General features: G+C 48.5%; 6 protein-coding genes and 1 long non-coding RNA gene across 12 annotated transcripts in view; all 7 read left to right on the top strand.

The window, feature by feature from the left end:
• The first annotated feature begins 12,991 nt into the window (after positions 1–12,991).
• LOC100843333 (protein OVEREXPRESSOR OF CATIONIC PEROXIDASE 3) lies at positions 12,992–14,846 on the top strand. Of its 2 annotated transcripts, none has more exons than XM_024456739.1 (4): positions 12,992–13,237; positions 13,629–13,994; positions 14,118–14,417; positions 14,525–14,653. In XM_024456739.1, the coding sequence occupies exons 1-4, from the start codon at positions 13,079–13,081 to the stop codon at positions 14,558–14,560; spliced, it is 861 nt and encodes a 286-aa protein (XP_024312507.1). In that variant the 5' UTR covers positions 12,992–13,078; the 3' UTR covers positions 14,561–14,653. The 2 variants fall into 2 exon arrangements, with proteins under 2 accessions (XP_024312507.1, XP_003563672.1); XM_003563624.4 differs by having other exon boundaries at positions 13,009–13,237; positions 14,551–14,846.
• A 1,746-nt stretch (positions 14,847–16,592) lies between these two features.
• LOC100843032 (uncharacterized protein At1g15400) lies at positions 16,593–17,414 on the top strand. Its single transcript, XM_003563623.4, has one exon. It carries the CDS (start codon positions 16,753–16,755, stop codon positions 17,173–17,175), a length of 423 nt encoding a protein of 140 aa, XP_003563671.1. The 5' UTR covers positions 16,593–16,752; the 3' UTR covers positions 17,176–17,414.
• Positions 17,415–22,455: 5,041 nt separating this feature from the next.
• LOC100837217 (protein FAR1-RELATED SEQUENCE 5-like) lies at positions 22,456–24,330 on the top strand. Its single transcript, XM_010231505.1, has 3 exons — positions 22,456–23,200; positions 23,479–23,748; positions 24,302–24,330. The coding sequence occupies exons 1-3, from the start codon at positions 22,456–22,458 to the stop codon at positions 24,328–24,330; spliced, it is 1,044 nt and encodes a 347-aa protein (XP_010229807.1).
• Positions 24,331–30,980: 6,650 nt separating this feature from the next.
• On the top strand, positions 30,981–32,992 carry LOC100836913 (transcription factor HY5). The gene is made up of 4 exons (XM_010229244.3): positions 30,981–31,277; positions 31,400–31,592; positions 32,166–32,322; positions 32,657–32,992. Exons 1-4 carry the CDS (start codon positions 31,178–31,180, stop codon positions 32,732–32,734), a joined length of 528 nt encoding a protein of 175 aa, XP_010227546.1. The 5' UTR covers positions 30,981–31,177; the 3' UTR covers positions 32,735–32,992.
• Positions 32,993–36,206: 3,214 nt separating this feature from the next.
• LOC100836600 (putative cellulose synthase A catalytic subunit 11 [UDP-forming]) lies at positions 36,207–39,464 on the top strand. The gene is made up of 6 exons (XM_024457714.1): positions 36,207–36,277; positions 36,416–37,196; positions 37,295–37,420; positions 37,516–37,734; positions 37,832–38,263; positions 38,331–39,464. Exons 1-6 carry the CDS (start codon positions 36,207–36,209, stop codon positions 39,249–39,251), a joined length of 2,550 nt encoding a protein of 849 aa, XP_024313482.1. The 3' UTR covers positions 39,252–39,464.
• Positions 39,465–44,086: 4,622 nt separating this feature from the next.
• Positions 44,087–49,638, top strand: LOC104581299 (DEAD-box ATP-dependent RNA helicase 52A). Of its 5 annotated transcripts, none has more exons than XM_024459804.1 (6): positions 44,087–44,760; positions 46,300–46,383; positions 46,684–46,926; positions 47,355–47,522; positions 47,617–47,730; positions 48,693–49,638. In XM_024459804.1, the coding sequence occupies exons 1-6, from the start codon at positions 44,158–44,160 to the stop codon at positions 49,311–49,313; spliced, it is 1,833 nt and encodes a 610-aa protein (XP_024315572.1). In that variant the 5' UTR covers positions 44,087–44,157; the 3' UTR covers positions 49,314–49,638. The 5 variants fall into 5 exon arrangements, with proteins under 5 accessions (XP_024315572.1, XP_010227545.2, XP_024315573.1 ...); XM_010229243.3 differs by having other exon boundaries at positions 47,611–47,730; XM_024459805.1 differs by having other exon boundaries at positions 46,681–46,926; positions 47,620–47,730.
• A 1,534-nt stretch (positions 49,639–51,172) lies between these two features.
• LOC112269950 overlaps positions 51,173–56,711 on the top strand; it is a 10,782-nt gene continuing 5,243 nt past the window's right edge. The window contains exon 1 of the long non-coding RNA XR_002962217.1: positions 51,173–51,344. This is a non-coding gene — a long non-coding RNA (uncharacterized LOC112269950). The remainder of the gene's footprint in view (positions 51,345–56,711) is intronic.

Genomic DNA, 56,711 nt, shown 5'->3' with positions numbered 1-56,711 from the left:
CCTTTTATAGGCACGGCGAAGAACGATGCCGCCGCACGCGCCGAGCTATCGCAGCACACGTGGCAATACCCTCCTGCGGTAAGAATCTTGAAGTGATCGCCATGCACCACTGGCTACCTGCTGAATGACACAGCCCGTGAGCACTCCACGAGTGTCACCGTGCGACTGATCCCATCCTTATCCTACATGTCAGATTCTTACCACGCCCGAGATGCTGTAAAAAAAATCGAAACGCATGAAGAAGGACGCAACACAGATCCTGCATGTCAAATTCTTAGCACGCCCGAGATGCTGTAAAAAAAATTTCGAAACGGATGAAGAAGGACGCAGCACAGATAGAAAAAAATAGAGCACAGGTAGCCCTCCTGCCTCCCAGCCCCCGGGCACAGAAGGGTCGATACCAAATTTGGATGTGAGCACTCTTCCAATCCCAAGACACATACATTGCGTGGTGCTCGTTCCTAGGTTCCCAGCAACGGCACGACCCCGTGCCGGAGTGATCCGGCAACGGGAGTTTAGTTTTCGAGGCTTCGGCAGCCTCCTGTTCACAGCCAAGGATGGAAAGAGACTTCTGTGCACTTAGAGCAAGAGACAGAAGAAAGAACATGCAAATAACGAGACAATTTGAAATTCAGGAGAAACCACTTATCTTTATTCATAGAAACTAGCGGATTACAATCAGGGGTTGCCCGGTCTACACTAGTTCGAGAGGCATGCTGCCGGAGCATCACCTGTGGGTCGGGTTCCGCTGCTTCACTGGTAGAACTTACGCAAGTGCAAGGTTCCAACTGTTTTGCACCGGCAAGCCTTCTTCAGTTTCCAGCCGGACAGCCCCGGCCTAGTCAACTGCACTACCCGGAAGGGGCCTTCCCATTTCGGAGCCATCTTGTTCCCGGCATTCGTTCCTTGTATCCGACGCAGCACAAGATTTCCGATCTCGAGCTCCCGGGGACGGACCCACCTATCATTATAACGGTGGAGCCCCTGCTGATAGCGCGCAGCTCTGACAGCAGCCCGGCATCGAAGCTCTTCGATGAAGTTAAGATCGTCAACCCTCTGCTCCTGTTGGCTATGCTTGCCGTACGCGCGTACCCGAGAGGATCCATGCTTGAGCTCGAGGGGCAGCACTGCTTCTGCCCCATAGACAAGTGCAAAAGGAGTTTCGCCCGTTGCCCAGCTAGGTGTGGTCCTCATTGACCACAGCACGGGCTGGAGTTCTTTGACCCAGTGCTTCCTATGGCCTTTGAGCTTGTTAAAGGTTCTCGTCTTGAGCCCCCACAGCACCTCTGCGTTGGCTCGCTCCGCCTGTCCGTTGCTCCTCAGGTGAGCGACAGAGGCGAAGTGGACCTTGGTGCCCATGCCCTCGCAGTAGGCTTGGAACACGGCGCTCGTGAATTGCGTGCCGTTGTCGGTGATGATGCCATTGGGCACGCCGAACCGGCACACAATGCCCTTGAAGAATTTGATGGCCGCCTGAGCGGTCACCTTCCGCACTGGTTCCACTTCCACCCACTTGGAGAACTTGTCGATGGCCACACGCAAATACTCGTAGCCACCAACCGCTCTCGGCAATTTGCCGACGATGTCCAGCCCCCAGACCGCGAACGGCCAGGAGGATGGAATGACTTGCAGGGCCTGCGCCGGCTGGTTACTCTTCTTCGCGTGGAACTGGCACGCCTCGCATGTCTTGACTAGCTGCTCAGCATCGGCTAGCGCTGTAGGCCAGTAGAAGCCGTGTCTCAAGGCCTTGCCGGCTAAAGCCCGGGAGGCCATATGGTGTGAGCACGTGCCTCGGTGTATGTCTTCTAGAAGTGTGCGCCCTTCGTCTTGGGGCACGCAAAGGAGCTTCACTCCATTTGCACGCATCCGGTAGAGATCCCCGTCTACCAGAGCGTACATCTTCGCTTGCTGGCTACACGCTCCGCGACAACGTCATCTTCCGGGAGGGCTTCCCCTTTCAGGTAGCGGGTGATGTCCGCTGCCCAAGGTGGGGTTTCCCTACTTATGCATGCCGCCACATCAGCGGCATGGACCTCCGCTGTTGCGGGGTTTCCTTCGATTGCCGGGGGGGGCTTCCCCGGCAGCCGGCTTGGGAGCGACCGAAGGCGCGGTCTGCCTGTGCCAGAACACCCCCGCCGGAACCTTCCGATGCTCTGCTGCCCACTTGGACAGTTTGTCAGCCGCGAAGTTATCCTTGCGCTTGACGTGCTCGAATCGCAAGCCTTTGAACTTGCATTCTAGCTTGCGGACTTCATCCACGTACGCTGCCATCTGCGGGCAGTCGTAGTCCTTGTTAACCTGGTTGATCACGAGTTGGGAATCCCCGGGAACAACCAGGCGCTTGATATCAAGGGCGATCACCGCTCGCAACCCGGCGAGCAGCCCTTCGTACTCAGCTGTGTTGTTGGTGGAGTTGGGGAAGTCGAGCTGGATGGCGAACTTCAGCTGGTCTCCTGTACGTGACTCGATGACGACTTCGGCGCCAGCTCCCTGCAGGCTGAATGCGCCGTCGAAGTACATGATCCAGTGGCCTTCGTCCAGCTTGCCGGGCAAGCTGGTCTCCGGCTCTTCTTCTTCTTCTATGCCCGTCGAGGTCCATTCTGCAACGAAATCAGCCAGAGCAGCACTCTTGATACTCCTGGTGTTGGTGAAAGTGTAGATCGAACTCCGCCAACTCCATTCTCCACTCGGCCACTCTTCCGGTGGCTTCACGGTTGGTGAGGGCCCGCTCAAGGCAAAACCCTGATGCTACCATGACGCGGTCCGCCTGGAAGTAGTGGCGCAATGTAACATCCCAAAATTTCAAACTTTTACATGTGCATTGCATCCATGAGCATCATGCCACAATTGCATGTTTGAATTCAAATTTTCAATCTCAAAAGGGCTCTAAAAGACTATGTTTACACCCATTTAAGCTTTGGATTTTCAAACCAATAGGGTTTATGTATAAAAGGGGTTTAATGCATATATAAGCTATCCCATAATTTTTGGTTAATTATTTGGAGTTGAAAAAGTATTTTATTCAAATAGATATATAGCCCTAAAGGCATTTATAGGGCAAATATATTTTTATATATTTTATTTTGAGGGGAAACTACTTCCAAAAGTTGTATCTTGGTAGAACATGATTCTACAAATTTTTTGAAATTTATTTGGACCAATTTGGGGATCAAACTCAAAAGATATCAAATAAATGAGAAAAACAGAAAAAGAAAAGGTCTAAAAGAAAAAAAAAAGGGTAAACCGGACCATCCCGGCCACTTTGGGCCGAACCGGCCCGGTCCGACCGCACCCGACCGGCCCAGCCCGCCCGGCCGCCCCACGCGCGCGCCCGCGCCCGCTGACAAGTGGGGCCCACCTGTCAGGGGCTTCTTCCCCGGAAGGAAAGCGGCCGCGCCGCCGCCGCGATTTCTGCCCGCCGTCCCCGCGCGCCCGCCGCCGCAATCTCCTCCTCCGGCCTTCCTTTTTTACGCCCGAGCACGTCTTTATAATCCCTGCGACCCCCTCTCTTCCCCCCCCCCCCCCGCCGTTTCCCCTCGCTCGCACGCCGCCAGGCCGTCGAAATCCCTCGCCGAAGCCGCCCCGCGCCGCCGCGTCTTCTTTGACCTAGGCGACGACCCGCGCCGCACCGCGCCTGCCCGTGACTTCCCCGAGCCGCCCGCGACGCCAGAGCACCCCGCGCCGCCACGCCCGTGCCCGCCCCACCGTCTCCTCCAACTCCGGCAGCCCGCGCCGCCCGGTAAAACCCTAGAACTCCCCTCGTCCGTCCGATCTAGATCGATGGCTAGGATTAGATCACTTATAAAATGAACCGGTACGCACTGTGGAGCGTCCGATCTTTATAAGTTAGATCTAACGGCTCGGATTTATTTATAAACCGTACCGGTACCGTCCAATAATAATGCGCCACGTGGCACCCGGTTTTATAAAATAAAAATGTAATTTTAATCCCGCGGAATTAATAAAAGGCACTTTTGCAGATAGGCCCCTGTAACTTCAAATGATCATAACTTTAATTCTGTTTGGCCAAATTTGAATATTTGAATCACATTCAAATTACAGATTAGGGTTTTATGGCTTTTAAATCATAACTAATTATCTAGAAGTCCTTTTTGAATGAAACCAGTGCCCAAAATTTTGTTTTATTGTCATCTGTCCAATGGGACAGAGAAATAAATATTTTGAATTAATCTATTTGGTTGATGCCAATAAAATCTCATTGTAGGGTTTAAACCCTAGCCATTGCAATTTATTTAAAAACCCTAATTGCATGTGCTTAATTATCAATGCCTTCGACCAGTAGATCACCCAAATAAAACCAACCCACTCATGTCACATGTTTTGCATCGCATCATGGCATACATATTCTTTTGTCATGTTTGTATTGTGTGTTTATGTGTGTGTATATGTTTGTTGATTGTATAGTATTCTCGGAGAGCGAACCTTGCGATTGTGACGAGTGTTTGAACTCCAACTACTATCAAGGCAAATTCACTTTGATCATTTACCCATTATTTTATTATGCACTAGATTTTATTAGTTGCATTGTTAGGATTATTACTATATCAATGCTAGCTATGATCTGTCCTAGTAGTATAGGATACCATTTGTCATGACTTCACCACCAATTGCCATCGTAGTAGTAAAATGCTATGCTATGCTAATATGCGAGGGTGGTATTATTACAATGTGATACTATTGAATTACAATATGATTTTCCTAGTGTATGGCAAAACAAGTAATTCAATGAATCGTCCTGGGTGGGCTGCTTTGAGTTTTCGGATGTAGTGACGTTAGGTCCATTTCTATGGGGCCCGCTGAGTCGTCTCTCCGTGTGATTCAGGAGCGTCCATGGTCGTCTCCCCGTGCGATTCGGGGAGCGCCTGCGTCACAATGTGGGATGCCACCCGGGATAACCAGAGACTGGACTAGTTTCCTGTTTAGTAGCTTCCAGTACAACCACATGGTATTATGGGCTCTGCCAGGATGGATGTAAGAAATATGAACCTGGATCCGAGGTGACATCGGTATGTAGCAGTGTAGGTCTCTACCCCGTGTCCAATAGAATTCAAAGCTATTTGTCTAAAAATGATACGATTTGAATAATGATGCTTTTATGCAAAATAGCCAAACCCCACTCAGCCAAACTATGCATGTACTTGGTAGGTCCTTTATAACTCTAGTAAGCTTGCCAATACATTCAAATGTATTGACCACGTAGTGGCTGCAATTAATAATGCAGGTGAAACTGACGAAGAGTGAGGTTCGTCGACATTTCTTTGGCTCATGTGCTTACATTCCAACATGCTCTCTCCTCTGAGAGTAGATGAGGCCATTTTACTCTACCTTTCCGCTGCAGCTTCATGATACATTCTTATCATGGTTTTGAACATTATTTGTTTATGCTGGCCTAGGAGGTCATGCAAGTTTGTAAGTATAATTTAAGTTCTGGATGATACGTTGTAATAAAGTACTTTTGACCTTTGTATCTTGGTATTACATCTTGAACTGTGTGTGCTAGTGAGTCGATCCAGGGACTAGCACAAGTAAGCACAGAGATCGAACCCTTGGTGAAGGGGGATCGCTACACGCAGCTTGCGTGATGCAAGCAGAATCCCCAGCAAGAGCTACTGCACTCGCGGGTACCGCGTGCGGGCATCGCGCAACACCGTGCTGACGAAGTACACCGGGTGCTGCACGAGCTGCTTGCGCGGTGTTGACGCCGCCGGCTCGACGGCTTTTCCCGGGTCCGAGGCGGTTGCCGGGGCTGGCTCAGCCCCCTGCCCCGCAAGCTCAGCCCCCGGGAGGTCTTCTTCTCTCTCGGCAACTAGCACCGAGCTGACCACTTGGTCAGTCGCCGCTAGGTAGAGTAGCAGCGGCTCGCCCGACTTGGGGGCGACGAGGATTGGCGGCGACTTCAGGTACTGCTTGAGATCCTGGAACGCCGCCTCAGCCTCGGGGGTCCAGTCAATTGGGCCCTTCCTCTTCATTACCTGGAAGAAAGGCAGGGCGCGTTTGCCCAACCTCGAGATGAAGCGCCCCAGCACGGCTACGCAGCCGTTGAGGCGCTGCACGTCCTTCACCCTGCGGGGAGCCTCCATTTTCTCGATATCTTCTATCTTCTTTGGGTTGGCTTGAATCCCCCTGTGTGAAACCAAGAAGCCGAGAAGCTGCCCCGAGTCTACACCAAAGGTGCATTTCTCAGGGTTCAACTTGAGCTTGATCCAGCGGAGGTTATCAAATGTTTCCCCCAGGTCATCAATCAGCGAGTCCCCGCGCTTCGATTTTATGACGATATCATCCATGTAGGCCTCAACATTTCGGCCTAGCTGGGATCCCAAACACTCACGTAAAGCACGCTGGAATGTTGAGCCCGCGTTCTTCAACCCGGAAGGCATGCACGTGTAGCATTAGCAGCCAACCGGGGTGATGAATGCCGTTTTTTCTTCGTCTTCGACTGCCATCTTAATTTGATGGTAGCCGGAAAAAGCATCCAAAAAACACAACAAATCACAACCGGCAGTGAAATCTACTATTTGATCAATGCGAGGCACAGGGAAAGGATCTTTAGGACACGCACGGTTAAGATCAGTAAAATCTACACACATGCGAAGTTTATTCTCCTGTGCTTGCCAGCGGATCTTCTGCTTGACGGCACGGGCGTCTGGATGCACCACGAGTCGATGCTCGACCACCTTACTAGGGACTTCGGGGAGGTCCGACGGTTCCCAAGCGAACACGTCGGCGTTCTCCCGGAGGAAAGTGATGAGGGCGCTTTCCTATTTGGCATTGAGGTTCGCACCGACGGTGACGGTGCACTCCTCGTTGCTGGCTTGGAGGGGCAACTTCTTCACCTTGGCGGCCTCCTCCTTGAGCTTCTGGCCCTTGCCGGGGCGTGGGCTTGGGCCTACGCCTCCCCCGGCAAGCTCCTGCGGGGTAGCGCGGGCCTTCTTCGCTGCGGGACCGTCGCCCGGCAGCGAGCCTTCACTTCCGGCGATGCCTTCGTCACCGGAGTCGGCTGCGGCAGCAGCCCTGACAACCTCGCCAACGCACCGCATCCTTGAGATCACACCTGATGGAGAGGACCCCGTAGGTGGACGGCATCTTCATCAATGAGTTGCCGCCATGAACTTGATCAGCGCCGGCCGACCAAGGATCCCGTTGTATGGCAACGGGGTATGAGCCACATCGAACACGAGGAGCTCAGTCCGAAACGCTTCCCGGGACCCGAAGGTAACCGATAGCGTGATGCACCCCAGGGGGCGCACGATCCCTGGGTTCACTCCCCGGAACGGGTCGGTGGGCATCAACTACTCCAACGGCAACTGAAGCTTCTCCACCAACTTGGCGGACAGGAGGTTCAACCCCGCTCCTTTGTCCACCAGCACATTTGTGTCACCGTCATATTGTTGATGATTGGTGAGACGACGAAGGGCAAGACCCCTGACCCCAGCTGCCGGGCTGGGTGATCGTCGGCGCTGAAGGTGATCGGCACGTGCGACCACTTCAGCGTCTGTTGCGCCTCCATGTCCGGCAACAGCGCACACACCTCTCGGGTGAGGCGCTTCACCGCTATGGGATGAGAGCGTAAGCTCCCCCATGGGCCACGCCGCGGGGCTCCTGGAAGCCGGGCTCATCGCCCTCGCTGTAGTCGGACTCATGCTGCTCCTCACCGCGAGCCTTGTCTCGTCCCCGGGGAGGCCGCTCCCTGCCGGCACGGGCTTGGCCGCGTCCCCCCTGGGCTTCTTCTCTGCCGGCGTCCCCGCCGACAGGCTTCGGCCCCGATCTGGCGTCGTTCGGGCAATCCCGGGAGAGATGCCCGATATCCCCGCAGTTGAAGCAGGCGCCGGCCTTTCGGCGCTCCTCGTGGCGTTGCTCGCGCCTCTGCTTGATACCCTGCAAGATGCACCAATCCTACGCGTCATGGGTGGCATTGGCGTGGATGGGGCAGCGGGGCGCGTCGCCCGGCTTGCCGCCAGACCCGCCAACGGGTGAGGCCTTTTTTGCAGGCCTCGAGGCAGCCCCCGACTCCGCGGCGAGGACTTGCTTCCCGTTGCGCTTCCAGGAACCCTTCTTCTGCGAGCCCTCAACGGGGGCCGCGGCAGCCTTAGCTGCAAGTTCGGGCGCCAGGCGCCCTTCCTCGGCCATGGCACACTTTGTGCGCCAAGGCGTAGAGCTCCTACGTAGTCCGGATCCGGTGTGTGCTCAGCTTCTCTCGCATCTTGGGGTCGCGGACGTTGATGGCGAAGGTGTTGATGATGGCGGCAGCCTCCGCCTCTGGAATGGAGTAGGAGAGACTGGAGAAGTGGTTAACGAAACTCCGCAACGTCTCTCCCGGCTTCTGCACCACGGTGTGCAGCTCCACCATGGTTCCCGGGCACTTGTAGCCGCTCTGGAACGCGCTCACAAACTGCTCGCACAAGTCAGCCCATGAGGCTATGGACCCGGCAGGCAGGTTGAGTACCCAAGTTCTCGCTGATCCTTTGAGGACCATCGGGAACCAGTTGGCCCTGACCTTGACGTCGGCGCCGATGGCGTGCATCCCCAACGTGTAGGTCAGGAGGAAATCCTTCGGGTTCATGGTCCCGTCGTACGTCCCAAGCGCTGGCGCTCGGAACTTGCGGGGCCATGTTAGCCGACGCAGCTCGCGGGTGAACGCGGTGCAGCCGTCCTCGGCGCCCACGGGAACATCCTCCTGCTCCTCTGGACGCTGGCGCTCTACCTCACGCTGGTGCTGACGCTCCAGGCGCTGGCGGAGGTCTTCCTGCTGGCGTGCGTTCAGGACGCCCCGCGCGACGATAGGTGACGAATCCGAGGACCTAGGATCCTCGGCTCCCGGCCCTCCCTGTGGGGGGGGGGGGGGTTCTCCCTTCCCCGAGACGCGTGGCGCGTCTCCGCGTCCCAAGTTCTGCCCCCGGCCCGAACCAGCCGGGGCGCCCTCGCCTTGCAGCTGTTGGGCGGCGAGCGCGAGGAGCGCGTCTAGCTCCGCACTCCACGCCTCGTGCGTCGGCGTACCTTGCTGCGGCTCGTAGCGCACCATGACACGCGCAGCGATGATGGATTCTGCCGATTCTCCGACCGGGTGCCCTCCGCCCTGTCCCCCGGCGCACCCGGGTGGGTAGGGTGCGATCCCGACGGCGTCGCTCGCGACGCGGTGTGTTCGTGGCACCGCTGCCGCTGCGCGTCTTCGGCCCGCGAGTGAACTCGCTGGCCGGCGCGGGCGACGTCGTGGCCGCTCGCACGACTGGCTCCGGCGCTGGGAACCGCCGGCCCCTCAGCCGGTTGTCCGCCGACGTCGAGGATGCGGGGGTGGCAGCTTCGACTGCTGCACCCGAGAGGGCTCAGGGTTCTCATGACCCTGCGACGCGGGTCGTGCGTCGTGTGACCGTGTGTGCGCCGCTGGGGCACTGTGGCGACCCAGACCCATAGGGATCCGGACCTCTGTGTAATCTGTGCTAGTCCTTGGATCAAATGCTAGCACACACAGTTCCATTGATGAAGTACCATACACATGTTCGCCTGATATAACCCTCGTCGCCCATAACCGAGTACCCGTCATCGTAACGGTCATACCGGCGATCTTCACCTCGATAGGGGGGTTGCGCCCGACACCCTGCTATCCTGTAGCAGTATTGGGTGCCGGACCCCGAGGTCGGTGTTCATGATCAAACGAGTAACGTTCTTGCTGGTCTCGGCGATTGTCGCCGGGACGCAGGCCGCTTTGGCTGTCATCAACCCTTCTGACTATCTGTTTCTCTCCCAGAGCCGGGTCATGACGCTCCAACTGCTTATTCCGGCCAGAGTTTACGCTTTTGTCCCATTTGCCACCATGTGAGGACACTTGCTTGTCAACGCGGCCACCGGCATCTGCAGCCGAGTGAATAACCTGGGATGCGCCCGGTTTGCCGTGCATTCTCATATACGCCTCATTCTGCTCGTTAGCTATTTGGAGCAGCTCTTTCACGCGCAGCTGCTGCTGCCGAAGTGCCTCACCCGTAAGATTCGGCAACTCCTCAGCCGCAGCCTCGGCAGCCCTGAGATTTTTGACAGGGGTATTTTATTTCGGCTTCAGTGCCGAGGCAAAACTTGCCAATGATGCTGGTGCACCCCTGCCTTCTCTCGTCATCTCGGCGTTCAAGTTCTTACAACGATTACGCACCTCCCCAACTCGGCTAGGGTTAGTAAACGCAGTAGAACTAAGACCATGGGCTTTGTTATACTCACGGAGCGAGATGTCGAGCTGTTGTCGAGCGTGGGCGACATCGACTGCTTCCTTCAGCAGCTTCTGTCTCTCCAACTCCAACTCCGCCTGCAGCTGGGCCGGGTTAGCATTCGACACTACCGTCACGGTCAGCCGTTCGATGGAGGCCTGGATCTGTGTTGTCTTTGGCGGCAGAGCCGATGTGCCGGCTTGAGCGGCGATGTTCTTCGGCTTCTCCAAGGGGAGCTTCGCCGTTCTGGCGGACTTGGTTGGGACCACGCCGCTTCCTGCAGCGTCCCTTCCCGCATCGACGCCATGAGCCGTCACCATGACCTCCACACGGTCAGCGGGGCAGTCGGCGTGCCGGCCGCGAACCGTGCAGATGGCAGGAGGATCTTCGGCCATCACCACCTGCTCTGGGTACCTGCGGGGACTGTCAGTATCAACATAAACCTCGTGCAAGCCGAAGTTGATGAAGCGGCCTGCGCAGGGAAGCGGTGCGCCGTTGAAGCAGCCCGCGTTGTTGTCGATGAAGCCTAGAGATCCGAATCTCTGGACCAAACCGGAGACCACGCGCTCTCCGATGACGAGGTAGCTTCCCGTCCGGACGAAAACTCCAGCCAGCACCGTTGCTGGCCTCACTATGGGCGCCAACTGTCGTGGTGGTGTCACGGCAGATGCCATAGGATGGCTTAACTTGGGGCTGATGGATGAAGGAGGAACCGAAGGAGGGAGGACGTGAAGGGAAACACGCACAAATCACACAAGCACACACGGATCTAGCCAGGTTCGGAGCCCTCTTGCAGAGGTAAGATTTCTACTCCTTCTTTGTTGTATTAGCTGAGATAGGCAAGCTCAACAATGGCACTCCTTGTGCTGTATTCTTGAGTAAGAAGAAGAAGAAGGGGAAACCCTAATTGTCTAAGTGCTCCGTCTTCCTTTCTTACAGAGGGGTAAGGTTATATTTATAGGCCACCCATGTCACACTGACATGCGGGCCAAGTCTAACGCCATCTTCCTTGGGCCCCGCCAGGCACGCGGCTTGGTTCCTTCCCGGTAGCACCGCAGGGGACAAGACAACTTTACTTTTCCCTGTCACCCTGCAAAAATTACCGCTATCCTCTGCCGGCTTCCGTAAGAGATTCTCTTTCGGTGCTTCCTCTCTGCAGTCGCCTGACGCCGGTACGCAGGCACTGACTGCTTTTCTGAAATGATGATGGCTTTGCTTTACTTTGCACTGCGTGGTCAGGATAAAACCGTTGAGAGATCTCGGCTATCGTTGAGATCAAGGTGCTCGTCCTTATCCGGCAAACTCATAAGACAAAATAGTCATGCCAGCATACGCTCGGGATGTCGGCTTAGTGTTAGTTTTGACTTTACGATGCCGGCTATGCCGGTTTTGCTTCCGTCATCTCGGCTAGAGTTGTGTCGCCACCCGGGGTCGTCCCCCCGACAGGCATGGAGCCACCACCATGTCAATGACCATGACCTAACATGTGGTATTTGGCAAGGTGCAAAAGAGATGTGATATTTTGTCAAACAAATTATATTTGCTTTTCTTTTTTTGAGCGAATTTTCCATTTGCTTTTTTCAGTGGATTTTCCATTTGCTGATGCCGGTCCATATGGCGCATCCGTTGGAGTTGCTCTAATGGCCTCATCTTTTTTTTTGTAAACGAGAGATATATTAAAACTAGAAGAAGATTACAAAGCTCCAGCAGTAAATGGAGGAGCAACTTGCAACATACAAAAGCATACACCAGTGTAAACAAGAGGTTAAAGCTATGGCTAAGAGTCGTTGAAGACTTCGACAGAAGCCACCTGCTTGTCCGGAGGAAACATCCAGTCTTCAAGGGCCTCCGAAGCGATGCTAGTCAGTTGATGCCCCGCCGGTGGCTCGACGGTCTGTCCTTCTGACTTGTGCACAGGAGGTAAGAGATTGAGCTGTAAATTTTGAGAACGCTTCACCGAGCTCAATCTGAATATGCCAAGTTTGCCACATCTCGGGCTCAGCAATGAGGGTTCTCTCATCAGCCCTCGGCGAGCAGCCCGAGCAAACCTAGCGCAACTCAAGCGTGGCTAGTAGCTCTGATGCCAAAAGAAAAAGTTATGCCGTGATTGTAGATGATGCAGTTGGTCCAAATCTTGAACATCAGCACTGGAGGATTGCAAACAGGAACCGAAACGAAGGGGATTAAGCAGCTCCCTGCTTCCTATTGCAGGGCCGCCACTACGGCGGCTTGCCGAAAAAGGAAAAGGAGAGAGCAGCCCCTTGCGACATGGACAGACGACAGGACGGACAAGAAGAGTTGACGCAAATCCCAACCTCTTCACCGTGCCCACGACCACAGCGACCCAAGGAAGAGGAAAGGGAAGAGGTCAAACCTTCGGGAGGCGCCAGAAGAGTGGGGGGAAACCCAGATCCAGCCAACAAGAGAACAAAGAGAGCTGCCATGAGGTGGCAGACCGCCGCCGGTCGCCGGATCTGAGCTCTCCAAGAAAGCTGGCTGGCTTCGAAGGGAAGAGGAGGAGGTCGCAAACAGCAAAACTCCTAAGACAACTTATTAACAAAGTAAGTAAATTACAGTTATAAGGACCGGAGGGGCCCCTCCCCCGGCCTCACCGGCTGGCAAGCCCGCCGGAGTCGGGAGGGAGAGGGGCCAAGGAGGACTCGCTGGAAGAGACCAGAGAAGGGAAGAGAAAGAGCGGTGGGGGGAAAAGTCTAAACCTTAATGGCCTCATCGGAGCCCATTTAAATTGCTCAGGTGGCGCAACAAGCCAGCCCACTCATCAGAGCCCATTTAGATTCCGCAACAAAAGCCACGGAGATGGTAGAAGAGGGAGAAGACGGCGAAATATCCGAAACTAGCTCGTGGAAATGGCGATGACGGTGGTGCCGCTCGCAGCGGCCGCGGCTCCAATAGCCCGCACCTCGGGCGCTCCAGACTCTGTCCGTTTTCTAGGAGTCCTCCTGTGCCTCCGCCGCTCTCCGCGGGGCGTCGCCTGCGCCTTTCGCCGTAGGCCTTCCAAATACAAGGTACTAACCTCACCGGCAGCTCCGTCTCTTCCCGCTGTGCCTGTTTTGGTTAGTGGCCTACACGTGTGCTTAGTTGTAGGTAGGCTGGCATAGCCTGGGAGTACGAGTAATAGATACGTGAGTACAGTTTTTGGTGGTGGTATGCGGTACGCCTGTTGGAAATTGATGATACCATTTTCGTGTAAGACCCTGAGCTTTGGGGTGACCTTGTTCATCGAAGGGAAAGCTTTAGGGCGAGGTTTATCACACCCCTAGAGTTGGGGGATTTGAATGAACAATATGCAGGGTTTCCGTTACTTATTTCTGCGGTGTTGCTTTGTGTAATTGTGGCATCATGTGTTGTAGAAGCTGTGACTGAAATGCTTGTTAACTAAAATCTTCTGTACTCCAGACTAAAATTCAGAACGAGGTAGTGGTAGAAGAGGATGGCATTGATGGTGGTGATGACGACGATGCCGACGATGGTGGGCTGGAAGCACTTTTCAAGCAGTTGGAAGATGATCTAAAGAACGATGATTTATCTGTCGAGGATGATGATGATGAGATATCGGAGGAAGATATGGCCAGATTCGAACAAGTATTGGCAGAAGCAATTGGGGATATCAGTGGCAGTGAAGAATCTGTGGGAGATTTGGTGACAGACTCTAAAGATGTTGGTAATGGTGAGGAATCAGATGCAGTCGAACGACCAGAGCTGAAAAACTGGCAACTCCGGAGATTGGCTTGTGCACTGAAAATAGGTCGCCGTAAAACTAGTGTAAGCACATAAATGTCCACTTGTGCTCAGTTTTAAGTCCCACCTTTTTAATCAGCATGGTTCTGTCACTAGATGTAGCCCTTGACATGAATATGTAGATATCTCAAATTCAAATTATTGCAGATAAAGAATCTTGCAGGGGAGCTTGGCTTGGATAGGGGCTTGGTCATTGAATTGCTCCGTAATCCACCTCCAAAACTTCTACTTATGTCTGATTCTTTGCCTGATGAAGCCCCTTCTAAACCTGAAGTCAAAGAAATAGAGCCTTCCCCAGTAGTTGATGAGGTAGATGCCACTGAAACCAAGCCACAGATGGACATTCCCGTTCATGTCATGAGCGCAGAATGGTCCATGCAGAAAAGGCTAAAAAAGGTGCAACTGGAGACACTAGAAAGAGTCTACCTCAGATCCAAACGCCCAACTGTAAGTAATATTTACATGAGTTCATTTTTTCCATTAACTGAAGTATACTCACTGTTGTTTTTTTTGGCTATTGATTACATTTTCTGCTAATTCTTACAAACAATCAGTTACTTTGTTGTTTCATTTATCACAGAATACAATGATCAGCAGCATAGTTCAAGTTACAAGCCTTCCACGAAAGACCATTGTTAAGTGGTTTGAGGATAGAAGAGAGCAAGATGGCGTACCGGACCATCGTGCCGCATACAAGAGACCCCTATCTGAGACCATAGCTAGTTGATAACTTCTTCGGACAAGCTTGTCTTACAGAGTTCTGTTTGAAGTCTGAACTACCTAGAAGTGTAAATTCAAACTATGAACTACAACCAGTTTCACAATCCCAATATGGTGTGTCATTTATATTATAAATTATTCTTTGAGATCAGCCAATCTGACAGGTACAACTCCTAACTGCCACCTTGCCTTTTATTGGCTTCACTCTGGACCACCGTTTTGACTATGATTCCAATGGCAGTTGGTTTACGGTTGATTTTCCCAACGGTGACCATAGATCCTATCACTTTCTCGTTTAGGTGAATTTTCTGGTGTGAAACAACCCATTTCTCGTTGTCCTAGTCCGGTTAATGTGGAACCTGTGGCCACTTCTTTTTTTGGTTATTTTATCTACTGGATGCAGAATTTACAGTATTACGTATTTTGGTGTAGTGCTTTAAGATAAAGTTTTCTGTCATTTAAAATCACATGTTTTGAAAAGGTTTCCACATCATAGCTGGCACTTGTTCATTAGGAGGTGAAATCAAAATCATACTTGTTCATTAAGAGTTTTGGACTGGTGATTTAGCTCAGCTGTCTTCACTCTTCACTTGTCCTGGGATCATCACAGCCTCAGATGACTACTTGTATTTACAGAGCACACCTCTACAGGACTATATTTGTTCCATATATTAACCCTTGCAACTCTGAAGTCTGTTCTGCAGTTTTCACTCTTTATAGCAGTTGTGCTCGTTATCAACAAGTACACAACTGCACACGACATATTATGCTGGGTTGGGGCTGATGGAGAAATCAAGTAGCTTATCACTCATCAGAAGGAGATCGTGTGTAAAGAGAAAGAATAGGGAGGTATGGGCTGGAAAGGAAGGAGAATCTGGACTTTAATTTGCCTGACGGAGAAACACTACCAGGGAGAAAGATGTGAGGGGGGTGGGGGAAAGAAATTGAGAGGAATATAAGTTGGTTGTTTGTATGTTAAATATGAAAGGTAATGGTCGCAATACAAAATGTATGGTTCTCCCAGAAAGAAAGAAAAACGGTATGGTTAAACTGAAGTTCACTAAGCCCGGAGTGATAAAACCATCATCAATTTAGCTTTTTTTAAACTAACCTTTAGATTGTTCATAGTGCAAATTTCTAAAACCAATGGATTATACTGTTCTTTGTTATTCTTTCCTCCAATTCATAATAAATGTTGTGGATTTAGTACTAAGTCGAGGCTTCTTATGGATTGGAGGGAGTATTATCTTAGTGACTGTACATATCTCTTTATTGACATTCATTCGTGCTTTCCGACCCTTACCCTGTGTAGTGATGATTGGTTGTTTGCTGATGTTGACTAGAGACGAATACAATTGCCGTTCGCCTTTGCTTCCTTACTCTGGGTCCATAGGACTTGAGATGCACTGTTCCTTCGTCAGTTCGTCTACCAAATTCTGGTAGAGATTTTCCATCAAAGGTTCGTACCCAAATTTGTCAGTTATGTTTATCCTTTTTACACCGACGCGTATCATACACCTCAAATCTTTTTCCTGGATCCTGATGTATTGGCATATCATTGACATATCCTTATGTTCTGGTCGCTCTCAACGAGTTGTCTTGGTTCTGTAGTGGGTTGGGCGATGTTTAGTTGCTCATGCGCACTTGCGTTGCATGGTTGGACTCTCTTTGTCCACATGCTTGTGGTGGAAAAGTAAAACCGGAGGCATGTGGACCAAACATAGAGAAGGACTAGTTTAATCTGACAGTTCTTGCAGTACTGTTTTACCTGCCCACAGACTAACCAACCCCCTGTACATGCTGATTAATTAGTTATTGCAAGACAGGCCCTGGTAGCTCTCCATGGCACCGGCTGTTGACTGCTCTTCTGTCTGTACATTAATGGCCGTCTCTTTCAGTTCACATATATACACACAGACCAGCCGGGAGCCAGCAGGGGCAAAACAAAACACCAACCTCAAGACTCATCACTCCTGGATCAGCTCATCCTTGCCTCTTGTGCTCTAGATAGATAAGCTTGGTCCTTTCGCAGAGAGGAGGAGGTGGTTGATAGGTGCAGCGGATGGAAGGGTTGCAGAGATCATCATCGACTTTCAGAAGGTCTGGCTCGTCAGGCCTGGTCTGGGACGAGCGGTTCCTGACCGAGGACGCCGAGGCGAAGGCTGCTGGCGGTGCGGATGAGCCCCAGCCGGGGGAACTGCGGCGTTCCCGGAGCGCCGGTGGCGTCGGCACGATGCTGCGCCGTGCCGGTGGCAGCGAAGATAAGAAGCAGCAGCAGAAGAAGAAGCAACAACAGGGCCAGAAGAAGGAGGAGCATGATCAGCAGGTGTTCCGGACCAAGGACGTGGCCCCGGACGTCGACCCGCCGTCGCCGAGGGTGTCCGGCTGCATCCTCTGCGCCATCTTCGGGGGCTCAGGCTCCGGCTCGGCTGCGGCGGCGACGGCGCGCCGAGGCCGGGCCAAGCCGAAGAAGAAGCAACGGTGATCCGATCCTTTCTCTGTCTTGAGTGTAAAGTTTGAGCCATGGATGTGAGCGTGTTTATACCGGAGTGATATATACTGATACGATGATATATTGGTTTGTACTCTGCTCTCCGTAGTCTATACGTGTCAGGTTAGTTCCTCTTCTGGTCGATCGATTCCTGTATTCAGAATTTCAGATCCATGAGCAGCTGCTATTGAGAATTTGAGATCCGGGATGCTCTTGATCTTGATCTGGTGCAATTTTTTCCTCTTTCTTTCTTTCTGTCTGGTGCCGACGGGCCTTTGATCCATCTCTTGATTGCTTTGCATGTGAGTGTGAGGTGTTGCCACTGTTTGCATGTATGTGAGTCATTTGGAGGGTGTCTGGGACTTGCAACCATAAACAATCTGCGTGATTCAGGCGAACATGTGGGCATGGGCATGTGAGTTTGCATTGGATTAATTGGTCCATCATGTGCTGTGGGGAATGCAACTGATTTTCCTTTCCCACTTTATAACTGAATCCACATGGTCGGTGCGGAAGCCGGAAGCTACGTTGAATGTCGAGTCCCGGTTCAGATAGCCCCTTGACTGTGTGCGGCGCGCTGCCGAGAGCTAGAGTGGCAATTGCGTTACGCCTGAGGAAGAACACTAGGACTACACTAGGAGCAAGGGTTGATCCAATGAATCCGTATGGTTGCGCTTGCGCATGCCTGACAGGCTACACAGGCACATGAGTATGTAGTAGCAACCAACAGACAATGGCTAGAAACCTCACATGGTTTACATGAAGAGCTCAATACCATAAACTCTGCCACCCCTGCTCGTCGAGTTGGACAGGGACCGTCATCCGTGCCGACATTGATTGGCATGAATGTAGTGTATATCTCAAGCCTTTGACTCATACATCTGGCTACACTGTCAATAACATTGTTATGGTTTTTATTTATGGACGCACGAGTCGAACCTGTCTCGGTAACCATCATATTGCTTCGGTTCTTACGATCTCTTTTTCACAGCAAGCGCACGGTTCAATTCTCGTAGAAATAGAGAGCATTCCCATGATCAAACTGCCCTTATTAGGCCTTGGTTGGATTGTCGTCAGTCAAGTTCGTGCTACATCGCTCACATTTTACAGGTACCACGATCTATATATATGCTGACCCGTGCCTTGATGATTTCATCATTCAACGATGACGGCCTTTGCGGTCAACGCATTTGTACCGAAATCGTTAGCGATCAAGAACATGTGGGTTGGTGTAATGTCTGTTTGACAGTCAATAGTTCCTTTTTAATTTCATCCACCTTTTCCCCTAACACATGTCCATAACGAGGACAATGATATATATACATTGATTATGATCTGGACCGTTCACCTAATTTGGTCCAACAATTAGGCACCAAATCGACCAGCTTGATACTATTTCTGTGTTTATGGAGCACTTTAGAGCTGTCCTGAAAATCAAGGGTCGATCCAGATTTTTGTTTTCAAGGAGAGAAACTTTAGGGGAAACGGGGGAACACAAAGTTATTTAAGAAACTAGTGAAGGACGGGCCAAAACACAAAGTTGCGCGCCCGTATTTCCTATCTTTCCAGACTCCTGAATATATCACAAAATTATTTACAAGAAACCGGTGAAGGACGGCAAAAAACAAAAAGTTTCTTTCTTTTTAAGAACTCTTTTACGGTACCCCGGATCTAATATGGACCGTCTATTTGTTCCGATCCAATGGTTAATATTAGGTGGTATTTCATACTCAATCCCACGGAGTACCGAGTAAAATCTTCCGGAGTACCACAGGTAGGAGGACAAAATTGTAATATTTTGGTTCCGTATCAACCGGTTTTTGTTTGTAACTAAAAAAAATAGAAAAAAAATAGCTGCTTGATTGGGCCGCCACCGCCTATTGATTGGGTGCCTGCCTTAAGGGCCGCTTCCGTGCCGGCAAAGAGATCAGGCCGCTGTGCCTGCGAGCTGCAGGCCGGGCAGACGAAGCCTATGACAGCCGCCGCCCCAAGGCTCCCGACGGCCGGCGATCCCATCCGTGTCCGAGCTCTTCGACGACTACGCGCTCGCGGCCTCGCGCAGCTCTTCGACGCCACAGCCGCCGCACCGGACGAGCACCTTGCCGTCCCGCCCTCCCTCAACCAGCTCCTCTCCGCGACGGCCAGGACACGTACGTCGAGTACTGGGCGGGAGCGCGGAGAAAGGCTGTGTGCTAGGAAGATAGATGCAAGGCTTCCTCAATGGCTCGATTGCGCCGGAAAAGAAGATGAGACCGCTGCGCTTTTGGAGGCACTGATAACGATAGGAGGCGAAAAGACTGAACTACCCTTTTCTAATCAACGGTTTGATGCATTTGGTACTCGCAGGTAGTCTTTTGGAGTACCGGATACCGTAAAAACTCTTTTTTGAAAGGCAAAAACAAAAGGTTAGTTACAAGAAACTCTTGTTAGAATCATGGTTTTAAATAGCGCGCTATTTCCTCGCTATAGCATCGCTATAGCATCATTTAAGCAATTTTTCTCGCTATGCCGCTATTCTCGTTATTAGCACGCTAAATGGCGCTAAACGGTATTTTCTATAGTGTCGCTAAATATTTAGCGTCCAAAATCCAAATAGTATCATGTTGGCCTAAAAATCAGCCTCAAAATCTCTTGTTTCAGTCTCTCAGACCTAAACGGCTCCACCATGAGGACAGAGGCGGCAGGTCCTGCGGCTCGTGACCGGCAGCGAGGACGACGACTCCTTCCTCCGGCTCGCCACCAACAGCGGCACCTCCAGTGCTTCAATTATGCTTCGAATCTATGTTTATGTCATTGAGTTGGTCTTGTAAATGATTGGAGAACTTTTTAACATTTTGCAAAACGCTATTTGAAATAGCGCGCGCTATAACACGCTATAGCGTCTATAGCATCTGGAGGAGACAGGCGCTAAATGTCGTAGCGCGCTATTTAAAACCATGGTTAGAATATATCATTCCCACCCCCTTCTGTATCACTAACCAATCTGGAGGTGCGGATCGAGTGACCAGGCAGGTGGAATAGGCCCTCGATCAGCGCCTCAGTTCAGGTTTAGTTTCGCATTGCTGAACCGTGCTATGCTGAACTTATTTTATAATCTGTTTTTGAAAAATACACACAAAAATAGGAAAAGGTTGGTTAGGCAAACAAAAAATAACCAAAAACGGATGAAAAAACTTGATTATGACAATTCACCGTAACGCCAAACGCAGCCTCAGTCGATGCGGATCACAAGATTATTGGCGTGGCAATGTTGTGCAATGATCAATCTAGTTTCGGCCTTGCAGCTACGGAGTTCTTCTGGACCGATGTCGTCATTTCTGTGGGATTTGGACGTGAGGACGGCCGAGTTTCACTGTAGCGAGAGATTGAGGTGGGCAAAGCTAGCACCGTCGGTATTGCCGGCCGCCCTCGCGCGCCCATAGGTCCTTGCTGGCGTCACGCGTTGTCCCTAGCTTTGTTTTTTCCTTACTCCGTAGGAGTAATTTTTTTCGAGGGCAGCGTTGTCCCTGCTCCCTAGCTCAACAAACAAGCCAGAGAGCCAGCGTTCAAAAAAAAAACAAGTCAGAGAGCCAGTGTCTGGTCCGGCGTAACGGCAACTGAGCCGGCCCAAGCACATGCCTTCTACAAGCCCAACTACAGCGGAGAAAAAAATTCTGGGAACGGGCCCCACGCCCTCTCCCGTGAGGCCCCTCTCAGGATGGTCACAACTCAACTCATGGCACCAATCTTAATGTGCATCCGATTCTCCAAATACTTCATACCTACGTATGTGTATAGGTCGTACAACATATGGCAGGAACGTAGACTAAAACAGTTTCCCGTCGAGGCCTAAAATCCAGGCACACGATCAGCCGCTAATTGGAACCAACGTTGTGTCCTTGTGTTGAGACAAGAGGAAGAGCCATGGCGGAGTCGGGTGAATCTTCACGGGCAGCGACCTCCGCGGTCCAGCACACAGCCGCTGCCGCCGTAGCGCCTATGCCCACCACCGGTCAGGAGGTAATCAGTGGCGTGAAGATCCCGGACGCCCAGCACACAGCCAATGCCGACGGCGGCAGCTTACTACATACCGGTGATCAGATGATGGCGGTCGCACAACTGGTTCCTTCTTTTTCACTCGACTCATCCGGCGATCAAGTTGCCGCTAGCAATCTACTTGTGGCCAGTGACAAAACGATGCAAGCGTCAGCTGGCTCTACTTCCACGATGGGGAATCATGGATCGATCTCGATCGGTACCATGTTAACAGGTTCAGCTACAACATCATCCCCCGCTAAGGTACAGATCTATGTGTTAGTTTGTGCAAACAAAATCATGATTTGTTAGTGTAATTCAGTTAATATATATTTGAAAGCAGGTGTATGATATCAATTGTGAATCATTATTTGTTCCTAAAGTTGGAATGGCATTCAAGTCTGAAGAGGAAGCATACGAGTTTTACAATAATTATGCCCGTAAGATTGGTTTTAGCATTAGAAAGAGCCACTCAAAGTTGAGACCAGATAAAACCGTTTATAAGAAACATATAGTTTGTAGTAGTGAAGGGGAAAGAGAGGCTCATTCAAAACATGAAACTGTGAAACAAAATGCTATAACAAGGTCCGGTTGTGATGCCCGTATTCAGTTTAGTATTGCTCGGGATGGCGTTTGGAGGGTGCAGAAGGTTGTATTGGAGCACAATCATTATCTCGCAAGTCCGGATAAAAGACACATGTTGCGGTCACAACGCCGCATTATCTCGCAAGTTCGGATAAAAGACACATGTTGCGGTCACAACGCCGTTTGATAGAGTCGGATAAAGTTGTGATAGGTCATATGAGGGAAGCAGGATTAAAACCTGCAGATGTATACAAATTTTTCAAGCAGTGGTATGGAGGACCTCAGCATGTACCTTTCTTGCGGGTGGATAGCAATAACCATATCGGCCGTGAGCGCAAAAAGTATTTGGAAGTCAATGACGCTCAAACACCGTTGGAGTTCTTAAAAAACAAGCAATTAGAAGATCCTTCTTTTTTTTATGCCATACAATTAGATGAGGAGGATTGCCGGGTAGCTAATTTCTTTTGGGCAGATGGTCAAGCTATCATGGATTATGCTTGTTTTGGTGATGCTTTGTCATTTCACACCACTTTTCAGACAAACAAGTTTGAAATGCCATTTGCACCACTCCTTGGGACAAACCATCATAAGCAAACCATTCTTTTCGGAGCTGCACTATTATGTGATGAAACCACTGACTCATTTATATGGCTCTTCAACACATTTTTAACAGCAATGTCTGGGAAGCGACCTGTTACAATTTTCACAGATCAGTGTGCAGCTATGGCCAAAGCAATTAGCATTGTTTTCCCAAGCACAAAGCACTTCCTCTGCATTTGGCACATTTATCAAAATGCCGCTAAGCATCTTAGCCATGTAATTTCAAGCCATCCTCGGTTTCTTGCTGATTTTAAGAAAGTTGTATACCTAGAAAATTCAGTGGCATACTTTGAGCAGAAGTGGCAAGAGTTGTTGATTGAGTATGACCTTGTGGAGAACTCATGGATACAAACGCTATTTGGTTTGCGTGAGAAGTGGGCTGCTGTGTACCGCAATGATTCATTTCATGCCGACATGACTTCAACTCAAAGGAGTGAAGGAATGAACAATGTGTTCAAGAAACAATTTCGCAAGAAGCTCTGCCTTTCAGAGCTCTTAGTACAGTATGAGAAGTGTGCTACTAGTCTTCGTGAAAATGAACTAGATGCAGATTTTAAGTCACGGAAGAGTAAGCCTGTTACTTATATAAGGAATTTACCTATGTTGAAGACTGCAGCTGAGTCATATACAAGGAGGCTTTATTCTGATTTTGAGGAGCAGTTCAAGCATCAATTTTCAGTCACGTACGAGTTGATTTCCACGGTCGGAACTATCAAAACTTATGAGGTGATGCCCGTGGCATTTGAGGATGAGGCACTAGTCATCTTTAATCATGAGAATCTGTCTGTATCATGTTCTTGTAGAAGATACGAATCCAAAGGTATGCAATCATCTTTTAACATTTGTTGGTTTATAAAATGTTGTCTTACTCTGTGTTTTATGATGTCATAAGTCTGTTGTGCAAACATGCTCTCCGAGAGTACAATATCAATGAGGTTTTCGCTTTGCCATCACAATATATACTACACAGATGGACAAAGTATGCAAAAAGAGGATATTCTTTGAATAAGCAAGAAACTACCAAAGAAACCTTACAAACACGAGCTGCACTCATTTCTCGGAAAGCAACCTCTATAGCACTGAAGTGCTCTGTTTCAGAAGAACTTCTTGAAGAATTGGAGAAAGCTATAGATATGCTAGATCAAGAAGCAGATGATTCACTAAGCCAAAGAAGGCCCGCCAAACCTCAAAGTGTTCATATGAATTCAAGTGAGTCAGCTCAAGACATAACAAATGCAAACATATCGTTTAAAGTTCCCCAAGCGATAAAGGGTCCATTGGTAAAAAGAGCAAAAGATCCACTTGAAAAGACTGGAACAAAGAAGCAAAAGACTGGAACAAAGAAGCCAAAGGCTGGAACAAAAAAAGGTAATGCAACCCCACTTGTTCTTATATTGGTCACTCTCACTTACATAGATAGTAGAGTTTGTCTTGTTTACATGGTTCATCAATAGTAGGTTCCGGAAACACAGTAAATGCAAATACTCTTGTCGGAGAAGGTCCTCAACAATTTGCCGTAAGACAGATTGCTCTACTTTCTTTAATATTTTCATGTAATACTGTACCACAAAAAATCTAAATGTTTCTATACTTATTATGACACAGGGATCTTTTGGGGCAAGCACAAGAACTAATACTCCAGTGCCACAGTTCACAAATAATATGTTTCATGGAGAAGGACTTCAACAATTTTCTGTGAGATAGATTACTCGGCCTTGTTTATTCACAAACAATTTACTCCCTCCGTCCAACAAAAGATGTCTCAAGTTTGTCAAAATTTGGATGAATCTAGACATGACTTAGTATATAGATGCATTCAAATTTAGTCAAAAGTTGAGACATCCTTTGTTGGACGGAGGGAGTATGTAGTTTAACTATACCAAAAACAATTATAAATATTTTCATACTTATTATGACACAGGGTTCTTTGGAGGCAAGATCATGGACTAATACCGGAATGACACAGTTCGCAAATAATATGTTTCATCGAGAAGGACCTCAACAATTTACCGTAAGACATGTCTCAAGGTTTTTTATACTTCCCGTGTAATATAATTCTACCGCATTAATTCTGAGCACCGCCTACCTTTTAATGACACATGGTTCTTTTGAGGAAACCACGAGGTTTGGTACTGCAGCAATACCACAATTCACAACTAATACTTTTCATGGGGATTCTTCGACCAGTTTTGGTCCATTCATCCAGGGAGGATTTACAGACCTTCTACTTCAAAATGATCAAGCTTCAGAGCTGCTGCATACTTCGAGAAGATTAGATTTTGATGTAAATTCTAGAGGATGGAAGGAGTAGGCATAGCAGTAATTTGTTTTCCTTCTTGTGGTCATTGACCGATCTAGAAATGTTCATTTTGGAACTAAAATATCAAGTGTATGAAGAGCAGTAATTGGCTGTCCTTGTGGTCACAGACCGATATAGAAATGCTAGTTTTAGAACTAAAATATATGTAATGCTGCCCTGGATCATTACAGAGAGTACATTTTACCAATTTCATCCCACATCATCGCCGTTCCATTGACACAGATATGTCTGTAAATTTGTGTTTACCCTTGTACAATGCTTCTCTTTAATTCTTTTATGCTTGCTAAAATTGTTGGAACTTTGGTTAGTAAATTCCCCCCCAAATGATGCTCTGGACCTGAAGTGCTTGCTTTCTCCAAATGCATTAAAAAATCAGCTCAAGCCCATCGATTATTTATCTCACGTCAAGAATTATGAGCATCATTGAGTATACAGAAGTAGTAGGATTACTCTATTTTCAGAAAAATATTTCAAACAATCTCAAATCTGAGGGCAACAAACCACATGTTCATTCATTCATCAATCTGATATATACGCACTGGTATTTTTACAATTTCACAATCCTTGTGCTACACAAAGTTGCTACACAAAATCTACTGGTACAATAGTCTAATTTCTCAACACTAAGTGTAGTAGCAATGTTCTAATTTCATTCATTCATCAATCTGATAAATACGCACTGGTACAATGTTCTAATTTCTCAAATAGACTTGCAGTTCACAGAATAATTGTGACTCGAGTCTACAGAGCATATGCACTAGCACTCTAGTAGACTGTACAACCGAAGGAAACATCCTGACAATCTAGCATTCTAATGGAAAGCTTTGTAGAGATCAAAGATCGAAGCTCTGCTAGCTGAATGCGAGGAAGTCAGAAATGTCTGAACAAGATCGTGACTGCCTGCATAACACAACACCAAAGTTCAGTAAACAAATTACAGTAGAAAATACAAGAGGGAAAGAAAACTGAGGAATCGCATTGCTTGGAGCTTTGTTTCCACCGTCGGTTGAAGCGCCGGCGCTAGCACATCTGTGACAAGCAGCGGAACCGTGTGGTGGAGGCGGATCACGAGCAAAAGGCGGCGGTGGGGAATCGGGGGCTCGCCGGCACCTACGTTCCCGCGAGATGCAGCAGAGTCATGCTGGGGCTGACCGCAAGCAGGAATCGGCGGCGACGAGCGGAGATCTTGCCGGCTCCGTCATGGCTTTCTGGTCTCAACACGAGGGCACGAACGCTGCGTTTGGTTCCAATTAGCAGCTGATCGTGTGCCTGCATTTTAGACCTCGATGGCAAACCTAACCTAATTAGTCTACGAATACGTATCAAATACTTGGGGATTTAAAGGCTATTTGAGATTGTCACCCCGAACTGAGTTGTCACCGTCCTAGGAGGGGCCTTAGCGGAGAAAGCGTACGGCCCGGTCCCGGAAAATTAACGGCCAACTACAGCACCACGTCAGCCCGAAGCCTTTTTTTTGTTCACGAAGATACTACTCCGTGGAAACCAGGTGCTTGACTCCTCAACTCCGCTGCTTGGAAATCCTTTCGCCAAAAGGATTTGAGCTGACTGGGTACTTTTCACTACTTTCACCTTCAGACATAGATACTCGTCGATGAATTTCCATTTCCATTTGGTCTGTTTTTAACCCTAAAATCTTTAAAATTGCATAAAACACCCCCTTGAGCGATCTTAGTACACACGATGGCAGATTTGAGGTGGTTTTGAGCTGAATAGGTACCGATGACTACGTTTTGACCAGATGATGTCGTGTGTTGGTTAAAGTATACAGCAAAATGTGCATGTCCTAGATCGAAGCAAAGTTCAGCATGGGAACCCGCCTGTCCTCCAACCACGCGACTACACCGCATCGACTCCCGTTATCGTTATCACGACGACTTCGTCCGCCCATCGCGTCGACTCCGTCTGCTGCACGGACTTTGCTTGTCGCGTCGAATACACCCGCACCTCGTCGACTCACTCTGCCCCGTCGACTCCCTCCGCCGTCTCACCAAATCTGATGTCTCGTCGACTCCGTCAGCCGCGTCCGATGTTCGGGGGATGCGCCCTACATCTACATGCCAAACTGCTTCGGCCGTACCCGACACCTGAGGGCTGCGCCCTGCTAGCGAAACGACTTCTGCCGCACTCGGGGGCTACTCCCACCAGGAGAGCTGACCGCGTCCCTGATATTTCTGCTACATCGCCCTTCGGGTCCGTCGACCCCGCCGCCCTTCGGGTCTGCCGGTTTCACCGTCCTTCGGGTCCTCAGCAGAGTCGACCAGGATTATCTGCGCCAGACCCAAGTTGAGTACTCTCCTTGGTTGGCCACATCAACCAACAGAATGGCTAAAATTGTACTCGACTACAAACAGTCGAAAAAATTCCCGGGTCGCACAAAATGCGCACATCCGAAGCCACGTTCATAACGTGATGGTAAGACCCGATGGTTTCCATGGGGTCTAAAAATTTGCATCTTGCGGCACTGGATTTCATTTCGAGTCTGTAAAACCCTCGACAGGTTTGACTCGAATACCGCGAGTTATCTAGGTTCGAGCCTAGGGATTCGAATACCGATGTATGCTAATGATGCTTTTGCCCAAGTGCAATTAACTGGACCTGATCCGTCGAGTGTTCCATGCGCGTTTTGCCGTTATCCCTGAAAAATCATCTGAACTCGGGAAATCATCCTATACTTCTGAGTCATAGGTTGTTCTTCCTAGTTATACCGAGAACTCACAAAGTTCAAATTTGACGAACATCTGAGTCAACTAATTTTATCTCAACATGCATCAGAGTCGAGCAAACTGGTTTCAGCTCGATACATTGTCGAGTTCGATAGCTTCTGATTCTTTTTTTTAGAAACATCTAGTTTTATTGATTCAGTAAACAAAGTACAAGTGATCGAAATTGAAACGAAAACTAACAACAAAAAACCCTAATGAAACTAAAAGTTACATCAAGATTCTTTGAAGTAAACAACTCTTGATTCGTCATCCGTATCTTGAAAACTCTCCATGCCTCCGGTGATGAAATTGCAGAAGACCAAAGCTGCACAAGCTGGACTAACCTTATAGGTTTTGAATAGCCGCATGAGTCGCTGACCGCAACTGATGAGAACCTAATATCGTTGAACGCACTCTGCCTGGGGACACATCCCTTGCAAGGCAGATTGTCGCTCTGCCGATTCGTCGCCGAACCAACTAGAAAGAAGACCAAAATAACGAAAAAACAAACCGTGAGATCCGCTAGCTCCATGGAGTAGATCGTGTTGACTACACCAGGATGGAGCCGGGAGACTATTATTCCATACGCCGTCGCCTCCTCCACCAATACGCCGTCGCGAGGACACAAAACCTCACAAAAGATAGACAAACTGCAGACAGACGTTGATCTATGTTTCATTTATTTGCCTAATCGGCGGTCGGAGATGAGGGGAACCGGGAGAAAAACAATGATCCGAAACTCTTGGCGGCTAGGTTCCGCCTAGCTCCTGGTAGCTAGGGCTAGAGATTAGTAGGCACTCGAGTCCCTACTCGAGTCTACGATTCAAATAGGCACTCGGGGGCTAACTGATGAGGGAATGACCACTACAATCTGTGAAGCACAACTACCTCGGCTTGCGGCTCAAGACAAGAACAGATAAGGAAACCAAATCAGGATTTATCTCTAATTGTAACCGACCCGGACTCTACGGCCGAGACCTAGCCTCCTATATAAAGGACTAGGAGGGGAGCCGAGAAGGAGATCCGATTATCTGATAGACAGATTCAGACAGAGCATCTCTCTAAACAGATCTCATCTCTCATACACGTCTCCATGGCAACCTTAAATCTCTCCATTAATATCAGATCAGACAAGCAGGACGTAGGGGTATTACCTTCCAAGGGCCCTGAATCTGGGTAAATCATGTCCCATGTGCCCTTGTTAGACGACAGAATCGCCGACGCACACCCGTACTCTTCCTAATCAAAAGCCCTTTAGTTTGGGTATTCCGAGGTAGCCCCTCGTCATTTATCTTCTTCCTTTTGGTTAGCACTGGATCATATGGCTAGTTGATTATTTATTTTTATCAGACGACATAGCGAGTTTGATCGGATGATGTGTGGTGAGTTGGTTAAAGCGTTCACTTCTATTCCTTCCACATTTGGGGTTTCAAAACAGAGGTGGAAAGATGGATTTTGGGAGGGGAGATATGAAAGCTTTAACCAACGTGCCATGTAATCAATCAATATTGCGGGAAAAAAAAGTCAATCAGTAAATTCCAATCTGCTCGGAAACCGCCTCCACATGTGTGCATATTACAACAGCTAAGAAAAATGTTCGAGACATACGGGACATGGTTGATATGTAAAAAAAATTGAATCTCTCCTTGTAATGTATTTATTTCCACAGTTGTATGTAGATCATTACAAAACGCACACGCCCGCTAAGATCCGGGGCTTCACCCCGTCTATCTACTCATCCTTGCTCGCCAATGCCCAGACAGACGTATACTTATTCAAGGTGCCCCATCACAAGCTAATCAAATCCCCAAGCTAGCATTTACGTACCATCTTGGATCGTCATGCACGTATGACCAAGGCCCACTCGAAATCCGGAGAGGCACGTAGTCTAGGCCGCCCTTGGCGAGGTCGCATTGTGGCAACGGAACTGAACAGAACAGAACACTAAAGACCTGAAGTGTCTGTTGAAATCTCTCCACTTCAGCGGCTCAAGCCGTACCGTTCAGAACCACCCTTTTGCCAAAGCCGAGAACTCCATGGGGAGATTTGAAGATCGACGGTGTCAACGACGTGAATATTTCATCTAGCTAGTCGATGGTGATGCGTATCTGCATCCATCCATCTCTGCGCCACCAGCACCGCGCGTGAGAAGATGGAGAGATCCACCATGGAAAAGCGCACCACGCACGAACCCACGACGATCTCGCCTCCGTGGCCCCGTTGTCCGTTCCGTTCCCTTTTTTCCCTTGGCGTGGCGGACGACGAGCCACACCTCTGCCGCGACAAAGAAACAGGCCCAACACCCTGCGCGCACGTACAGTGCCCCTACGCCGCTCCGCTCGCCTACCCCTCCTGTTCCACGCCAACCCGCCCGCGTTGCTGAAGCGCCAGGAGGCCCCGGCCCTCGTGTCGGCGGGGAGAGGCTGGGGTGGAGGGCCAGGGGCGCGGCCACGCAGCGCGCCTCGCCGCCTCTGGATACCTGCGGCCAACGCGTGGCCTCGGCGCGCCCGGACGTGGCTGCATTTGCGGCCGTAAGATCGATCGGGAGTGGACGGCTGGCGGTGACCCCACCCACGGCTGACTCAACTGGAGTACCCCATTTTGCAGATTGGTCTATATTGTCCCGTGAAATAACGAATATGGGTGAACATGAAAACATTATACAAACAACGACGCGTGGATACGTTATGGGATAGGCAGTTTAGATGATCAGAAACACACGTGCTCAATTATCGTGTTTTCATTTACTTTCAAAATCCAGTGCAAGAAACATGATGTTTAATTCGTGAGATGTATCCAAACCGCTATTTATTGTATATTTTTGTTTTCCTGGTTGATCAACCTAGGCATTCATTCAATCAAGTGTCAATTTTACAGAATCACATATTTTGTGGCTAGAGTTTAATTAAACTCACTTGACGCTAATTTTCTCATAAAATTACAACTCTGTAGACAGGACTTCTTAAATAACCCCATATGCATTTTTCTAACGTTTGAGCCGACGGTGTGGCCCATGAATTACGTAGATTGGCTCAAAGAGAGGCCTAGGGGGTTAACGAGGTCCCACCAATGTCTCAACTGTAAGACAATTTTTATACATAGATCACAACTCGAAGTGGGACGTAAGCAGTACATCCTACAGAGGCCCATCTTGTTCAATTAATAGACGAATCGCCTAGGTGCTGCATGCATTTGTCTTCTTACCGTTTTTCTTTTTTGGAGTGATCTTACGTGTTTTTAGGCAATCTTAAGGTATACATGATTTAATTAACACTTTAACACCTACCTCGGCTCGAAGAGAGGCCCCGTCTTGTTGAACATGATGCTGCATGCATGCATGCATTGTTTCTCTTATTGTATAGTTTATGTGGAAGGATCTTATGGTTTTTTTGGGCAATCTTAAGGTATAACAGTGTTTAAAAAGCTAAGAAAGCGATACTTTGCTGTAACGAGAAAATTAAGTAGTGGGGGAAAATTGGGGGTCTTATATGCAAAATCAAAACATTGGTAGGTAATATATATGTATATATGGATAGTCGCATGGTCAATTCGCAATAAGACATAGTGGCGTTTGGAACAAAACAAATTAGAGGTTAGCCAATGTCGAGCAACACTTCCAAGCAAGCCAAGAAAGCAGGAGCCAATTAGAAGGCAACAATCGGAGAGGAGGAGGAGACAGAGAAACGTGCACACTACAATTAATAAGATCTCAGGACAAAGCGCGCGCGCGAGAGAGAGAGAGAACTAGGAAAGGATGCAAGATCAGACGACCACGACGACGAGCTCGCCGCCTTCCAGCTGCAGCGATAGGTCGACGTCCAGCTCCGCGCCACAGACGGATCGCTCCAAAGAAGGCATGTTTACTACTAAGTACACTCATTGACACGCATGCATGAGATGCATCTCCTTGGCTTTTTTTTGCTCTCCTTCTCCCTGATCTGAAAGTCTGAAACGCGCGCCGGCGCCGCGCATGCAGGGATGGACAGCGACGAAGACATAGGGAGGGTGCCGGAGTTCGGGCTGGAGCAGAGATCAGGCCAATCGACGTCAGGACGGGAGCAGGCTGTGGCGGCGGCACCCGGGACGTCGTCGTCTGCGGCGCAGACCAGCGGCAGCGGCCGCCGCCGCGGCCGCAGCCCGGCCGACAAGGAGCACCGGCGTCTCAAAAGGTATGCTAGCTACTGCTCCGTAGTGAGTAGTCACTACTCACTAGTCAGTACTCAGTAGTGTTGCTGCTAAAGCAATTGACAGAATATGGTAATTTTCTTGACATTTCAACGGTTTGAAACAAGTTGGTTGAGGCTTGTGTTCGAGAACTGCCTGAACAAGTCTATGTTTCGGACCAAGGTAGATCGTCAGAGTTCCAATTCAAGTCATACTCCCTCCGTCACAAACACGTCACTTATTTTGTGACGGAGGAAGTATGATTCTACGTTTCTACTACGATGTCACTCCAGGTGTTGATATATAGGATCGGTCGTCATCCGATTTGAGTTCCTGTTCAAACATCGCACGTACTATTGGGATTTTCTTTATCACAATCTGCTTATGGTCCTGCCCGATTATTCGACCTCATGTTCTAATGATTTGTTATAGTAATTACTTTGTACTCCCTCCGCTCGTAAATTATTGTCATGGTTTAGTTCAAATTTGAACTAAAAACACTACAGGAATTTAAGAACGGAGAGAGTACATTTTGACAATGAAAAAAATTTGTGATCCCGGCATGGGAACTAATCTAGGTTGCTGAGGAACCGGGTGTCCGCGCAGCAGGCGCGGGAGAGGAAGAAGGCGTACGTGGGTGAACTGGAGGTGAAGGTAAACGACCTGGAGAAGAGAAACTCGGAGCTAGAGGAGAGGCTCTCCACACTGCAGAACGAGAACCAAATGCTTAGACAGGTATACTACGAGTATATATTAGCGGAAAGCCGGAACCATATATTACTTCGCAGCAGGTTAATTAGACCATGCATATTTTCACATCACCACGTGCCGGCAGTACTACAATTTTCTCATGCAAAATTACATGTACACACAATTGCATTTACATGCATGCAAGACCTCCTAAGTAATTTAGAATTTTTGTATTAGCCAAATCAATAATCTTGTCTCTGTGTATCTATATGCATGAAGTCATGAATTGAACATGCAAAAGCAAAGCTAGCATAAGAAGACACTATGTTCATAGTTAACGGGAGATGCCTTGATAGTCTAGCCAATCTCTTGTTTGCAGATACTGAAGAACACCACTGGAAACAGGAGAGGACCAGGGGGCAGTGGTGCCGGCGGAGACAGCAGTAGTGGCCAATAGCAACACAGTGCATTGGCATGTGACATCTGGAATCATCTGCCGCTCGTAGAATGGTCGAACAAGAAATTACTAAAAGGGCGGCAGCTCGGTCCTTGATTAATCTTAATTAATTTAGTGTGTCATTTAATAACTAGATGCAACAGGGAAAGAGTGATGTGTCATGCATATGTGATTTAAGCCATGCATCAGCATGATGTAATTAAAATGTGTACTGCAATTGATCCCTACAACGCGTATACATGTCATATGTGATTTTAATAGTGTGTATGCACAAAGCGGCGATTCTAGCGTTGAAGCCCCACCCCCCACGTGGTCAGGGTAAGGAGTAAATTGCACGGAACCACCACATTTCAGTGACTTATTACAAAAACCACCGATTTTGCTATTTTTCGTGCAAAACCACCACAATTCCGTAAAGTTATTGCACATAGCATTGATTCCGTCGTTTGCGACGTATAAGCGCGTTTCTGACCGACCGGATCCACATGTCAGGATCCACATACCAATAAATGATGTTAACGACGTACGGCGTTAACATCAGTTCGGCCCGCTCAACCTGACATGTGGGCCCGGTCGGTCAGAGACGCGCTTATACGCTGCAATCGACAGAATTAGTGCCATGTGCAACAACTTCACTGAATTGCGGTGGTTCTGCGCGAAAATTAGCAAAACCGGTGGTTTTCGTAATAAGTCACTGAAATGTGGTGGTTCTGTTCAATTTACTCGCAGGGAAGAGAATAAATGGGATTGGGATTGGGATTGGACTTTGTTAATTTTGAACTAACACATTTTATTACTTGTATAAATTATTTAATGGTCCAAACAAATTCAGAATTTTATGAAAATTTGAGGGTGGTCTTAAGATGAGAAAATCCACCTTCAGTAAAAGTTTCAAAACTTTATGAGCAAGTTTGAAAATCTGGTATATATTTTTATTGGTACATGGCATATACGAATGGTATATTTATTGGTATATGATATAGGAATGGTATATGTCATTGGTATATTGGTATATGTCATCGGTATATGATATATTTACTAGTATAGGATAAAGTAATGGTATGCCATATGCAGTGGCGGAGGCACAACCCAGACCAGCCTGGGCCTTGGCCCCCCCAAAGATTTCGCATTTTTAGTTAAGCCCATGTATAATCTTTGTAATTTAATCTTATAAGCTTTACATTTGTATGCTTTGGTCCCCCCTAATAAATCATTCCTTCTATGCTGGCTCTCCCCATATTCTTTTCCTACCTCCGCCCCTGGCCATATGCGTCATTGTTGTATGATAGATGATATATGAATGGTATGTGTCATTCGTAAATGATATACGAATGGTATATTTCAAAGCAATTTTGAAAATTTGGCATATATTTTATTGGTACATGTCATATGAATGGTATGTTTACTGGTGTATGATATATGACTGTTATATGTCATCGGTATATTGGTATATGTCATCGGTATATGATATATTTACTGGTATATCATAAAGTAATGTATGTTATATGTGCCATTGCTGCATGATATATTTTATATGCATGATATATGTTATTGGTATATGGTATATCAAATTCCAATAGTGGATTTTCAAACTTGCTCTGAAAATTTTGAAACTTTTACTGAAGGTGGATTATCCCATCTTAAGAGTACTCTCAACTTTTCATAAAATTCTAAGTTTGTTTGGACCGTTAAATAATTTATATAACCAATAAAATGTGTTAGTACAAAACTAGGAAACTCCAATCCCAATCCCATTCCTCCTCTTCCCTGCTGTCGCCTGAGCACATGGGTGGGTGGGGAGGGCTTTGTTTTGCTCAGCACGTGGGGAGGCTATGCTTGGCGGAACGGGTGTCGGTACATACCGGCACTGCTAGAGTTGCCTTTCGCTGTGTATATGCATGTATGTGCGTACATATGATGCTTTAGTGGGAATGTGAATTGTGTATCAAGATAGGTGCAAATGCAAGTAGTTCTATTTCATGGTGAACTCGTTTCAATTATGCGTTATACTCCTTCGGTTCCGTAATAATGGACGCACACACATTTCAAAATTTTATTTTGAGCATCTTATACATTACTCGTTCCGATCCATAAGAAGTGTCGCTGATTTATTACAACTTTGCACTAAATCAGTGACACATATTATGGATCAGAGTGAGTAGTAATATGTGGATTAATATACCATAAAAATTATACCGTTCAAACATTTTTTTCAAATATGAATCCATCGATAGAATTTTTATGGTACACAAATTACATTTTTTTTGTCTAATTTGTGATCAAAAGTGAATCTCGAAATGCATGAGTGTCCAAATCCATGAGCGTCCACTTTAACTCCTACTATCAACACTCGCAATTCAATTAATGCGACGTCCAATCTACATCGCAATTAGGTTTTGTGGAGATCGTTAGGGTTGTGAGGCGAAACCGCCATGACACAAGTAAGAGAAAGAGATGTGTGTTAGTGGCGGACCCACGGGAGAAGATCGTATCAAAGTGATTCGAAAATAGAGGTTAGCTAGACTTGAGAGCGGGGACACCATCTCCACAAAACCTCCACGCCTAGACGGTTGTCTAGAAGTGATGGCGATTGAGGAAAGGCAAGGTGGCACAACGTGCAGGTGAGATGGCGGTGGATCAAGATATGGGGTTGGATGGTAGTTTGACAAGCTGGAAGAGGTCATGGCAATCTCGTCGGCAACCCAAAAAAAAAGAACTAGGGTTATGAAGATATAAGGCACATCAGGTTTCTTTTGACCAAAAATTACTTCATTGATATACTATTTATTATATGGCATGAAACTGGTACCATTGTATTCATATTTAAAAATACTTGCTTGTGGTTATGATTTGAATCATATAGATCACATATTGGTTGACGAATTTTCAGTCAGAGGCTTGATAAAAAAAAACCTTAACGTCTTACATTTTTTAGGAGGGAGGTACCGGTCACCTGTTCGCTAGCTAGAAGCAGCAATGGCCCTTGGTTTTGCCGGAAAGAGCTAGCAGGGGGTACGTGTTGTATGCTTGACTGCTTCTCCTGATCGATTCCTTCACCCGTGATAAGTTCATCCTTTGCAGATAGCCACTTGTCTTTTGTTGCCACACAAACTCTACCAGGTACTACACGTACAAATAAACGTAACCCGCCTTATCCTGTTGTTTCTTTCACCGAGACCGCTTCGCGATCACCGTAGGAAGCACGTAGGGCATCTTGTCGCTTCCAACCGGATGCATGGAATGGAATGTGTACGGATGGACTGTACGACGAGGACAAAGCGAATCTAACTGAAACAATGCTTCGTCTGTTGCCATGAAAATAGTTTACTAGTAGTCCTCCTTGTTATCAGGCTTGGTCTTGCATCCAACCCTATATATGTACACGCTAGCGAGTCGATTGCTTGCACATCATCGATTCACTGGATCGGATTAATTTCCTGGGATTGTGCACCGGCCGGCCGTAGCCTCTGAGATGGACGACCGTAGCCGGCAGATCGCGCCCCCAAACACGCCGGAGCCGGAGCTTCCTGCACCTTCAGAAAGGTAATTAGCAACCACGTACTGGACTCTGGAGACCGCCGTACGGCAAATTAATGGTCGGCATCTTTGGTGCAAAAATGCAAAATCACCGCGTCCGATCGATCATGTTTTCCCTCACACGACGCATGCTTCGTCTTGCAGTGGCCATGGCCGCCCGGCGGAGGAGCAGGAAGAGGAGGAGAAGGAGCCTCTGTGCAGCAAGGTGCCCGTGCGGCCCGCGGAGCTGAACGCGTACCGCGGGGCCGTGGCGCTCCGTGCCCTCTTCCTGGCGCTCTTCCTCCGGTACCGCGTCACCCACCCGGTGCCCCACGACGCCTACGGGCTATGGCTCACGGCCGTCGCCTGCGAGTCCTGGCTCGCGCTCTCGTGGCTCGCCGCCCAGCTCCCCAAGCTCTTCCCGACCAACCGCGCCACGCGCCCCGACAAGCTGCCCAAACCTGACTCCGCCGAGATAATGCCGATGACGGCGAGCGTGGACGTGTTCGTGAGCGCGGCGGACGCGGGCAGGGAGCCGCCGCTGGCGACGGCGAACACGGTGCTGTCCGTGCTCGCGGCGGACTACCCGGCGCCCGGGAGGCTCGCCTGCTACGTGTCCGACGACGGCGCGGACATGCTGCTCCTCGAGGCGCTGTCCGAGACGGCGCGGCTCGCGAGGAGCTGGGTCCCGTTCTGCCGGCGGCACGGCGTCGAGCCCCGGGCGCCCGAGCCTTACTTCGCGCGGAGCGTCGACTACCTCCGGGACAAGGTGGCCCCGTCCTTCGTCAAGGAACGGCGCGCCATGAAGAGGGAGTACGAGGAGTTTAAGGTGAGGATGAACTACCTCGCTGCCAAGGCGCGCAAGGTGCCCGAGGATGGGTGGGTCATGTCGGACGGCACGCCCTGGCCCGGGAACAACCCGAGAGATCACCCTGCCATGATACAGGTTCACAAAAGCTTAATTTGTGCATATATGGCTCTCGAATTCTGACGATCGATCTATGCAGCATTACCTTACATATTCGCATGATCATCCGTCAACAGGTTCTTCTGGGGCACTCCGATGATCCTGATGCCGAGGGGGACGAGCTGCCTCGGCTCTTCTACGTGTCGCGGGAGAAGAGGCCGGGGTTCCAGCATCAAAAGAAAGCCGGCGCGTTGAACGCATTGGTGCGTCATGCCTATCCGATAATTCCAATAAAAAGAAGTATACAGTTGATTTGTTCGTGAGTTTTAATGCTTTTATGAATTTTGTTGTTGACCAGCTCCGGGTGTCTGCCGTGCTGACAAATGGCGCCTACGTGCTCAATCTGGACTACGACCACTACGTCAACAACAGCAGGGCACTTAGGGAGGCGATGTGCTTCCTGATGGACCCGGTGGCAGGGAACAGGACATGCTTCGTCCAGTTCCCTCTGCGGCGTGCCGTCGCCGACGCCGATGACGCAGATCGATTCGTGAGCCGCGACTCCGTCTTCTTCGATGTACGGACTGAGTTCGCTTCACTTGCTCATCCACTGATCCGATTCATCTGTTCGATCAATCACGCTAACTGAAATAGCACCACGGTCCGGTTTTCAGATCGACATGAAGTGCTTGGACGGCATCCAGGGCCCGGTTTATGCCGGCTCCGGGTGTTGCTTCAACAGGAAGGCGCTGTACGGGTTCCAGCCCGCGGTGCCTAACGACGACGACCTGGAGGAGGAGCACAGTACGAGCCGTTGGAAGTGGTGCTGTTTCGGGGGAAGGCAGAGGCGGAAGCTGAGGAGGACCATGTCCGTCGTCCCGTTGCTGGAGTCGGAGGAAGACGAGGAGGGAATTGCCGAAGGAGGGAGGAGGCGGAGGCTGCGCTCGTACAGCGCCGCGTTAGAGCGGCACTTTGGCCAGTCTCCGCTGTTCATCGCGTCGGCGTTTGGCCCGCGACCCGCTGCCATGGCGGCCACTCTTATCCTCAAGGAGGCCATCCACGTCGTGAGCTGCGCCTACGAGGAGCGGACGAGATGGGGCAAAGAGGTACCAATAGCCTCAACTCTTCCACCTGCCGATGCTTTCGAGATCTGATGTTGCTGATGTCGTTCAGGTTGGGTGGATTTACGGCGGCGGCGGCGGTCTGATGACGGGATTCAGGATGCACGCGCGCGGGTGGGAGTCGGCGTACTGCGTGCCGGCACGTCCGGCGTTCATGAGCTACGCCAGGTGCATCTCCCCCTCGGAGATGCTCGCCGGCGCGTCGCGGCGGGCGGTGGCGGCCATGGGGATCCTGTTGAGCCAGCGGCACTGCCCCATCTGGGCCGGCGGCGGCAGGAGAATGAGGCCTCTGCAGCGGCTGGCGTACGCGAACGGCGTCGCCTACCCGCTCACATCCCTGCCGCTCACCGTCTACTGCGCGCTCCCGGCCGTCTGCCTCCTCACGGGCAAGTCCATGTTCCCCGAAGACGACGACGTGGGCCGCTACGCCGGGGCCCTGCTCGTGCTGCTCCTGACCTCGGTGGTCGCGTCCGTGGCGCTGGAGCTCAAGTGGAGCGGCGTGTCGCTGCGGTCCTGGTGGCGGGAGGAGAAGCTCTGGGTGCTCACGGCCACGTCCGCCGGCCTCGCCGCCGTGTTCCAGGGAGTCCTCAGCGCGTGCACCGGGGTCGACGTCGGCTTCTCGGCGGACGAGACGTTATCCGAAGAGGAGGGGACGCAGTCGGTGCGGTGGAGTCACTTGCTGGTGCCGCCGATCAGCGTGGTGCTGGGCAACCTTGCCGGCGTGGTGGTGGCGGTGTCGTACGGGGTGGACCACGGGTACGAGTCCTGGGGCCCACTGGCGTGGAAGCTGGCGCTCGCCGCGTGGGTGGTCGCGCACTTGCAGGGGTTCCTCAGGGGACTCCTCGCGCGGCGGGGCCGGGCGCCGACCATCGCCGTCCTCTGGTCGGTCCTCTTCGTCTCCATCCTGTCGCTTCTCTGGGTCAACGTCCAGACGTACTATGCGCCGTCGCCCACGCCGCAGCCCATCTTCTGAGGGAACTCGGGATGGTTCTTTTCTTGCTGGGCTTTGCCTTCTCAGTGCCTCGTTTGTATCTTCTAGGTCGGGTACACGCATAGCCCAAGCCCCAAAAGGCTTTGTTGCACAGCAAGGCCCAAACTTTCCTCTAAAAAACAGCAAGGCCCAAATCTGTGCATTTACATTTTTCGGATATGCTAGTGTGCTTAACTGATTAGCATTTCCTGTTCTTCCCCTCAAAAAAAAAAAAGCATTTCCTGTTCTAAAAAAACATGATTAGCATTTCCTCCCTTCAAAAAAGAAAATGATTTCTCTGACTATTTTACAGCTACACATAAGCTTCACAGCAAGAGGTCTAGTACAACCATTGCACATACTCTAAGGTGGAAAAAGAAAGTATCTTATATACTTTTGCAACTTCTAATATATGGAACAACTTCAAAACATATAATGGAGCAGTTGTACCATGAGTTGTTGGTTGATGGCAGGAAGACTTTACATACAACAAATCGTACAACCAATTGGGATGTCCTTAGAGCATCTCCAACAATCGGACTAGGCGGTTACTAAAAGCATGCCGCATAGGCATTTAAAAATGATGCCTATTGAAAATACGCTGGCTACTGGAGATGCAACATGGTGAGCCTTAGGGTACCCTTTGACCATTTTTAGTTCAAACAAATGAACTAGTTTTTTAGAGGGCTATCTCTAACATCACGGAGAGGCTCCAGGGAGTCATCGTAGGCGTCAATGCTGCTCCCTCTCTGCCACTTTCTGTGGAAGGCCAAGCGCGGCGCCTAAGTGCTGAAGCAGTCTCGCACAAAAACCTTGGCAAGATGTACATCTGGTGGATGCCTTGGTTCTAATCTAACAGGTCTCTACTCACCCCCACCCCCAGTGCTGATGTATCTGTTCTCTACGACTTGTATGAGGTCAACAGGAAGTAAAGGCAGCTAGCGGTAATTTTTTTCTACCGGTCCTGTAGTAGTTCAAACAAATGAACTAGTTTTTCAAAAAGTTGTGTCATTTTAAAATTTTAGTTTATTTGGTTGAACTAGGTAGGGTCAAAGGGTACCCTGAGGGTCACAAAGTTGCAGCTCTACCGGCTACTAAGAAGGTTATCTCGTGGGCCCCAACATCTTGCACTTGTACATTACTTTTACAATTTTCGAACAACTCTTACTAACAATTTGTTAGAGTTGTTACTATGGACAAATGGAGATAGTCTTTTTCCTCATTATCGTAGAGTAACCACTTGCTCAGAATGCCCTTGTTTGCACATTTGGACTCTCGAGTCATCGTTAACCGTTTTATGATAAGTAATACGAACACTTACTTTTCTAAGATGATGATATTAGTGTTACCATTTTATATGGGCTCGATGATTTTAGTGTGACCATCCTACATGGTGAGGCAAGGTGGAGATGACGATACAATGGAGGAGTAATGAACGAAAGATGAAATGAGATGCATGTGAAAGTGTGGGTGTGGGAGGGGGGGGGGGTATACCTGGGCATGGGTGGCCCGGCCCGGCCCAAAGCCCGACGTCTTGGGCCTGGCTCGGGTTTCACTTTTCAGACCCAAGCCCGGCCCGAAAGCCCAAAATGACTAAAAACAGGTATTTTTTAGGAAAAATAGGTATAAAAAATCATTTATTTATTCAAAAACAATTATTTTAATGTTAAAATGGTTAATTTGTCGGGCTTCGGGCTCGGGCTTGATGTTTTCCCGTCGGGCTTTACGAAGCCCGGCCCGGTCCGGGGTTTGCCCAGGTATAGGTGGGGGGTACTTTTGTATTCACTACTTCAATACCACAGATGTTTCAGAGTGAACCGAAGTTTAGAAATCTGCATACATTTGTTATTTTATAGTTTTGCAGATGGTTATATAAAATTTACTTTTGAGCATGTTTTCTAGATACTTGAAAGAAAACACGTGTTTCAAATACCGGTCCAATGAAGCAAGATCTGGAACTGAGAACGAGTGGAGCAGCCAATTTGTCGGATGGACGTTAGTTGGACCAAATTTCATCCCACGGGTTCCACAGCTTTATCTAAAATGTCATGAATTTCCGACCCTCGGATGAAACAACTCAATTCTTCTCTTGCAACAAAAATAATATTCGAGGAAAACATAAAAACGCTCAATCAGTATGCTTGTTATCTCGCAAGTTTTAGTTTTTGGAGTTTGGCAGAACTAGGCATGGTCGTACGTGTTCTTCACTTTTTCAGCACCAACGTTCGGTTGCTCACGGGTCAAGCACGCACGCCTAGGACTCTACGCTAGGAGACTGGGCCTAGCTAGCGCGGCACGGCACGGCGACCGCGTTCTGCCCGGAATAGGCTGCAATAGTACACACGCCGGATGGGCACAGTTGCCACTCGCCAGAAGTAGCACCATTTCGGGCACGAGTAATTGGCCCGTGCTTTCCCACAACCAGAACACGATAGCCACTGCGGACGCCGCGAAGCGCACGGGCTGGACAGCGCTGCTGACCCGCTGGGTTATTTCGGGAAAGAGCTCGTCAGAGATCCACGACGCGGACCAACGTCTAGGCGTCTACCGATCTACTCCGGTACTCCCTTCTCTTGTTCCACCTCTGGTCGATGGCGTCGCGCTCCGTGCGCGCAGTCCAGTGCGCGCCGGCGGCCAGCTGATAGACCTGTTAGCGCTCGGCGCCGGCGACTGATCCACAGGCGCGCAGCCTGGTTCGAGATCTCACGTATGCCTGCGAGCTACCGGCAACATCCATAAGACCAAAAGGTTGCCCCTTATCATTAGCATCAGCATGGGACGTGCAAGCCCTGGCTGTGTTGGGTGTTGCATGTTTGTACTCTGGCTGACCGGCCGTTCCAGCACGAGACGAGCAAGTCCTGACTATGTACTTCCGTTGTTGACTGAATAATTGACCGTCCGTTCTGTTGTGTTTGATCTAGTCCCGGTTGTTTGGGTGATTCCTCGGTGTTGGTCATATTTATGTGACAATCGTGCTCTTTTTTTAAGATAAAGACGGTCGATACCCGTCATTCGATTAGAAGAAATGTGCGAATCATGCTTCACAAGATTAAAAATAAACACATGTGTGCATCGATTTAAAATAAACACACGTGGCATTGTAGCATAATAATTCAAATCAAACCACATATTTGACGCATTGGACAGACTATCGTTCCACCGGTGGGCGGCATCCGTATGGACATTGAGTTCTTGAGTGTAGTCTTTAGCAGGTGTATGAGTTGCACACGTGTACGTGTCCAACTGTATGCGGTATTCTTTTTCTAAAGAAAATCAAATCCAAATTCTATGTGTTGATAGAGAAAGAACTGCACATTGCGCTTAAATAGTAACTCTTCAGAATAGCAATCCCAACTTCTCATATCCTCTTTTGAAACTCATAGCAAAGTTCCATGTGGACTTCTGCGACATAGGATACATACATCTTATACGAGTACTGTAGAAAGAAATTATAATCCATCGTTTAGTTTGCTCCCTTACAGCGTGACGGTAATATGGTAGCAGCTGAAGGCAAGATGTGCTAGGTACAGTAACCAAGGACCAAGACACAACTTATTTTTCTTAATCCACAACCAATTTTTTGAATCACTATTTTCTCTATGGAACTCAAATACTCCATAGAATGTCACATTCGAACATATGCACATCATATGAAATTGAGGAATTTTGATTTATTTTCTTCAAGAAAGTATTAAAAAATGTTGAAGTTAGTTAAAAGGTTAATTTGACATGTGCCACTGCAATTCTTGCCAGTTCAAAAATATCATGGTAATTCTTACCATTGGAAAAATGCCACTTCGGTGCATCTTCTGACCCATTGTACTAGAAGTAGCATTTTTCGACGAATCCATGGATCTGTAGTGAATTTTTTTCAAAGATAAAAATTGCAGTGTCACTTTTTGAATTCACAAGAATTGCAGTGGCCATTTTGAACTAAACCCCGGTTAAAAACTCACAATGAAACTGCAAAATTTAAGTCCGGAATATGACTGAACTGTGGTAAAGATACCGGTGGTGACGAAGAGTGCCACTTTTGCAAATCTAATCTGTCTGATACATAACAAGTGTCTCAGAATACAGCTTTGTATTAAATCTGATACAATTATTATTGATCGGAGAGAGTACATGCATCAACTATGTCTATACTTATATAGTATTCTTGGAAAATTTGAATCTCCTTCAAAACAAAGACCCTGTTTCCATCTATGGCACATTTTTAAGTAAAATAAAATTACGTGTAGTACTCCTCCTTTGCCAACTGGTGCATCTCCTTGGCTGTTCATCAAAGCTTTTTTGAAGCTGGAGCGTTTTTTTTCGAAAAGGTGGAAGCTGGAACGTGTGGAGTCCCTTGTGTAGTTCTTCCATTAATCGCGCCTCGGATTTTACAGGTACACAATTTCCTTGTACCTATAGCTTTCCCTCTTTGGTGTCAGAAAGCTCGTGGTGGGTTCCACACCACGCCAAGCGCGGGAAGCCCCAACGCCGCGTCCACGAAAACCCCACGCACCGCCACGGCACCACCATCGCGCGCCGCCATCCCCGATCTAACGGCCAGGGACACCGTCCAGCCTATACACCCAATCCACCTAATTCTCGAACCTTTTTCTGTACAGCTCACATTTCGACCATCTCGAGGCGATCGTACGACGCACATCTCCAACCGGTTCATAGACCGGGTGCAGCAATCTGTCCTCCACTCCCCGACCCGCATCCCACGGCACCGCACCCAACGCACACACAGGAGCACTGCCGCAGAGAGAGGGAGGGAGAGAGAGAGACGCCCATACAAATTCACCTCACCGGTCTCTTCGCCTTTCCTGTCCCTTTGAAGGCTTTGATCCCTCCCCTTCCGCTCCCCTTCTTCTCCGCAGACTCGGTAGGGTTTAGTGGCAGGAGGAGAGGTTTAGAGATGGCGGCGTCGACGTGGGGCGACGACCTGGCTGAAGGAGAGTGGACCACCGTCACTCGCTCCGGTCGACCCACCTACTCCTCGCCGGCCAGGCGCTCCACGAACCCCACGCCGGCCGCTCCACGCCGCGTCGCCGCCTTCCCGAAGCCGGCAGCGGCGCCGACGGTGGGTGAGGTCGGCGAGGTGCTGGCGGGGCTCGGCATCGAGGGCGGAAGCCGGAGGCTGGACAAGTACGACATCCCGGTGGAGGTGAGCGGCGAGGCCGCGCCCGCGCCGGCGGTGGGGTTCGAGGAGGCCGGGCTGGCGGAGCCCGTGCTGCGGAACGTGGCGAGGTGCGGGTACGAGAGCCCCACGCCGGTGCAGCGCTACTCGATGCCGATTGTGCTGGCCGGGAGGGACCTGATGGCGTGCGCGCAGACTGGGTCTGGGAAGACGGCCGCGTTCTGCCTCCCGGTGGTGAGCGGGTTGGTGGTGGCTTCGGATGCGGCGTCAGGAGCGCGAGGAGGAGGAGCGGGTCGCGGGGACAGGGAGGCGTACGGGTACGGCCGCGCCGCGACGCCACGCGCGCTCGTGCTCGCGCCCACCAGAGAGCTTGCGGCACAGGTAAAGGACCCGGAGTTCTCTTCCTTACATGCTCCTGCGCGATCGCACGTACGCCGTGTTGTGTGTGGGGATGCGTCGCCGTGCGTTATTTCGCGGAGTCGCCGTCTGAGAAATGTTTTTTCTTGTGCGTGCCTGAAATCGCCCTCGAATTAGCTTAGATGCCGACTTGTAGTTGTTGGCTTCTTGCCTGTGCGCGGGTGCATAGATGTGGGCGTCGTGTGCATGCTTGCGACATTTGCGTCCCCTGTACATGTCCCTCCTTACAAACATTGTAGGGGCTTTTAATTTGGGGGCACGCCCGTCTGTGGTTCGCGAGTGCGAGGGAGCGTCGAACGGGCTCCATGCATCCCTGGGCACCTTCGTCCGTAGGGGTTTGCATTGCTGATTCTGGTTTTGTGAGATATTTTTCTTATTGACGCTTGAGCTCCCTTAGCTTATGTGTGTTGCTTGTGGTTTCAGCATTGCATAGTTGGGTCGCTTATATTATCTTGCTCTCTCTATCTGTTGGTGTGCTGATTTTCTAAGATTATGTCGTTTGGCAGAACTTAGTGTTTATATCCCCCCTTCGGTTCTTTCATGTACCTTTACTCTTTTGCGTCTAGGAGTAGGAGTAACGTTTAGTCTGTTCTGGAGTAAATCTTTATATTCCATTTGTTGATTTCAGTATGCTCAGTGTGCTATGTGCTTTCACTTTTTTCAAATAATGTCGATTTCATTGTATTCTGGGCCAAACTTCTTTTGGTTGTGTTCTGGAGAATATAACTTAATTTGCATCTCGCACACCAGGCAATTTTTAGTAGTTAATCCCAATGTAGTGTGCTTTATTATTCCTGATTGTTAAGGTGGATGGATTAACGTTGATCTGATTTTGCTGGCTTTCATCTGTGTTCTTTATTTGTGATCAGGTCGCTATCTGTGTTTTTTATTTGTGATCAGCTGGATTAACATTTTCCCTTGACTTGCACATCTGCATTTTTGGCTGTTGATTAGAAACATGTTAGCATTAATTTTGCGATGCTACATGCCCTAGCTTAGAAGCATATGTACACAATTGTTAGTTGTATTATTATTAGAGGTATTAAATTATCCATTAGTGCATCGAAGACAATATCCATTAGTTGCAAATATCTGGAGTTTCCTCTGTCTTCCGGGAACTATTTGAATTCTCGTTCTCCCTGAATGCAATTTGCTATGAAGCAAAAATGTTCAGCTCTCCTGTTAGCGTGTGCATGTTTGACTTTAAAATGTTTGTTCAGTTGATTGTATTTAGCAATATTGTTAATTCATAATTAGCAATTAACTTGGCGGTATTTTTTTATTTCTTGGACCGGGTTTGAGGGACAGGTTTTAATCACGTGAATAAATATCTGCTGTGTTCCTATGAAATACCTACAGTTTGTTTTCCTGCTGCTAATTGTTCTGTTGAATGTTGATTGTGTTTACGAATACTTGTAGTGAGGGCATGAGGTGAACGTATGTTGATTCTTATATGTTTATATAACCTGTGAATAGTTCTTTGCTAATGATATCGTATTTTAGATCTATGAGGAGGCCAAGAAGTTCTCTCACCTAACTGGACTGAGAGTAAAGGTGGCTTATGGAGGAACCCCAATGTATCAGCAGGTGATTGCTGCTTATATGCATTTGTTTTTCCCAACAGCCGTGTGATTCTTTCCTTATGTGATGACTTAACTGTCCAAGTAGGTCAGTTGTGCAGAAATGAGTTAAAAAATGTTGGGAGTAGGAAACATTTTGGAGAGAGAAATTACTTTCAAATACTTGATGTAGCCATTGAAGTCAAAGCCAGAGAAATGGGGCTTTTGTTGGTAGAACATGCAGTATAGCTTTGATAGATGTTTCTTTCTTCTGTTTTTCGCGTCGCTCTCTGACATGCTGTTTTTTTGTGCTTGCTTGTTCTAGCAGCTACGTGATCTAGAGAAAGGCGTCGATGTTCTTGTTGCTACACCTGGACGCCTTGTCGACATGGTTGAAAGAGCAAAGGTCTCTCTTGAGGCAATTAAGTACCTGGTAATGGATGAGGCTGACAGGATGCTGGATATGGGGTTTGAACCTCAGATAAGGAAGATAGTTGATGGGATGGGTATGCCACGAAAGTCTGTGAGACAAACTATGCTTTTCAGTGCAACCTTCCCACCACAAATACAGGTAGTGGATTCTATTTATTCACTACAGTTGCTATGTACTCCCTCCGATCCTAAGTTCTTGTCGTTGTTTTAGTGCAAATTTGAACTAAAACAATAGCAACAATTTAGGATCAGAGGAATATCATATAATGTAAGATCAGGAATAAAACAACCAAATGTTTTCATGTTTTTGTTTCCTGCAATAGGAGGATGCCAACTCCTAAGTTCCTACATTGCCACAAGCATAATAGCAAGTGGATAGCACCTGTAGATTTCCAAGTTCACAAAGCATGATAGTATACCCCTCCATTGGACGAACACATTTTCTTAGTAGTTGTGTGATTATTATTATATAGTTGGAAATGATTGAACTGATGGTACACAATTGTTATGTCTGCATAGATTTGTTTGGTAAATACTTTGTTTGCTTTACTTTCATTTTTTTTCCAGAGACTGGCTTCGGACTTCTTGTCAAAGTACATATTTATCACTGTTGGGAGGGTGGGGTCAAGTACTGATCTAATTACGCAGAAAGTTGAGTTTCTCTCAGACGGGGAGAAAAGAATTTACCTGCTAGATCTCTTGCAGAAGCAATCTGTCGGTTCATCTGACGGGAAGGTATAATTTGTTGCCATCTCAGATGTAACAAGATTGGTTTGCTATTTCTTCCTCAAGACTTCTCATCTTGGCTTGCATGTCTGTCTAGCTGCAGCAGCCTCTAACATTGGTTTTCGTGGAGACAAAACGAGAGGCTGATTCATTGAGGTATTGGCTATACAACAAAGGTTTCCCTGCAACAGCAATCCATGGTGACCGAACACAAGAGGTAATACATTTGTCTGAACTCATGTGTAATTGCCTAATCTTCTTTAGCATCAATCAGAAACTCAATGAGCCAATGACTACACATTTGTATAACCAAATTGTTACTCTGAAATATTGGCATGCTGGTCCCATACTTCCTGTGCCACAGCTCCCAGCTATTGGACCACATGTTTTCATTTTCAACACAGAAAGCTTGAGCACAAGATTAAATTATCGTGATCATGTTATATTTCTTTTTTGAGTGACTAATTTCGTTCTGCGTCATTTCATGCATTTCCTCCTGCCTCTTGTCATGCATTTCGACCTTAAGCATTGAGAATACACTCAGTTTATTCCCTGATAATGCTTCAGCTAATGTTTATGGTTCTGCTTGAATCATTTCTGCCAGCGGCCTAGATAGTTTAATCTACCTGACTACCTCTTGTGTTTACTTGTCTTGTATCTAGCCCAATAAATGAATACATATGTTTTCTTCAGAGTATTGATAATTGCGGTATATAGATGCTATAAACATGTGTTTCACATATTTCTTCCAGTCCGTGTCCTTGTCACCATGCAAATACATTATGGGTTAGAGTTAGACTTAGATAGCACTCCTTTGGCATTTCCTTGATCAGTCGAGACCAGTAAATCTTTACTCTTGTAAAAGAGGCAATCAGTGGCGGTGGTCCGTCACCTCCCCTCCTATTGTAAAAAAAACTTTTCATCACTTTCTAATTTAAATGATTGAGATAGTAATGATGTTTGCTACTCCCTCCGATCCATAAAAAGTGTCGCCCACTTAGTACAAAATTTGTACGGAATACTTAGTACAAGATGGGTGACACTTTTTATGGATCGGAGGGAGTATCAAATTGAAATAAAATTTAACCATAGCACCGCACGGGTATTTAGCTTGCATGTTACACATTCCAACTGTTTTTCTACTATAAACTGATTTTTATATACGCCGGTCATCTGTAGGAGCGGGAGAGTGCATTGCGATCCTTCAAGTCTGGCTTGACTCCTATCATGGTTGCCACTGATGTAGCCTCAAGGGGGCTGGATGTCCCAAATGTTGGTCATGTGATCAACTACGATCTTCCCAAGAGCATCGAGGACTATGTCCACAGGATTGGAAGAACTGGAAGAGCTGGAAATGCTGGGTGTGCCACCGCCTTCTTCACGGAATCCAACCAGCCTATAGCAAAGGGATTGCTGGAGCTGATGACTGAAGCAAAACAGAGTGTTCCTGACTGGCTAGAGGAGTATGCAGCGAGGCCATGTTATGGAGGGTCAAGCTACGGTGGAAGAAGCCGGAGGTCCAGTGGTGGCAGCAGCTTTGGTGGCAGAGATTATCGCAGCGCTGGAGACTATTCTGGCAACAGCTACTCTGGCGGCGGTGACCGCAGCAGCTACTATGGCGGCGGCGGTGGCAACAGCTACTCTGGTGTCGGTGGCGGCGGCAACAGCTACTCCGGTGGTGGTGGCCGCAGCAGCTACTCTGGTGGTGGGGGGTCCTCCAGGTCAAGTGCTCCACCTCCGCGGTACTACCCTTCCTACCCCATGGGCACGTCGAACATCAACGCCTCTGGCTGGGACTAGCTGGCATGCACCCTCACTTCTTGGTGCACATACAGTACATATTAGTACGCTAAAATACGCAGGGAACCAAATCGCTTGAGTGCTGCCTGATCTAAGCTCGGTGTCTGCTGGTACTTTTGCATTGTCGACGGTCGTATTGATGGAGCACAGGGGTAAGTCGCGAATGTTTTGCTAGGAAATTGGGATGCCACATGGATTTGTTGGTGTCATTGGTGAGATCAGACTCCACTCTGTTCTTAAAACATGCTGGCTATATTATTGCAAGGGGCAAATGACAGTGCTGCGTTATAATGTTACCATGATCAGACTCCCTTTTAGTTGCTTCTGGTGCTCTATGTTCTGCATCTATTCCTATTTGGCTCTCTGCACTGCTTATATGAATGAGTGCCTGAATGTTATTAGTGCTTGTATGCTGGAGTTTCTGATTTGCTTCCTTGTTTTAGCTTCGTAAATATATAGGTTCCGTTGTTGAAACGAAGTGTGTCGCGGAAGCTGAAAGGGTTGCATTTTTTTTCCGGCTCTTCAAATCCATCTCCCTGCCGTCGTAATGTTGAAACTAAGACTAGAGATTCTGGGAACGTTGAGATGAGCTTTGTAATCATAATGTCTGATAATACGGCTTGGTTAACATGTCCTAATTATAGGTATTAAAAAAATGTTTGGCTGAACCATGGTACTGCTGCTCCATCCTCCACGCGCTGCGTGCGGTTAAGGGGAGGGAGGGCTGGGGCGCGGGCGGTTAGGGGTTCACCCTGTCCCACTGCCGCCGTCGCTGCTGCCTCTCCCAAATCCCGCCGCCGTCCGCCGCCATCCGCGCGCCCGCCCGCCGCATGCCAGCGGCTATAGAGAAGGGGGCTCCCCCTCGTTGAGAGAGGAGAAGCCCAAGGCGCGCGGGGACCACCCGCTGGCCCGGCCATGGTAGCCGCGAACTTCCGGAGGAGGCGCGGGGCCTCCGGGTGGACATCTTCGATCCCATCTCCAGAGTCTTCGTCTTCAATGGCCGGCGGCGACTCTTCGTGCGGCGGTGTGCTGGGGGCGGCCGGCAGCGGAGTAGGCAACGGGCGAGGGGGCACCGTGCCATCCCTCGTTGGGCACGGCCCGAAGCCGTGCACCGGGCAGTAGAGTGGCGGCGGTGGCGGCGCAAGGGCGACGATGAAATCGTCGTCTTCCCCAAGCATTGGCGGCGCCGGACCCGAAAGCATCCATGCCCTTGTTGGGGAGTATTCCGGGGAGGCCGGCGGCGCTGGTTCCTGCGCGGTGTCCAGGGGTGCGGGGGTCGGGGGCGTGCCGGCCAGAGGCACAGCACGCGGGCGGCGCACATGGGGACGCTGCAGGCTGGGGGGGCGGGGCGCCCACTGACGGGGCGGGACCCATCGGCGGCGTGGGGCCAGATGGCCCGGGAACTCAAGAACGGTAAGAACAACTAGGAGCAGATCATTGATTGCCCTTTGATTGTAGAGCAAACAAATGAAATGAGAATGAATCTCTGTATGTTATTCCATTGATTAATGATGATACTTATACAGGTTGAAGAGGCACCAATACAAGCATTGGTGTCCCAAACTTTTGCCTTCGTCAGGTTGAAGAGGCACCAATACGAACGGTTACAGTAATTGCCTACTATAACTAACTAATTGATCATATATTATTTTTAACAAGTAGTAAGGAGTAGCAGTTTTTCTTTTTGAGAATCTTGTGAAAGTAGCAGAGCGGCGTCAAAATGGCATGGCGCGCAGCACAATTCAAACGAGCAACAAGATGGCACGACGCGCAGCACAATTCAAGCGAGCAAAGCGAGAAGAGAGGCCTCTTATCCACGGACGCAGCCCATCATAGCCCATATGTACCCCGCTACTACCACGACCCGCTAGGTCTATTTCCTCCCCACCCAGCCCCTTGTCGTTGTCGCCTCCACCGCCAGTCCTCGACGCGTCCCCACCTAGGGCACACCGGTGCCCGCTCTTCGTCAGGCGAGACCGCCGGATCCCACGGCGCCGACTGCAGGACGAGCGATCCGCTCCCACTCGACAGGTCATTCCCTTTCTCCTGCTTGAATCGCTGTGCTGGCTGCATTCCTGCTTTATAGTGTACTGCTTTCCTGGCGAATCAGTGGTCTCCGTCTGGCGCGCCACCGCCGCCATCGCTGGAGAACTGGAGAAGCTAACACATCCGCTACGCCCATCTTGGCGTTGAGTGCTCATGAGTTCAGTGGGTCATCTCCTGGCCTGTACCTGTCACTAAATCATCGTTTGCGATACCCAATTACACAAAGTTACATCCTGGTGCCTTCAGCAATGCTTGGGATTCGGTAGCCTACTAACCTGCACGCTTGACTTCGTAGATAGCTATCTGATGGAGCCTGATGGAGCCAGGATATTTATGTGTTGGAAGATCCCTAGTTGCCTACCCAGAAAAAAAGGGTATGAAATGGATAAAAGGTTCAATAGATCAAATTACTCATTATTCCTACTACTCTACTAGAGACAACACCACAATAGTTAGGGAAAATTGCAAATTGAAGAGACATGCCTTCATGCTGCAAAAGCGAGATATGGTATCACATCACTAATTTGTACTCCCTCCGTACCATATTAAGTGACTCAAATATGGACGTATCTATGCCTAAAAAGCGTATAGATACATGTAATAGAAAGTCACTTAATATGGGACGGAGGGAGTAGGAAAAATCTCGCTTACTAAATATGCTTAGTTCTTAGCCTGTTCTTAAAAAATTATCAAAATACTCCCTCCGTTCCATAATTCTTGTCGAAATATTACATGTATCTAGACACTTTTTAGGATACAAGAATTATGGAACGGAGGGAGTACTTGCTAAAAAATTGCAGTTGCTAGAGGAAGAATTAGCACCAACTTGAGAACCAATTCTTCTATAATTGGTATACTTGGCTACAGTTGCTTTACAGTTCAGTAAGGTTCTTTACTTTATCTCAGTTTTCACCGCTATGCATGTCACACTATCAAACTCTGAACAAATCAAGTTGGAAAGTATGATAATCAAGTCCATGCTTGAGAAATGCTTAGGATAAAGTTGAGAAAGTTTAAGCGATGTCCTCAGTGGCGGAGGCAGGGACCAGGCCAGCCCTGGCCCTGGCCCCCCCCTTGATTTCGTATTCAAAAAAATACCTAAATTCTTGTATAATCTTTGCAATTTTATCATATGAGCTTCATATTCTTATGCTTTGGCCCTCCCTAAGAAATCATCCTTCTATTCCGGTCCTCCCTATATTATTTTCCTGCCTCCGTCCCTGGATGTCCTTGCCAAAAATTAACAACACCCATGAAACTGGTCAGCGACCCTCTCTATTTTTATCAACATAACACAAGCCAGGCTCGAGTTGTCCCATTTGGAAAACATAATTAGATTCCATGAGAAGTAATCTATCACCACCAAGATCTTCCATGAGAAGCCTAGTAATCTATCACCACCAATATCTACCGAGAACAGTAGAGTTGGGATTTACCGATCGAATCAGGCATTGATTTCGGCATGTTTGTAGTGTTGTGGGCTTGTGCAAAAGCCTCGCTAGATTAGGTTGTGATTGCGAACTGAGCCAAATTGGGCCAGTCATGGGTTATGCTACGTATTGAAGTTTTTTTTTTGTTGTTGCAGCTACTACTTAATGCATTGTATGTGTATATAACCTTGTACATAATTTAGGGAGTATGTAGCGTAACGGGAAGTTAGTATGTACTGAAGTCAAGACACTTATTATGGATCGGAGTAGTATGGAGTATAAAGGTAGTATGAAGTCAAGACACTTAAAAATACCTGCATATTGTGCCTCAGTGTCATGCTTGATCGTGCTTCCACCAAATTTCGTAACAAGTGGTATCAGAGCCAGGTTGAGGGTATGCGGAAGATCTCGTTGGAGGTGCAACCGTGCAAGCATCATGATTGACGGGGCCTGGGAACAGTGCAAGGGGAAATCCAATCGGTGGAGTCGTACACTTCAGGTGGGCGGCCTGAACCATTCCATGGGCTGCAGTTGGTAATGATCGATCAGGCGTGGTGATCGGGCCATCACAATGGCTGTTGAAGACGTCATGGACCGGGACCGGAGATCACCGGATAGATTGGAGCATGGTGCATCGCAGTATAGCGGTGTGATTGGTGTGTCACAAAGGCATGGCATCACGTGGTATGTCAGTAAGCTAAGAAAAGAAGAAAAGGAATCGCGAGCATGTGCAGTACTTGTCGGATTACAATGAGCAGTACTAGTTTGGTCAGACTGGAATTAAAAAATAAGGCACGTGAGAGCTAGCAGGCAGCATCTAGCTTTGAGTAGTAATCGATTTTGTAGCCTTTAGTCAGTCGGCAGTCGGCACATGGGTTTTCGATTGAACGAGAGGCAAAGTACTTTGCCGTTGAGTTTAGCTTGGGTTCCTTTGTGTGGGTAGTGGATTCCATGAAAGAAAGGAAGGGGCCAGGTGCAGGTGCAGACGCGTGATGCAGGGGCTAGCGGCCGACGGGTTTGCAGCTCAGGGGCAGAAGCCGGGTAGGCTTTGGTGCGCGCGGATCGACAGGGCGAGTAGGACACGATGGATCATGTCAGACAAGTTTGGCTAGTGTCAGACAGCACATGGCCTAGACAGTCTGGCGGATCGACAAGGATGTCGGTTGAAACGGAAGAAGACAGTGAAATCGCTGACGACATATGAGCGTGATGTTGATGGTATCTGAATTTTGTGGCGTTGCAACACGTGGCGCATGCCTAAGGGCTTGGGTGCTTCAGCATGCGAAGACGTGGGTTGGTTCAAGATGATGCGCACATCGGAGCTTGATGTCAACAGGTGTGGGGGTGGACTTATCATCTACCATGAAGTCATGTTGAAGGTGGAGCTGGTTTCTGATAAAAGATTCTACTCGGCTGATGGATGGGCTACGGCGTAAGTCGACAGAGAGTCGAAGCCTATTTCAACAGGAAAAACGAGCAGACACGTTCGGATTGGAGCTCAGGGGTCCGTGGAAAGTGTGAACTCGGCATCGGCTTGGTACGACCTGTGGTGTTCTATGGTGGGGGCTGAGGAGGTTGGGTTCGTGACGCGGCAGACTTCGCCGACACTGTACATGTACACGGTAATAGACTAGGACACCGATGGTCAGACATATGGTCCGACTAAGTGTGTAGGGTGAGCATTGTTGGCGAATACAAGGTTCTTGTTGGTGACTGTCTATTTGGACCAAGAGATGGACGAGAGTTGACCATGGAGAATCTGCAAAAGTGGATGAGACAACTGCGAATTTGACTCGGGATGATTTAAGGCAATGACGAAATTCCTTAAAGTTTCACGCAGACAGTCAACAATAGTGAGGATGATGAGTTCAGGTAACTCTTACATGTGCCACCTAACATGTGAGTTTTTTCACTTTCACATAGATCAAGGAAGAGGCTACCAGGGTGACGATACATCGGTGTTGTCGAATATGGTGCCTTATGATCGATGCGTGATGGCGTTGAACGGATACTCCGGGATGTTGGAAACACAAGACAAGGGTGTGGGAAAACTTATTTTTCGTGGGACATTGACTGTTAATGAAGAAAAGAAGGGGGGGGGGTACAGTTGCAGGTGGAGTCATGTGATGTCAAGGAAGTAGCAGCGAGGCTCATGATCAATGGTTCAAGTCCAAAGTACACTGAGGTTCGTGCATGACGGCTTCAAGGTGCCGAAGGACATATTCGTCAAGGTGGAGTTTGTTGAGATGTGTCGAATATGTGTATGAATAGGGTTACAGCTGGACTTGTAATTAGCGGAGGTTTAGGTGTTTGAGTCGAACAATATATAAAGGCACCCGGGTTAGTAGCCCAAAGAGACTATGACAACACAATAGCAATAGACTCGTAGGCGGAGTCGACAGCTTGTGTTGGCGCCCAGGTTGGCCGGTATTGCGGTATCATGGGGTATCATGGGGAGCACCTGTAGTCATGCCCCGGGGATGTAGGCTTCGGCCGAACCTCTTTAACAAATATCGTGCCTCGGTGTCATCCTTGATTGCGCATCCACCGAATTTCGTAACAATAAAAAATAAGCCAAAGCGACAAAAATACCACTTGATCTCTCTTTGCATATTCCCAATGCTCATGCATGGAGTTTTTTCTTAAGCCTCCACGTCATCATTTTGCCTATGTGGCAAATCATTATGATGAGACTGTCTCTTATGCTGGAGAATGTCTATTCACGCAGACCAATATAAAAGCATTAAATCTCTCACATAGCTATTAAAATAAGTACTACTTTAGATACAACTTTAAGAGATGGTGCATTGAGAATATAGTCTCTTAGCATTTATTATGGGCTAAGAGACAACACCTAAGAGATGATGCGTTGGGAGCATGGTTTTAAATAGAGTGCTATTTCCTCCCTATAGCGTCGCTATAGCATATCTGAAGACCGGACGCTACGTTAAGCTATTTTCCTCGCTATGCCGCTATTCTCGCTATTAGCGTGCTAAATGGTGCTAAACGTTATTTCATATAGCGCGCTAAATATTTTTGCATCCAAAATCCAAATAGTACCATGTCGGCCTAAAGCCCTAGGTCCAAAATCTTTCAAACCTAACACGATCGAATGAGAGTGTGATCCCTAACCAACTCCACCCTGAGGGCGGCGCATTCTCCATCTAGTTCGGAATGAGTACTTTATGCTATGTTGTTGAACCGTGTGCTATGGATGTCACGCACTTTGTTTCCTTAAAACTATTTAGTCCTTTAATTATGCCTAATATCTATGTTTATGCCATGGATTTGGTCTTGCAAATGATTGGAGAACTTTTTAGTACGTTGTTATGCCGAAATCTTTAATTTTGGGCTATATTTGATATATTTATTTTGTAAACACGCTATAGCGTTTGGAGGAAGTCGCCACTAAATGTCATAGCGCGCTATTTAAAACCATGATTGGGAGAGGCCTTAGCCCCACCCCTCTTCATTAAATAGGATGATAGCATTAAAATTGTTTGCCTAAGAAAAGTAAGAGCATAATGATTATTACGCTTTGGAAGTTTAAATGAACAAGTATTTTGAGAAAACTTGCAAGGCCTATATGTATAATTAAAAATAAATGGAGTCTATGAATATACTCAATGTCAACAAAAAGTGTATGTACTACTCCATGATAGTAGGGTGTAACTGCCCGGTTGTACGGTGTATTTTCTGGTTTTCCCCATATATATACTAATATTCCGTTATTTCAAAAATGAATGCATATCCTCCTGGCCTTTGCATCCTTAGATGCCCACAACCATAATTTTATTGAAAAGATGCCAAGCATCAAGGGCGAGCTCATCAGCTTACAAAAGAGAAAGTAAAACCCCGAAGCCATCATGTGGTGTCGCGGCAGCCATTCTCCATTATCTACCACAGATCTATCGCATAGGAA

The sequence above is a fragment of the Brachypodium distachyon genome, chromosome 1 (genome assembly GCF_000005505.3).
Source record: "Brachypodium distachyon strain Bd21 chromosome 1, Brachypodium_distachyon_v3.0, whole genome shotgun sequence".
NCBI classification, from domain to species: Eukaryota; Viridiplantae; Streptophyta; class Magnoliopsida; order Poales; family Poaceae; genus Brachypodium; species Brachypodium distachyon.
Note: the sequence above shows the minus strand (reverse complement) of the source record. Positions and strands in the feature narration are given on the sequence as shown.

Coding starts and splice junctions, on each gene's coding strand:
- LOC100843032 (XM_003563623.4), top strand. CDS start 16,753: ATGGAAGGGTTGCAGAGATCATCATCGACTTTCAGAAGGTCTGGCTCG.
- LOC100836913 (XM_010229244.3), top strand. CDS start 31,178: ATGCAAGATCAGACGACCACGACGACGAGCTCGCCGCCTTCCAGCTGC. Junction 31,593..32,165: donor GAGCACCGGCGTCTCAAAAG/GTATGCTAGCTA, acceptor GAACTAATCTAG/GTTGCTGAGGAACCGGGTGT. Junction 32,323..32,656: donor AGAACCAAATGCTTAGACAG/GTATACTACGAG, acceptor TCTTGTTTGCAG/ATACTGAAGAACACCACTGG.
- LOC100843333 (XM_003563624.4), top strand. CDS start 13,079: ATGGCGATGACGGTGGTGCCGCTCGCAGCGGCCGCGGCTCCAATAGCC. Junction 13,238..13,628: donor GTAGGCCTTCCAAATACAAG/GTACTAACCTCA, acceptor TCTGTACTCCAG/ACTAAAATTCAGAACGAGGT. Junction 14,418..14,550: donor TCAGATCCAAACGCCCAACT/GTAAGTAATATT, acceptor CATTTATCACAG/AATACAATGATCAGCAGCAT.
- LOC104581299 (XM_024459796.1), top strand. CDS start 44,158: ATGGCGGCGTCGACGTGGGGCGACGACCTGGCTGAAGGAGAGTGGACC. Junction 44,761..46,299: donor CCAGAGAGCTTGCGGCACAG/GTAAAGGACCCG, acceptor ATCGTATTTTAG/ATCTATGAGGAGGCCAAGAA. Junction 46,927..47,354: donor CCTTCCCACCACAAATACAG/GTAGTGGATTCT, acceptor TTTTTTTTCCAG/AGACTGGCTTCGGACTTCTT.
- LOC100837217 (XM_010231505.1), top strand. CDS start 22,456: ATGTCTGGGAAGCGACCTGTTACAATTTTCACAGATCAGTGTGCAGCT. Junction 23,201..23,478: donor TAGAAGATACGAATCCAAAG/GTATGCAATCAT, acceptor GCTCTGTTTCAG/AAGAACTTCTTGAAGAATTG. Junction 23,749..24,301: donor AAAGGCTGGAACAAAAAAAG/GTAATGCAACCC, acceptor ATTATGACACAG/GGTTCTTTGGAGGCAAGATC.
- LOC100836600 (XM_024457714.1), top strand. CDS start 36,207: ATGGACGACCGTAGCCGGCAGATCGCGCCCCCAAACACGCCGGAGCCG. Junction 37,197..37,294: donor ATCACCCTGCCATGATACAG/GTTCACAAAAGC, acceptor ATCCGTCAACAG/GTTCTTCTGGGGCACTCCGA. Junction 37,421..37,515: donor CCGGCGCGTTGAACGCATTG/GTGCGTCATGCC, acceptor GTTGTTGACCAG/CTCCGGGTGTCTGCCGTGCT.